Here is a 72,089-nt window from a genome sequence, read left to right on the forward strand (position 1 = left end):
TTTGACAAATAACATTAATAGTTGGTGTCTTTTGGTCACACAAATAGTAGCAGTGACTCCGATGGGGAGGATGCTATTAGATGTGTCTAAGTGTATACCATTACTTGACACTAAGTTCATTAATAAGATTATGCCCCTTCCGTTGGAGAAGATCACACGCTCTTAATTAACTTCCTATAGTCATCTAAAAATGGAAGTCTGTTCTAGTGATCCACAAACAAGCTCATCCGTTATGGAGGAAGGCACTCAGAGCCAACGCGCAAGCTTGTTTGCATCACTTACAAACCAGTAATGGAGACCATGAGATTTATTTAAAAATCCCTCTCCCACTTAGTTATTTATAAATGAGGAATTTTAACTATGCTAGCCTACTAGTCGTGTATACTAACATGCACACACAGCACAATATAAAAGCAATAAATAGAAAATCTAATTTTCAACTATTATGGATTTTATCTATAGTTGTCCTCCGTGTGTTGTCATCCCAAGCTGCTGCCATATTTGGCCACCACCACCGGGTCTAGCTGTCGCATCCATCTTGCTCCTAGTTCCGCTGCGCCTCTAGTCCTTAGAAGGTTCCACGCTTTGCAAGATTTGATCCGCGACATAAATAGAATTTTACATTTTTGATCTTATATTCCATAAAAGGAATGTACATGTATCTAGATCAAAAATAAAATCCTAATTAAAACTAAATACAGCTCCTGCTGTATTTTTAATACAATCATGCACACACATATAAATGCCCTTGACATGTCCAAGGGTCCAATCACACACATAAAACTATAAGCCATAATAGTTGGATCCTGCATCCACAAAGTTAGCACATCCTACTATTATCTTGCCTAAATTATGTATGACATGTGCATAATTAAACTAATACCAAATACACAGAGGCAAAACCCTAGCTCTGATACCAATTGTTGGTTGCTACTCGGAAAAGCCTAGAGGTTCCACTGTACAAAAATTTTGTACAAAGGTCTGAACCTTTTTCTAGCTACAATGTGTTCTTTTAAATTAAATTTTGGATCGCCTGCGGAACTTAACACGTTTGATCCAAAACTTAATCTATTTGTTCTTTTAGGTTTTGACTTGGATCTCTTGCGGAACTTAACACGTTCGACCCAAATCACCTTAAGTTATTAATTTCATTAAATATTAATTTCCATAATTGGTTCCCAGTACTAACGTGGCAAGGCACATGACCTTCTTGGATATGGGAGCAACCACCACCGACTAGACAAAACCTTTTATAGAAATCTAATATTTAATTTCCTAAAATAACTTTAGGTTAACCGAAAAGAACAATCAAATCACAAGGAAAAATAAAATAAAAAAAACACAACTTCGAAAAATATATTCGAAATATTAGAACGTAAGCATCTTGTATTTGGTATTATTTCAAAAAATAACTAGTATGATGCGGAAAGTAAAATTACTAGTTATACCTTTTAGAAAACCTCTTGATCTTCTACCGTATTCCTCTTCTAACCTCGGACGTTGTGTGGGCAACGATGTTCCGAGATGAGAAACCACCAATGAACCTTCTTCTCCTCCTAGCTAGGTTCGGCCAACACAAAGAAAGCTTCACCAAGGATGAAAGAAAAACACCAACTAAGCTCCAAGGGATGCAAGCTTTCTCTCCTTCTTCTTCTTCTTCTCCAAGTAGTATCCGACCATCACAAAAGCTCCAAAGGAAGAGAGAGAGGTTCGGCCACCACAAAGAGGAAGAGGAAAAGAGAGGATGGCCTGCCACACTAAGGAATAAGAGAGGGAGAGAAATAATAGAAGTTGTACCTCATGAAGGCACCCCTACCCCTTCTTTTATATTCCTTGGCTTTGTCAAATAAGGAAATTTATTTATAATAAAATTTCCTTAACTTTATTTTACAATAATTAATTAAGAAAAAATAAATTAAATTTCCTAATTAATTGAATTGTGGTCGGCCACCTCATGGAGAACAAATAAGCCAATTTTTAATCAACAATTAAAACTTCCTTATTTGTCTTTGGAAATTTTAAAAAATAAAATTTCCCTTTAAAATCCATTCATGGTTGATAAAAAGAAATTTCTATAATTTTAATTTTCAATCATGTGAATAATTTTTAAAGAGAAAAAATAAAATATCTTTCCAATCTACAAATAAGGAAAGAGATCTAATCTCTTTCTTTAATCTTTTGTAGATCTTTTTAAGAGAGATATTTTAATTTTAATTCTCTTTAATAAATTATATCTTCCACATAATAAAAATTAAAATTAAAAATCCTTTTTAATTTAATTATGGCTGGCCCTCTCTAGCTTGGGTTCAAGCTAGGGCCGGCCACCCTAAACCATGCTTAGGCCGGCCCTAGCTTGATTCCAAGCTAGCTTGGCCGACCCCCTTTAGGTGGGTATAGAAGGTGGGTATAGGTGAGTATAGTACTCTATAAATAAGAGGCTACGATAGGGACCGAGAGGAGAAATTAGTTTTGGTCTCCCGATAAAATTAAGCATCCCGTGTTCGCCCCGAACACACAACTTAATTTTATCAATAATAATTCATTCCACTAGAGAACTATTATTGAACTACCGCACCAATCCCAAATTACATTTTTGGGCTCCTTCTTATTATCAGTGTGTTAGTCTCCCTGTGTTTAAGATATCGAATGTCCACTAATTAAGTGAGTTACTGACAACTCATTTAATTAATATCTTAGTCAAAGAGTAGTATCACTCAACCTTATCGTCATGTCGGACTAAGTCCACCTGTAGGGTTTAAGATGACAATCCTTATGAGCTCCTCTTGGGGACATTATCAATCTAGTATCTCTAGGACACAGTTTCCTTCTATAATCAACAACACACACTATAAGTGATATCATTTCCCAACTTATCGGGTTTATTGATTCATCGAACTAAATCTCACCCATTGATAAATTAAAGAAATAAATATCAAATATATGTGCTTGTTATTATATTAGGATTAAGAGCACACACTTCCATAATAACTGAGGTATTTGTTCCTTTATAAAGTCAGTATAAAAGAAACAATCTCAAATGGTCCTACTCAATACACTCTAAGTGTACTAGTGTAATTATATAGTCAAGATAAACTAATTCCTAATTACACTACGACCTTCCAATGGTTTGTTCCTTTTCATTTTGGTCGTGAGCTTCTGTTTATAATTTATAAGGTACTGATAACATCATCTTCTATATGTGACACCACATACTATGTTATCTACAATATAAATTAATTGAACAACTACAAACAAATGTAGATAAATTGACCAAATGTGATTCTTTATTTAACATAAATGTTTACAAAAGCTTAGGCTTTCAGTATACACTCCAACACAACCAACAAGAGTGAGACCACAAAGTGCATGACCATGCCCAAATGAGTCAATATGAGATATTGAACTCATTTGATTTAGTGAGTCTACTTGAAGATCAAGATTTAGATTGATTAGAGGATGACATGGTCAATGCCTCATTTTGATCAATCTAGATGTCTAGGATAGAAGGACACTTGTCATATATTGTGAGAAGTCACAATTAGTAGTCACAAGGTGATGTTGGATCTTAACATTCTTGTAACTTGGGTAGTAATGATGTGTTGCTAGATACCGCTCATTACTTATGCTCCTAAATGGGTTTAGGGGCATTGCCAACGTTACAAGAACCTATAGGGTCACCCACTAAGGACAATTAGATGGAGATTAGGTTCATATGATGGTAAGTTCCTACAGCAATAGCAGCAACCCGTGCTCCATTGCCTACTCGTAGGTCTATCTCACCCTTCGTCAATGCCCTGCTATTTGTCAGCGCTTGTACATTAGTACAAATGTGCAAAGCACATCCGGTATCTAATACCCACGATGAAGAAATAGAGAGGTTGACTTCTATAACATGTATACCTGAAGTAGAAATCTTATTTCTCCTCTTCTTAAGATCTTCCAGGTATTCTTTGGAGTTCCTCTTCCAGTGCCTTGCTTGTCCTTGATATAGGTGACAAAGATGTTCAACCATATCGTAAGCGCTCATCAACTCATGTTGCTTCTGAAGCTCTGAGTTCATGGTTGCGAGCATAAGACAGGACACATCTAATGCGTCATCTTGATGCTTCTTGTAAGCATCTCGGTCTGCTCGCGTGGCAGTGGCAGGAGGAGCCTCCGTAAAGGGCTGCTCCAGAATGTACAGTTTACGTTCCTGAGTGAGAACTATTCTCAGATTCCTGTACCAGTCCAGGAAATTTGCACCGTTGAGCTTGTCCTTCTTAAGGACAGAACGTAGAGAGAAGATGTTCGTGTTCGACGTCATGGCAATTCTACAACAGAAATAAATGCAGAAATAAGTATCATATTCTTAATCATTTAATTAGGCCTTTAACTAAATGATGCTCCCACTGAATTCTATAATTCATGTGGGACAAGATCCACATCATACTAACCCTTGAGTTAGCTTTGGCTAATACGCCCAAGATTTAGTATGATCGGTAGGTAATGATTACCAATTACATCTCTATGCAACTCTTGTTTATAGGATGAAATCCGCATTTATATTAAAACTCGAGTTAGCTTTGGCTAATACGCCCGAGAATTAATATAAACGTGATTTTGTCCTACCTTTCCAACCATTGGAAAAATGTCTATAGTTGTACTCGATCCAACCGAGTAAACTAGGAATACTCAATCTAATTGAGTTTGTACTCGCCCATGCGTTGATAGGCGTGACCAAGATTGTCCCTCCGTACCCTACAAAGATAGTATGTGTTGCTCTGTTTTGGCAGATTTAACAACATCATGCGATCGAGGTAGTGGTAGGTATCACGACAAGGTAGGCATTTTGAGTTTATCGTGATTTAGATCTAATCTAAATGATGTTGTATCATATACATGAAATAGATCTAATATAATCGATAGAGTGTATCTTGTACACGATGTAGATCTAATCTAATCGTAAGGGTGCATCTTGTGCACGATTTAGATCTAATCTTAATCGCTAGGCACTAATTAATTACTTAATTAAACATGCATCATATACACAAGTAATTAACTAAGTTTTGTGATTAGTCATGGCCCTACTACGATCTTCTCAAGCCAATGAGAAGACCGGATGGTCAACCTAAGGTCAACTTCTCAAGCGCCTTCCTTTTGACCACCTTGTGTTGCTCGCGCCTTCCTCGTAACTCCGTCTCGAGTGGACCTTCCACAGCTCCAATTTTGTACATTACAATTTTGAAACTCGAGTTACATTCGAGTCTAAATCTAATTTACAACCAGAATAAAAGAAAGGCACGACGCGCAGGTCGCGAAAAATAAAATAAAAATAAAATACAAGCACGCACATCACATAACGGCATGCAGGCCGTATTATGAATTACAACACAATTGTCCAATCGAATTGGGTCTTTGGGCCATGACTATCACAAAATTAATATATAATTCAAAATTATATATTTCTGTAATTTTTCATAATTTTACAGATTTTATGAGTAAATTTTTCCGGGCGGTCCCGATTAGTGATTTCGGGCGCAATCGCGGAGCAAATCCCCTTGCGGGGTTAGGGGCAGTACCCCTACCCGCGATCTAACCATCGCAAGTTGCTCCTAAGCGATCCAAGAGCGCCTAAGTCCTCTGTCCCAAAACGATTTGGGTCGAAACTTTGCCGTTTTGAAAAATTCTTCTCGGTAGTCAAAGCCTACAAGTGCCGAAACACTTGTGCTTCGCTTCTACGAGAAAAATACCCATAAAATCATAAAAATTAGGAAATTCACAGAATGTTACAGTATTCATATTTTTCATAAAAATACGAATCTAAACTCGTATTCGCTTCGCACGTGGCTCTGATACCACTGTTGGGTTTTTTGGGCCGCGAAAACCGCGTTTTCGCGTCGCGGAAACCCCGAATCACCCTAGCCATTGGATCTCGTGCGAAGAAAAATTTCAAAAATATGAATACGGGTTTTAAACTACAATCTACAGTAGATCTATAAAGGAAAAACATTTTACCTTCGAAGCGTGCCCTTTCGTAATCCCGCAAGTCCAAGGTACGTTGTATCTCGAAGTTGTCAACGTAGACAACTCTCTAGTGATATCAACACGAACAAGGTATGTTCTCTAACACACAAGGATGGAGAAGAGAGTACCCCAAGTGTGCTAGCACTTTCTAGGGCTCTCGGATAGGATTTGGAAGAGAGAAAAGAGAGAAAGCGAAAAGGAATCTTATACACTCACTAGTAGTATCCTCCTTTGTGACCTTCACTTTCTCTATTCTCTTGGAACACAACTCACATATCTTCACCCTCCATGAAACACCACGGTAACAGTAGTAAGGAGGAGGAAGAAGCTAAGGAAGAAGATAAAGCATTAACACACATCAATTGCCACAAAACAAAACCTCCTTTTGCATTAGTGTGGCCGGCCACACCATTGTAACCTCCCCATTTAATGTGGCCGGCCACATTAAATGGAATGGGAGGTGTAACCTCCATGAGGTGGCACACCTCATGAGGTGGAGATGATGTGGCTGCCATGTAGGATGAGTCATCCTCCATGAAGTGGCAATACATCAAGTCAAACTTGATGTTTCAACTTCCCATTTTGGTCAAGTCAAAATTGACCAAATCTCTTCCATGTTGAGTTGAATTCATTCTTTGATCCAAGCCAATTTCAATCTAATGAATCTCAATTCATTAATATAAATTGACTTAATGAATCAAATTTAAATTAGACTCATTCAATAATTGAATCTAATTGAGTCTAACTCAATAAGTCTAATTTAAATCAATCCGAATCCAATTGGTTCATCATATGAACCTAATCCAATTGATTCATCATATGAACCTAATCTCCATCCACTTGTTCTTTGTGTGTGACCCAATAGGTTCTTGTAACGTTGGCAATGTTTCTAAACTCCTTTACAAACATAAGCAATGAGCGGCATCTAGCAATACATCATTGCTACCCAAGTTACAAGAAATGTTGAGATCCAACATCACCTTGTGACTATTAATTGTGACTCCTCACAATATATGACAAGTGTCCTTCTATCCTAGACATCTAGATTGATCAATGTGAGGCATAGACCGTGTCATCCTCTGACCAATCTAAATCTTGAACTCCAAGTAGACACACAAAATCAAATGAGCTCAATATCCTATATTGACTCATTTGGGCATGGCCATGCACTTCGTGGTCTCACTCTATCAAGAATACCGATGTCTCTCCCGTCATATAGGAGGAATAGATCTCATCTACATCACTCACATCCCTCTGCATAATTCATTACATACCCAATAATCGCCTTTATAGTCCACCCAGTTACGGGTGACGTTTGACGAAACTAAAGTACATAACTCCTTATGTAGGGATCTATGGTGACTTCAAGTCTAAGGACTAGTAGTCATACTAATAGCCACATGAGAAAGTATATGACACTCATATAACGATCCATGATACTTTCTCATGGCGGGTCATTCAGTATACATTCTCTAATGTATACCCATGTGTCAACTTGATATCATTATATCCATGACTTGTGAGATCAAGTCATCGAGTTGACCTACATGCTAGTCTTATTGCATTAACATTGTCCCCGAATGTTAATACTCGACTAGGAATGATTAAGAGTAGTGTTCCCTATATCATCTCACTTTCGGTTCAACTAACCGATTGATATAGGTGAGAACCGTCTACTCAAGGACATTATTATACTTAGTTTATTTGGCACCAATACAAGTAAGTATAATAACCTAAATCAAAATGCCTTTATTTATATAGAATATGATACAATAAGTTCAAAATATAATCATCAAATGATTGGCTCTAGGGCTCTAGCTAACAATCTCCCACTAGTACTAGTGCCAATCAGTGTAGGCTCTAAGCCCAAATGACCTAGTCTGACCATCATGCTTCTTTTGTGCCAAAGCCTTGGTCAAGGGATCTGCGATGTTAGCCTCTGTAGGTACTCTGCAAATCTTCACATCTCCTCTCTCGATGATCTCTCGAATGAGATAGAAGCGCCGTAGTATGTGTTTGGTCCGCTGGTGTGAGCGAGGTTCCTTCGCCTGTGCTATAGCTCCATTGTTGTCACAATAGAGCTCAATGGGGTCAGCAATGCTAGGGACCACCCCAAGTTCAGTGATGAACTTGCGGATCCAAATTGCCTCCTTTGCTGCCTCTGATTCAGCAATGTACTCGGCTTCTGTTGTAAAATCAGCTACTGTGTCCTGCTTCGAACTCTTCCAGCTCACAGCACCACCATTAATGCAAAACATGAACCCCGACTGCGATCTATAGTCATCCTGGTTGGTCTGGAAGCTAGCATCACTGTAACCCTTTACAGCTAGCTCATCATTGCCTCCATATATCAAGAAATATTCTTTAGTCCTTCTTAAGTACTTAAGAATATTCTTGATCGCTATCCAGTGACTTTCACCTGGATCTGACTGGTATCTGCTCGTCATGCTCAAAGTATACGAGACATCAGGTCGAGTACATAACATGGCGTACATGATCGATCCTATGGCTGAGGCATAAGGGATCTGATCCATGCGGTCTCTCTCCTCTCTAGAAGAGGGACCTTGAGTCTTCGAAAGACTCACGCCATGTGACATCGGCAGAAATCCCTTGTTGGAGTTCTGCATGGCAAACCGAAGGAGTACCTTGTCAATGTATGTACTCTGACTTAGGCCAAGCAATCTCTTAGATCTATCTCTATAGATCTGTATCCCTAGAATACGAGATGCCTCACCTAAGTCCTTCATTGAGAAGCAACTCCCTAGCCAGTTCTTGACAGACTGAAGCATAGGGATGTCCTTCCCAATGAGTAGTATGTCATCCACATACAATATGAGGAAGACAACTATATCCCCTACAACCTTCTTATAGACACAAGGTTCATTTTCATTCTTGATGAAACCAAACTGTTTGATTGCATCATCGAATCGAAGATTCCAGCTCCGAGAAGCTTGCTTTAGTCCATAAATGGATCTATGCAGCTTGCATACTCTGCCAGTATGCCGTGGATCTACAAAACCCTCAGGTTGTGTCATGTACACATCCTCGAGCAGGTTTCCATTCAGAAACGCGGTTTTGACATCCATCTGCCATATCTCATAGTCATGGTAGGCTGCAATAGCAAGCATGATCCGAATGGACTTAAACATCGCTACTGGAGAAAAAGTCTCATCATAGTCAATACCATGAATCTGCTTGAAACCTTTAGCTACCAAGCGACCCTTATAAATAAGTCCATCCATGTCAGTCTTTCTCTTAAAGACCCACTTGCACCCTATGGGTTTTACCCCTTCAGGTGGATCAACCAAAGTCCAAACTTGGTTGGTGTACATGAATTCCATCTCGGATCTCATGACCTCTAGCCATTTCTCGGAATCTGGTCTCATCACAGCTTCCTGATAGGTGGTAGGCTCATCCTCTATGAGCACAACGTCATCATGGTCAGACAAGAGAAATGAGTATCTCTCAGGCTGACGACGTACTCTATCAGACCTGCGAAGAGGAATGTCTACTTGAAATGGTTGTTGTTCCTCAACTCCTTGTGGAACATCATCCACAACACCTTTTGGTTCTAGTTCAATTTCCATCAAGGCATCAGTGCTATTGTTTGCATCTTGAACTTCTTCAAGATCGAACGCGCTCCCACTAGTTTTTCTAGAAACAAAGTCCCTTTCTAGAAAGACCCCAGTCTTTGCCACAACTACCTTGTGCTGACTGGGAATGTAGAAGTAATATCCCTTAGTTTCCTTGGGATATCCAATGAAATAGCACTTGTCAGATTTGGGTCCTAATTTTTCTGAGACTTGACGTCGTACGTAAGCCTCACAACCCCAAATCCTCATGAAAGACACATGGGCATCTCTCCCAGTCCATATCCTATATGATGTCTTTATCACGGCCTTTGATGGAACTCGGTTGAGTATAAAAGCTGCCGTGTCTAGAGCATAGCCCCAAAGGTATGTCGGAAGATCTGTGTGACTCATCACGGATCGTACCATATCTAATAGGGTACGATTCCTCCTTTCGGATACATCATTCCACTGTGGTGTTCCAGGAGGAGTGAGTTGGGATAGAATCCCACACTCAGCTAGGTAGTCACGAAACTCATGGTTAAGGTATTCTCCAACTCGATCTGATCGAAGTATCTTAATACTCTTGCCAAGCTGGTTCTGTACTTCATTCTTGAATTCTTTGAACTTTTCAAAGGATTCTGACTTATGTGTCATCAAGTACACATAACCATATCTACTGAAGTCATCAGTAAATGTGATGAAGTACCTATAACCGCCTCTAGCAGCGACATTGAAAGGGCCACATACATCACTATGAATGAGTCCTAACAAATCAGTCGCTCTCTTGCTGTGCCCACTAAAGGGAGTCTTGGTCATCTTGCCTTGTAGGCATGACTCGCATATCTCATATGATTCTAAATCAAATAAGTCCAGCAAACCATCCTTATGGAGCTGGGATAAGCGCTTGTCATTTATATGACCTAAGCGACAGTGCCAGAGGTAGGTTTGGTTCATGTCGTTTGACTTGAACCTCTTGGTATTTATGTTATAGATAGGGCTCTCAAGATCTAGAATATAGAGTCCGTTTATCAGAGGTGCACTACAATAGAACATATCGTTTAAATAGACGGAACAACATTTGTTCTTTATTATAAACGAAAATCCTTTCTTGTCCAAACAAGAAACTGAAATTATGTTCTTAGTCAAGGCAGACACATAACAACAATCATCTAATTCTAGTACAAGTCCAGAGGGAAGAGATAGATGGTAAGTTCCTACAGCAATAGCAGCAACCCGTGCTCCATTGCCTACTCGTAGGTCTATCTCACCCTTCGTCAATGCCCTGCTATTTCTCAGCGCTTGTACATTAGTACAAATGTGCGAAGCACATCCGGTATCTAATACCCACGATGAAGAAATAGAGAGGTTGACTTCTATAACATGTATACCTGAAGTAGAAATCTTATTTCTCTTCTTCTTAAGATCTTCCAGGTATTCTTTGGAGTTTCTCTTCCAGTGCCTTGCTTGTCCTTGATATAGGTGACAAAGATGTTCAAAAATATCGTAAGCGCTCATCAACTCATGTTGCTTCTAAAGCTCTGAGTTCATGGTTGCGAGCATAAGACATGACACATCTAATGCGTCATCTTGATGCTTCTTGTAAGCATCTCGGTCTGCTCGCGTGGCAATGGCAGGAGGAGCCTCTGGAATGGGTTGCTCCAGAATGTACAGTTTACGTTCCTGAGTGAGAACTATTCTCAGATTCCTGTACCAGTCCAGGAAATTTGCTCCGTTGAGCTTGTCCTTCTTAAGGACAGAACGCAGAGAAAAGATGTTCGTGTTCGACGTCATGACAATTCTACAACAGAAATAAATGCAGAAATAAGTATCATATTCTTAATCATTTAATTAGGCCTTTAACTAAATGATGCTTCCACTGAATTCTATAATTCATGTGGGACAAGATCCACAACATACTAACCCTTGAGTTAGCTTTGGCTAATACGCCCAAGATTTAGTATGATCGGTAGGTAACGATTACCAATTACATCTCTATGCAACTCTTGTTTATAGGATGAAATCCGCATTTATATTAAAACTCGAGTTAGCTTTGGCTAATACGCCCGAGAATTAATATAAACGTGATTTTGTCCTACCTTTCCAACCATTGGAAGAATGCCTATAGTTGTACTCGATCCAACCGAGTAAACTAGAAATACTCAATCTAATTGAGTTTGTACTCACCCATGCGTTGATAGGCGGGACCAAGATTGTCCCTCCGTACCCTACCAAGATAGTATGTGTTGCTATGCTTTGGCAGATTCAACAACATCATGGGATCGAGGTAGAGGTAGGTATCACGACATGGTAGACATTTTGAGTTTATCGTGATTTAGATCTAATCTAAATGATGTTGAATCATATACACGAAATAGATCTAATCTAATCGATAGAGTGCATCTTGTACACGATGTAGATCTAATCTAATCGTCAGGGTGCATCTTGTGCACGATTTAGATCTAATCTTAATCGCTAGGCACTAATTAATTACTTAATTAAACATGCATCATATACACAAGTAATTAACTAAGTTTTGTGATTAGTCATGACCCTACTACGATCTTCTCAAGCCAATGAGAAGACCGGATGGTCAACCTAAGGTCAACTTCTCAAGCGCCTTCCTTTTGACCACCTTGTGTTGCTCGCGCCTTCCTCGTAACTCCGTCTCGAGTGGACCTTCCACAGCTCCAATTTTGTACATTACAATTTTGAAACTCGAGTTACATTCGAGTCTAAATCTAATTTACAACCAGAATAAAAGAAAGGCACGACGCGCAGGTCGTGAAAAATAAAATAAAAATAAAATACAAGCACGCACATCACATAACGGCACGCAGGCCGTATTATGAATTACAACACAATTGTCCAATCGAATTGGGTCTTTGGGCCATAACTATCACAAAATTAATATATAATTCAAAATTATATATTTCTGTAATTTTTCTGTAATTTTTCATAATTTTACAGATTTTATGAGTAAATTTTTCCCGGCGGTTCCGATTAGCGATTTCGGGCGCAATCGCGGAGCAAATCCCCTTGCGGGGTTAGGGGCAGTGCCCCTACCCACGATTTAACTATCGCGAGTTGCTCCTAAGCGATCCAAGAGTGCCTAAGTCCGCTGTCCCAAAATGATTTGGGTCGAAACTTTGCCGTTTTGAAAAATTCTTCTCGGTAGTCGAAGCCTACAAGTGCCGAAACACTTGTGCTTCGCTTCTACGAGAAAAATACCCATAAAATCATAAAAATTAGGAAATTCACAGAATGTTACAGTATGCATATTTTTCATAAAAATACGAATCTAAACTCGTATTCGCTTCGCACGTGGCTCTGATACCACTGTTGGGTTTTTCGGGCCGCGAAAATCACGTTTTCGCGTCGCGAAAACCTCGAATCACCCTAGCCATTGGATCTCGTGCGAAGAAAAATTTAGAAAACACGAATACGAGTTTTAATCTACAATCTACAGTAGATCTACAAAGGAAAAACATTTTACCTTCGAAGCGTGCCCTTTTCGTAATCCCGCAAGTCCAAGGTACGTTGGATCTCGAAGTTGTCAACGTAGACAACTCTCTAGTGATATCTACACGAACAAGGTATGTTCTCTAACACACAAGGATGGAGAAGAGAGTACCCCAAGTGTGCTAGCACTTTCTAGGGCTCTCGGATAGGATTTGGAAGAGAGAAAAGAGAGAAAGCGAAAAGGAATCTTATACACTCACTAGTAGTATCCTCCTTTGTGACCTTCACTTTCTCTATTCTCTTGGAACACAACTCACATATCTTCACCCTCCATGAAACACCACGGCAACAGTAGTAAGGAGGAGGAAGAAGCTAAGGAAGAAGATAAAGCATTAACACACATCAATTGCCACAAAACAAAACCTCCTTTTGCATTAGTGTGACCGGCCACACCATTGTAACCTCCCCATTTAATGTGGCCGGCCACATTAAATGGAATGGGAGGTGTAACCTCCATGAGGTGGCACACCTCATGAGGTGGAGATGATGTGGCTGCCATGTAGGATGAGTCATCCTCCATAAGTGGCAATACATCAAGTCAAACTTGATGTTTCAACTTCCCATTTTGGTCAAGTCAAAATTGACCAAATCTCTTCCATGTTGAGTTGAATTCATTCTTTGATCCAAGCCAATTTCAATCTAATGAATCTCAATTCATTAATATAAATTGACATAATGAATCAAATTTAAATTAGACTCATTCAACAATTGAATCTAATTGAGTCTAACTCAATAAGTCTAATTTAAATTAATCCGAATCCAATTGGTTCATCATATGAACCTAATCCAATTGGTTCATCATATGAACCTAATCTCCATCCACTTGTTCTTTGTGTGTGACCCAATAGGTTCTTGTAACGTTGGCAATGTTTCTAAACTCCTTTAAAAACATAAGCAATGAGCGGCATCTAGCAATACATCATTGCTACCCAAGTTACAAGAAATGTTGAGATCCAACATCACCTTGTGACTATTAATTGTGACTCCTCACAATATATGACAAATGTCCTTCTATCCTAGACATCTAGATTGATCAATGTGAGGCATAGACCGTGTCATCCTCTGACCAATCTAAATCTTGAACTTCAAGTAGACACACAAAATCAAATGAGCTCAATATCCTATATTGACTCATTTGGGCATGACCATGCACTTCGTAGTCTCACTCTATCAAGAATATCGATGTCTCTCCCGTCATATAGGAGGGATAGATCTCATATACATCACTCACATCCCTCTGCATAATTCGTTACATACCCAGTAATCGCCTTTATAGTCCACCTAGTTACGGGTGACGTTTGATGAAACCAAAGTACATAACTCCTTATGTAGGGATCTATGGTGACTTCAGGTCTAAGGACTAGTAGTCATACTAATAGCCACATGAGAAAGTATATGACACTCATATAATGATCCATGATACTTTCTCATGTTGGGTCATTCAGTATGCATTCTCTAATGTATACCCATGTGTCAACTTGATATCTCTATATCCATGACTTGTGAGATCAAGTCATCGAGTTGACCTACATGCTTGTCTTATTGCATTAACATTGTCCCTGAATGTTAATACTCGACTAGGAATGATTAAGAGTAGTGTTCCCTATATCATCTCACTATCGGTTCAACTAACCGATTGATATAGGTGAGAACCGTCTACTCAAGGACATTATTATACTTAGTTTATTTGGCACCAATACAAGTAAGTATAATAACCAAAATCAAAATGCCTTTATTTATATAGAATATGATACAATAAGTCCAAAATACAATCATCAAATGATTGGCTCTAGGGCTCTAGCTAACACCAAGAGTTGTGACTCTTGGCATTCCATGGAGGTTACAACTCCTCTTAATGTGGTCGGCCACATCAATTGCATGGAGAGTTTGATTTTTTGAGTAATTCTCATTCATTCCATCATCTTCTTCCTCAAGCTCTCCCTCTCCTTTCTTGGCCGAACACCATAGGTGCTAGCATACCTTTGTTTGGTCTCCTCCACCTAATTTTGTTCGCGTGGATACGCATAGAGAGTTGTCTACCTTGACAACTTGAGATCCGGCACCTTGGACGAGCGGGATTCGCGAAAGGCATGCATCAAGGGTAAACTCGTACTCTAATGTAGATCTAGAGTTTTGTAAACTCGTACTCGTATGCTTTCGAAAATTTTATTCTTCGCACGGATCTGGTGGCAGGGCTTTCGGGGTTTCCACGACGCGAAAAAGTGGTTTTCGCGGCCCGTAAAACCCAACATGGAAATCCTTTCAATCACCATGGGTACAATGGAAGACTAAGGAAGATGGAGACAAAAGAGATAGCAAGAGCTAGAGCACAGGAAAGGTGAAGGAACTTATAGTAAAACGGAAATTTTTGGGGCCACAAAAAATCATTGTTGTTGAAACTCTGAGAAAACGACAACAAAAGTTGTGTAATTCTCTCCTCACTAACTATGTGAATTTTGATGATAGACTTCGCCACAAGTTACTTCGGCAATTGTTAATTACGAAGTAATATATGCTAATAAACTGCGGTAATAAAACTGGCATAGTAAATTCTATTTTAGACTTCATAAATTAAAAAAAATGGGCTTGACTTCTAATTTTAAGTTAGGATTTACTTTGTAATATGTATTCGATGAAGTAATAAGTGTCAAAATAAAATTTATAATTTAAAGTGATGAAGTAGTAAATTTGAACCAATTGAAACATGAGTTAAACCGGTTAATTTTTCCAACACAACTAATTCCCACTATACTAAACTCACCCTCTCTATTTTCTCCACACTGAAGTCGCCCTCTATGTTTTCTCGCGACTTATTTCTTCGCGATGCGACGTACCTAGGGTTCAATGCGGCGATTTCCTTCTTCATCAAGGTTCGACGATTTCCTTCGCGGCTTGCCATGTTTCCTTCTTCTTCATCAACCTGATAGGCTAGGTTTGTGTTCTTCAGCGACGCGACAGTGCTAGGGTTGTCGCGACAGTGCTAGGGTTGTGTTCGCCACTCGATTCCACTGTAAGATCCTCTTTTTTACTAGTGTTGTATTTGTTTTCTTCTTCTGGATTGATTCTCTTCTTTTGTTTAATCTTCAAGATCTTAGCAATTTGTTGGTGAGATCCTCTTGTTAATCTTCCCGATCTTATGCTTTTCCCTATATTCGTGCAAAAAAAAAAATTGAAAACTTTTCTTGATCTAGTTCTTTTCCCTGTATTTGTTGGTGAGATTGATGTTGTTGATGTAGGTCTTGCAAAATTGAAACACCGAGTTCTTCTATTTCCAACATTATTCTTCTGCTTTCATTTATTCTTTCTATAGATTGATTAAATCTCTCTATTGACAAAGCCAATCTTCCTCTTTGATCAGCAGAGACTTATAAAATAACCTTCCCCATGAGATGCACATAGAAACTATCAGAAAAGACAAATTAATAATCATGCGATGGAATCGCAAAATGGATGAACAAAAATCTCCAATAACTCAACAAGAAAAACAATAGTTTAGGTTAAAAAGACAAGTTCACTTTGCTGATATTATTGAAAAAAAGGTAACACCAATATTCTTAAGTGTTGCGAACAAAATTATATTTACTGTCGCAACTGAACTATGTGAATTTTGCTTGGATTATTATAGTATGGAGTTATTCTATAAAATATGACACTCAAATAATAATTAAATAATAAGATTATTTGTCAGATAATCTAATGGGATTTTTCAGAAATTTTTAGGAATTTTCTGGAAATTTTTCGAAGTCCGCTTGACGTATTTTAAGGGGATCAATTATAGATTAGGGAAGAGCTTGTTTGGAATACCCAAAAGTGGGAATTGATTGAGGAGTGTACTTAGGATTTGATTAAGCAAACCTAAGTATATAAAACCTATTTATTACCGTGCCCTAACCTCATTCTTCTCCTTCATTCCCGACCCCTCTCATCTCCCACACGCGCCGCCTTCTCCCGATCATCCTCCTCGTGCTGTCGTCGGCCACCACAGCCTGACGCCGGACGTCACCGCCTGCCGTCAGATCGTCGATCTCCTCTTCTCTGCCTCTCGAATTCCAGTCACTGTTGCTTCTCTTCTGCTCATCCTCATCCGCCACAGCTCACCTCCCGATCTTGCCGCAGCACCCGAACGTCGTCGCCGTCACCCGACGCCACCTTCTCCCTCTCCCTCTCTCGTTGTCGTGGAACCCTATCCGTGAGAGGCCGGCGCCCGTTGCTAGCTGCTATCGACATCGCAGTCTCTGTCTGTTGCCGTCACCCTCTTCACACCACCGGTGCCCTAAATCGAGCACATCTCCTTCTTCTCGGCACGAGAGCCGCTGGACTTCCGCACATCGCAGTTCCGACCATCGGACCATGCTACTTTGGCCAATCTGTGCCCTAACTGTGGTGCCACCTTATCATCTGCCTTTGCTTGCCATCACAGCGGTATTCCGATGCCATCAAATCCTTTCCTCCAGCTAGTTCGTGAGATTTCAGATACTGGATCATCGATGTTCCAGCTAAACAACTAGCTCTGGCTATTGAGAGTAGTCCCACTTCTATCTGGACACCCTTGCCTCCTCTTCTGATGTATGTTGTTGCTGGCATAGAGATCATCCTCAGTCATCTGCCACCAATACCGGTGAGAATGGGGTAACTATTTATTTAGTTGTCTATTACATTGAATTATAGTTTAATGGACAGTGATTGATAGTTGTATTGGATTTATGATGCTTAGCTTGATAGTTGAGTTAAAGGATTAAATGATTAGAGGTTGGTTAAATATTGATTTGGTTATTATTCGTATGTTTGATTAGGAGGGACAGTGATTTCATCTTCTTTGGCAGAGAGTTATACCAGCTATGAGTCATTGGCAGAGCCATTAATTCTGGTGAGTGATTAGCATTGATATATATGTAGTTTAATCTATTGGATTATGGGGATTTATGTTGAATTGACTTGTTAGTAAATGATTTTCCATATAAATCGATTAGAGGATCGGTGAGGTTGAGTTAAATCTAATTTAACCAATGGATTTGGGTGAAACAAGGTTCATAGTTGGATTAGAGTTTTTCCTAATTAAGTTGGGATGGATTTAGCTAGCTATTGTTAATTAAATTAGCTAAATTGTACATCACGTGATTTGCAGGAAGTTAATTCGAGACGAGCGTCATGACATGGGTTTTAGTCTTATACGATCGACGGATACAGGCGGGTACTTTTTGCTTTATCTCTTTAGTATTTTGACCCTAGTACCTGAGCTTTATATTCAGATAGATACTGTGTTTATCTTGACTCCACTCTTATTTTTCCTGCGCTTGATACTTCCACTCAATCTTTGAGCTACTCATGTCTGTTTCTATATAGTCTCTTGTTGCTATCGATGATATTTAGCAGATACTATATTACTAGGTATCATATACCAGATATCATATGCCAGACATTAGATATTAGGTATTGGATATATAGACACCTAATACCATGTTTACATGCTTTGGTTGCTGTTTATTTACACACCTTACTGAGCATGCTGGCTTCATGTAGCATACCTGTGTCTGTTTATATATATATGATGACTGTTGAATTGTTCGCATCATGTCATTGCATGCATTGCCGACGACCCTGGCTCCCTTGTGGTTGAGACGATCGTTGGCCAGGGCCGCACGCTCGACCACTCATGGGTAGTGGTAGCTTGGAGCGTGCCGCTTGTCCTGTCGTGCCCCCCCACTCGCACACTCATGGGTAGCGATTGCTGGAGTCGCGGGCAGCAGGGACCCCCGTCGCAGACGTAGCTATTCAGCTACTATGCACCTGTCCATCCGGTCACTCGAGAGTAGTGGCGGCCTTTGGGTGGTACAGTTGTCATCGATCCGGCCTCTCGACCATACAGGGGTCGTGGCGTAGAGAGGTGGGCGGGGTGACCATCCATACATATGCTGTTGTTATTATATCTGCTGGTTGCTTATGCTGTTGTTGCTTATCTATGCTGCTGTTACTAGCTTATACTATTGTTGTTTACTTATGCTAATATGCTTACATAGGTTGAGATATATACCTGTGGTATGTGTTTAGACACTAGCTTACTTACTATTGACATGTATATACCTCACATGATACCATGTAGTTATGAGCAGTACTGTAGCAGGATTTTGCTACACCTACCTTCCATTACTAGCCTAGGATCTGGTTTCAAGTATGGACATTTATTATGATATCACTGTAGTATCTGCTATTTCCATACGAGACTGTATACCTTTGCATCTCTAGTTCTTTACTATACTCATGCACTATCTGTCTATTATCCGCTGAGTCTTTATACTCACCACCTTGTATATTGGTAATTTCGCCAGGTAGCAGGTAAAGGATTTATGGAGTCGCCTGGAGAACCTGTCCGCCAGTCCCACGTCACATTCGAGGACGATATTATGGTTTTGGTATACTGTACGTTAGTTGTGTTTTGATTTTGCTTCTTGTTCTTGTGTTTGTGTATCTTGTAATTGGTTTGATGTTATTGTGTCAAGCTAAGCCGGCTCGCAGTTAGTTGCTTTGTGTTTCGTGATCGTTGTTTGGATTTCTGCTGTGTTGATTTTAGTACAGCCGTGTGGGCTGATTAATATATTTATATAACTGCGTGGTTGTGTTTATTTCTGTTGCAGCCGAGTGGGCTGATTATATAACTGCGTGGTTGTGTAAATATATATTTCAGTCGTATGTGGCTGATGTATTTTGTATGTATGTATGCCTCAGATTGTTACCCATACAGGGGAGATGCTGCCAAAATTTTTCGGTAAGGACTCCTCTGGGGTGTGATATATTCTAAAAACCTATTAGAGGTTGTATAACATTGTTTGATGCATGCAATACTAACAAAATTTTCCACGATCCTATATTCCACTCATTATGATTTCAATAAGAACACAAATTTTTTGCCTTGTTATAGGTGTTTATGAATGCATCTTCTATATAGGTTATTCATGAAAAGCAAAAAGAATGAATGATGCATTATAAATATCTTCACAGATTGTCTCGCAATGGTTATATCGATTTAGAGGCTGAATTGGTAAGTTACGGAACATTGTATTTGTCATTTTCAAGCAAGTATTTAATATTATGTAACTAACCATTTTTGGAATTAAAGAGGGAGAAAAAATTAATTTCTGAAAATGAAGAAGTTGATAGATCGATACTTTGACGTAAAGCCCGCGAGGATAAATTTGGCAACATAACAAATATGGAGATAGTAAAAGTCGCTGAAAAAATTGTAAATATTTATTTTTATCTAATTTTCATATTGCCTTGCTAAATAATATAAGAAATTTTGGATTGATTTGTTACATCCCATGTTGTAGGATGACTTGTTGGAAAAGAAAGTCAAAGGAGAGTTCAAATCTTATGGGATGAATGATATGTTAACCACTTCCTTAGGAAATCAAGAACACTATGGATGGGTTAGAGGTGTGGGAATATGTGTAAAACCCCAACTCTACTTTAAAATTGCAAGAAAGAATAGAGAATCAGTCTCAAAGGATTCAATCGATAACTTCAAAGAACAATCGGAGGAAAATAAGAGCTTGAAGGTTGAAGTAGATAAATTGAAGGCTTAACTTGCTCAAGTCATTGATAATCAAACTTATGAGGTTGTGATATCAAATAAGTCCTCAAACATGAATGACCCAAAATGGAGAAATGATGTGGAGGTTTATGAATGTGGCACTTCAAACTTGGAGGTTTTATAATTCTCAATTTTATGTCAAATTAATTTTTCATTCAAATTCAGATATTTATATACAATTTCTTATTGTTATTAAAGGGAAAAAATGTAACTTAGGTCGTGAATCAACATGAAATATGGTGGTGTACGGTATAATACTATCAGAAGGAGGCCCAAATATACTGATTCATCATGTTCCACTTAGGGAAGGGAATTTCAAGGTATCTATTGATGCTGTGTTAGATGAAGGAGCAGAGCTTCCAATTCCAATTCGGTCTGGACCAACACTCATCAATGATGTTGTTGGAACAATTGTTGCTTGGCCTAAAGAGTTGGTAATTTTACTAGCAAAGAAGGTACTTTCAATTTTCTTGAAAAGTTGGTATTTGAAAAAATCTCAATCATTTGAATACTCATAAGAATATTTTAAAATATTGTAGAAAAATATCCAACATCAATTATTTTCTCCTTCGGATGTTCATGGTTATCAGGACAAGTACAAGGAAATTGAAAAAACTTTGCCGATGACATGCAAATATAACTACTTGTATGTTATCAGATTGATGCATGAAGATGAGAGCATACATATAGAATTTGATGAAGCTATGTTTGGGCGTCCTAAAAGTGTATGGTTGCTAAGAGAAGATATCTTACGCTTTATGGAGATGAAAGAGATAGGTGCCAGACAAATTTTGATTTACATGGGGTATATTATGTGTTAAATACAATATTTGTTCATATGGTTTGCTTTGTTCATAATATTTGTTCACATGCTTTTGCTTTGGCTTACATGGGGTATATTTATATTTTTCATTACTTTGGCATTACCTTGCAATTACCTTGCAGTTAACTTTAAAAATACTTGAAGAAAGAAAAAAGAGCTGAGTATGTGTCATTTGTGGATCCTGGTCACATACCTACATGCGGTGTGGGTGAAGAAGACAGTAAATTGTCACAACATATTGCTGCTCAGTTGAGAGCATCGAACAGAGATAGCATCTGCTTCATCCCATATAACACTGGGTAAGATTTTAATTATTTATCAATTCCTACTACATGCTAGTCAATGTTATATTTTCATTTGTATAGGTACCATTAGATCTTGACTATAATTAATGAAGATAAGAATATGATATATTTATTGGACTCTTTGAGTAACAAGAACCGAGATTATGCTTGGCAAACTATTGTGACCAAGTAAGTAGTAGATTATACTGATTTTGAATGCATTCAATTCATTATAGGTTGTAAAAATAATTTTCTATTGTTTACAATGTAGTGGGGTCAAGATATATAATGCATCAAAGGGTATTTCAAAAGGACCAGGTTTTAAATAATTGACAGTATATATTGTGACTATGTATTTAGACACCAATTAATAATTTTTATTATTTGGATTGAGACTTCTTGCATGACATTTTCAATTTCATTAGGGTAATCTTAAACAAAATGGTGGTGTTGGATGTAAATATTGTGTGATGCGGTACATGAAAGAGACAGTCTTGGACGAAGATCCACAATTGGAGAGAAAGGTGAATTTCTTTTTTATGAAATATTTTCTTTATAAAATATTGAGTCATTTGTTATTGATCCTCAAACTTCTATTAATATTTCAGTTTGCAGAATCAAAAAATAAACAGTATTACAATCAATCTCAGTATGATGAAGTCAGAAGTGAATGGAGCGAATTTGTTTACTTCTATGTGGGTGTCTAAGTGTAGGCTATGATACAAATTTTAAACATGTACATGTATTTAGAGATATTTGGATATAAAAGTTTTTGGGTTATAGTTAAACATGTCTTTTATGAATACACTTTTGGATTGTATTTGATACATATTTGTGATATATTTGTTTAATTTTGGTGGTAAAAATTATTGTGTTATAGTAAAATATTATAATCTAAATTTTTGTTAATTAAAATTGTATTACAGTAAAATATGGTCAATTACTTTAATACTATAAATAAATGATGAAGTAATATGACAAACAAGACTTCGCTAAATTTAAATAGTGGTGTAGTTAAAGAAACTATTTACTTCACTACTGATCAAATTTATGAAGTAGTTCGTATAAATTACTTCGCTACATTGAATTTTTTTGTTGTAGTAAAATATACTCTATTACTACTATACTATGATGAAGTAATACAATAATAATTACTTCAACCAAGACAAATTATGCAGAAGTAAAATTAAACTTTTACTGCACCAGAATTCAAAAATTGTGAAGTTGTATACTTATTTTAATTCGTCAAACAATGAAACCTATGAAGTAATATATCATTAACTATTTTAGTCATTTTAGTGGTCTCGATGAAGTAATAGAGTTTTTTTACTTTGAAAATGGTTCGATTTTGAACCGGTTTTGGACCGATGATAGACTTCGGTAAAAGTGTGGTGAAGTAAAAAGTGTGGTGAAGTAAAAAAAATTGACCCTTTTACTTCATGTGCATCTACTTCGATAATTATCTACCTATTACTTCGGATAATACCCGAAGTCTATTGTCAATTTTCACTTAGTGCTAAAACCTAATAAATCCTAAGAATGAAAACTTTGGTCATTAGATTTTGAAGGGAAAATGGTGGGCTACTACATTGGACTGTAAGAGCAGGCACTTGAATTCATAGGTTCTCAACAATTACCTCGGGTTGATTCCTCAACATGGCATCACCATGTGTCAACCTCAGACTTGCTCGCATTAATGACGGATAGGACTAGCCAACCATGACTCTGATATATCATCACACATATGTCCCCTATTAATGACGCACGACTACGATATTACTAAGGGTTACAAGGGTAAGGCAGTAAAGCATGGGGACACGGTAGTCCTAAATGTTAAGTGAGGGGCGAGCCACACACTCGGCAGTTCAATTAGTTGGACTCGGGTCTCCTTTGACTCGAGTCGTTTGATGCGGAGAATATAGGAGCATGACATGGAAGATACAGGAGCATACACATTGTAAGATTGAGTCAAGAGTCAAGTCAGTGAGTCATAAGTCAATCGTGGTGTAAAGTGGGTACATCGGATCGGGCCAAAAATATAGCTAGCACCCAACTCCAATAGCTCGATCATCAAACTTTTCTAGTTGAGCTTCCTAGACTCCAATGGCAGGATTCCCTGACTTTGATAGTCAGTTATCTGACTCCAACAGCTTTATCATCTGATTCCAACAACCCAGTTACCTAACTCCGCCTGCTCAGGAGCCCAACTCCAACTCGACTGCTCGACTCCCCCTCAGCTTAGTCCCTTAACTCTATAAGGTGAGACTTGCATCTTACATGACTTATCAAACCACTACCCTGGATGGATGAAGGGCAACGTAGCCGTTACCTCCTGAAGGGCATGGACAACATAACCATTTAATCCCTGAAAATATGGGTAATGCATTCTCTTATCCCAAGAGACGTGTGTAACACAAGCATTCATCTTGGAATACTTGGAGAATCGAAGGGTATGACTATAGCCCTATAAAAGGACGCCCACTCCTGTGGATGTAGGTTTACGCACGCAACTATCTGCACTTTTCAATTAGTTCTTTTCCTTGCTCTTCGCTAGCACTTGTGTTAATTTGAACATCAGAGTGGTCACGCAGAGTCTACCTTTGGTGCTCAATCTAACCTTTTACTGAGTCTTTGTAGGTAGCTTGTGAGTTCTCCTCGTCACCATGTCCCCTGCTATCATCTCCGTGATTGTTTCTTTTTGTTGACTTATGAGACCGTGATCTCAGAAATGGACATTATCCATTATTGTTAGTCAACTCTTTTAACTTACGATGAACTTCTAAAACTAATAAATCTATTATAAACTTTATTAAATTGCAACAGATGTATCATTTATAACCCCATTATTGATCTGAAGATAATTCTTGGCAGCGAAAGGAATGGGCAAAAATGTGTCAAAAAGGTCCTGAATAGTTTGTTTCTCTGATGAAACTGCTGAACAGGCATAACCCCATAACGCCTAGAAACAATGATCCGAATTAAGAGACTAGCTCGCTGCTAACAAAATCTGACAATCTCCAATAAAAAATGCTTCCGTAAAATAAATATAATCTTAGGTTTTATGATAAGCCAATGCTTATCATTCTCTGATAAAGCAGCACTGTGCCCAACCACAAATCACATGAATCAAACATCAACACAGGACCTTGATTGTCATTTTTAGAATTAGGAAACATGAAACCATCAGAAGAACAATGGCACACTAAGGGTAGATATCTCATGCAATGTGAACAAGGAGCGATTATGTAACGATCGAATATTTTGTTTCTTTCTTCTAATTGAGAGACCAAGTCGCTGCATATCGATCATCAAATTGCATCCAGAACCGAGTTACTTCAAGTAGAAGGCAAAGAAGGAGAGAAGTGAGGCCCCGAGGATGGCTTCCACCGCAGGACTTACTGCCAATGAAGCGCTGGCTGGGCCCGGTGCAGGAGCCTCGGCTGCCATGGCAGAGGTGGCAGATGCTACGGCGACGATGACTACGCATACAATCCTTCTCATCTCCATATTGCTTGCTTTTGGAAATTCAAAGCAAACGAGAAAGATTGGCGATCTCTCCTTAATTTATTCGCTGCTGGGCAGTTCAATGAGAAATAGTGAGAGTTTTATAGAAGTCTCTAGTGGTCAGGATCAATTAACGCTTCAAATGTCAATAACTAGGGATTTGTGGCCGTCACTTGTTTGAAGATTGAGTGGTTGCCATGTATACTTGCAGTTTTCCGTGTCTGGATGAGCATGTTTCTAGTGGAAACATTTTTTTTATTGTATATCCTGTTCTTTCTCTTTCAATTAAAACGGAGCCCTCACATTTTCTATCGTCTCTAATTTAGACGTGACAAATATTTCGGTATATTAATTAGCTGGTAAAATTAGACTGTTATTTTTTTAAAAGAAATTATTAAATCACGTACTTTTTACGTATCATCAAATTATGCACTCATTTTGTAAAATGTTCCCCATATTTACTTTAAACTGTCCTTATTAAACCAACGTGATTGTCGACCCAATTCACTTTTGAATTCATGTGGCAAAAGGTGATTCGCTCACCTTTAATATTCCCGTCAATCCGTCACTAGATCAACACGGAGGAGGTAAATCACGAGTGACTACTAGCCATTAGTGCAAATGGCCAAGACATAGGGGAAGTTATGCTCGGTCACGCCGAGTTTCGACCCCAAGACCTCATGTGGCAACACCCCATGTCTTAACCATCGCACCACCCTTCCCTTTTGAATTCATGAAGCATGGGTCATGTTCGGGTCATGTGAGTTGCTAGGAAAAAGATATTAAAATCTTTATTTATTTTAAAATATATGAATTTATTAAATAATTTTTTATATAAAATTTAGTTTATCAAAAATTATAAAGATGAAAAGATATTATTTAAAATTTTATATTAAAATTTGGATAACAATTTTTTTTATAGATACTATAATAACAATCAAGCCTTATCCCACTAAATGCAGTCACCTATATATAGATTATTTTATGCCATTAAGGGTCCCCTCGGATGGGTCTAGTGGTTAGCGCATGAGATGTTGCTACAATGAGATCTGGGGTTCAAATCCTGACAAAACCGAGGTAAATATCTCCCTTATGTGCTAGTCACTATTCCAAAGGCTAGTAGCCGCCCATGATTTACCTCCTCCGTGTTGACCTTGGACGGGTTGACGGAGGCGCTGGGGGCAAGCGTATTCGCCTTTTGCCACAATTTGATGCCATTGAGCTCTATTACTTATTATATCATCATCTATACTTAAATAAATTTTATCTTATTTTATTGTTGTTAACCAAGTCTTTTTAGTCTTCTCTTTCTACTTTGATACGCGTATTTGTCATAGTTTCATGTCGCCTAACTGGAGTATTTATTAGACATCTAAGTATATACCCGTATTATTTTAAATATGTCTTTTGGAATTTTTTTTCATTTGACTTTCTCTATCATGCTCAAATTTTTTATTCTGTCCATTCTCGTATGTCCACACATCTACTTTAATATCTTCATCTCTGCAACTCTCGTCTTCTATTCATGTGCTTGAGTCATAGTCCAACATTATGCTCTATATAACATATCAGGTCTAACTACACTTTTATAGAATTTTCTTTTATATTTTAGAGATATTTTACAATCACATAAAACATTTGACACTTTTCTCCATTGCAACTATCCTACTTGTATTTCATGTAAGACACCTCTCTCAATCCCTTTATTTCACAAAATTAATTCTAAATATTTAAAGATCTCGATCAGTTCCGGACAACTCATCATCTCCTATCTTAATAATTATTTCATTATGTCTAATATTGCTAAACTTAAATTCCATATATACTATCTTTATTCTATTAAGCCTAAAACCTTTCCTTCACGTGTTTTATCTACCAAAATAATATCATCTGCAAAAAACATGCACTACGGTACTATGTCTTGAATATGTGCATTGAGTTCATCCATAATTAGTATATAAAGATAGGGACTTAGAGCTAATTCTTGATGTAGTCCTATCTTTATTGAAAATGCTTCAGTTTCTCTACCTAAAGTCTTTACTCTAATCGTTACATACTTATGCATACTCTTAATTAGTTTAATATATGTTACACCAATACCTCACTTTTTTATAATTCTTTATATAATTTCTCTTAGGAGTCTATCATAAAATTTTTCTAAGTGAATAAATATCATACGTAGATCTCATTTTTACTCGTGATATTTTTAATTAATTGTCAAAGAAGATGTATAACTTCTATTGTCAACCTTCCAACCTTGAAGCCAAATTAATTTTCAGTCATCGTGGTCTCATTCCTTAATTTTTTTTTCAATTAATTATTCCTAAAGTTTTATAGTATAACTCATTAGTTTAACACCCTTATAATTTGCACAATTTTGTATGTTTCCATTGTTCTTATATAAGAATACTAGAGTACTTATCTTGCATTGATCAGACATTTTTTTTATTTTCAATATCATATTAAATAATTTTGTAAGTCATTTAATACCTTGGTTCCTTAAGTACTTTCATACCTCAATCGGAATATAATACCAACGACTTTTCCCACTACTAGAAAACTAGGCTTTTGAGACAAAAATTTTAAGACAGTGACAAAATTCGTCTCAAATGCCAAGTAATTAAGACAGTAATAATAGATGTCTCAAAATTTTACATGGAGACATTAATTTTAAGACAGTATTTAAGATTGTGTCTCAAATTCAACTAAATAAGACACCTAATAAAGACGGTTAAAAATATAATTATATAAGATATTCAAATAAGACGGTAAAAAAGTATTTGTCTCCAATTATCTTGAATATGGTTCATCGGAACGGTTACAATAATCATTACAGACTCTACCGTTCTAGTTCCAATATCTTTTCACGGAACGGTCACGACACGGATCGAATATATATATATATATATTATAATAACATAGAAAAATACATCTACAAATTTAACTTAATAAATTTTTTTAATTTATAATTTATGTTTAGATTATTGATAATTTAAAATTTATGAAAAAATATTTAAATATTTAATAATATACTATCTTTTGATGGGCCTACGATATATACTAAAATAAATAATAAGCTTATTATATATCTAATTAATATAATTAAAGGTGTTAAATTTTTTATTTCAACATTAAATTTACATTTGTTATTATTAGGTTAATAAGTTTATTATCTACGTTACCTTAATATAATTAAAGGATTTATGTTTTTTATTTAAACATTAAATTTACATTTGTTATTATCTGGGTTTAAAGGGGTTAGGTTAATAAGTTTATTATCTACGTTACCTTAATATAATTGTCACGCCCGGAGAGTAAGGTTGTCCGACGAAAATCGGACAGCACCTCCTCTGTAGCAGTGACAAATGGAACCGGTATACATCACCAACAGATAATACATATGCAAATTAAATCACAACCACACAGATAATATGCAACCCACACGGCTGTAAAATCAAACACAGCGGAAAATAAGAATAACAAGTATAAGGTAACGAAAACTCACCGCTGGCCGACCCGGCTTGACTCCTCGACAAACAACCAAATACAAAATAACAAGTCCATAGTCCAATTATTACAATGCTAAAATCAAAGGTTTAACTCACAATAAAATGAAAACCAAAATCATAGTAACGTCCTCGAATGTGACGTGGAACTGGCGGACAGGATCTCCAGGCGACTCCATAAACCCTTTACCTGCTACCTAGTGAAATTACCAATATACGGGGTGGTGAGTATAAAGACTCAGCGGGTAATAGATAGATAGTGCATGAGTATAGTAAAGAACTAGAGATGCAAAGGTATACAGTCTCGTATGGAAATAGCAGATACTACAGTGATATCATAATAAGTGTCCATACCTGAAACCATATCCTAGGCTAGTAAGGGAAGGTTGATGTAGCAAAGTCCTGCTACAGTACTGCTCATAACTACATGGTATCATGTGAGGTATATACAGGTCAATAGTAAGTAAGCCAGTGTCTAAACACATATCACAGGTATAAATCTCAACCTATGTAAGCATAACAGCATAAATGAACAACAACAGCATAATCTAGCAACAACAGCATAGGTAAGCAACAATAGCATAAGTAAACAACCAGCAAATATAATAACAACAACATATGTACGGATGGTCACCCTGCCCACCTCTCTGCACCACGACCCCTGTATGGTCGAGAGGTCGGATCGATGACAACTGTACGACACTCCAGCCGCCACTACTCTGGAGTGACCGAGTGGACAGTTGCATAGTAGCTAAATAGCTACGTCTGCGACGGGGGTCCCTGCTGCCCGCGACTCTAGCCGCCACTGCCCATGAGTGGCCGAGTGTGGCACGACAGGACAAGCGGCACGCTCCAGCCGCCACTACCCATGAGTGGCCAAGCGTGCGGCCCTGGCCAATGACCCTCTCAACCACAAGGGAGACATGGTCGCCGGCATGCATGCAATGACATGATGCGAATAATGCAGCAGTCATCATATATATATAAAACGAAAATAGGTATGCTACATGAAGCCAGCATGCTCAGCAAGGTGTGTAAATAAACAACAATCAAAGCAGGTAAACATGGTATCAGGTGTCCATATATCCAATACCTACTATCTAATGTCTGGTATCTGGTATCCAATACCTAGTACTATAGTATCTGCTAAATATCATGAATAGCAACGAGAGACTGTATAGATACAGAAACGAGTAGCTCAAAGATCGAGTGGAAGTATCAAACGCAGGAAGAATAAGAGTGGAGTCAAGATAGATACAGCAACTATCTGAACATAAAGCTCATGCACTAGGATCAAAATACTAAAGAGGTAAAGCAATAAGTACCCGCCTGTAAATGTAGGCTGAATCCGACATCAATCTCATCACGACAACCGCCTTGATCAAAGTCCTACGTCAACGTATCCATATAAACCATCTACCGATTAACTAAACCAATATACAAGATAGGTAATTAATCCGAATTCATCCATTACCTGAATAAACTCAACCTAATCTACTAATCTCCATTACTGATCCAGACCAACCAACCAAAACTCCCCTACATTGTACTATCAAAATTGTGCTAGCAAATCATGCTTCCATACCTTAAACCCAACTATCACTGTTGCAGCTTATCTTATATCAAAACTTACCTCTGATGATTCCCTGCCCGAAGGTAAAATTGCCGGCACAAATCCTCTAGTGATACCTGCTGTCAAGAACGACCAATTGAGCTCCTACAGAGCCTACATCCATTGCCATCACACAATTCAACATAATACGAACCATGTCCAAAACCTAAAGCCATAGATCTACCATTAGAGCTGTAGAGTCCTTACCTTCTTATCTCCGGATGAAGCACAGTAGCTGGAAATTTGTGACCGAGGCTGCTACCAGGGATCACTGCCAGAACAATACTTAAATCAACATATGCTTGCAACCGGGCTTCACATCACAACCTCCCTAGCTAAAGGAAACCCTAATCTGAGACATTCTCACCTCACATACCTTGATGCCGGAACCCTCAGCGTCTCCGGTGCCCGCCTCTCCCATCCCGGCCGAGAATCCTTTGCGAGGAGCTGCGTTTCAACGAAGGATGCCACCGAGGAGATCTCCAATCAGGCGTGGGGGAGACCGTAGGCTGCTTCGGTATCCAGAGGTGTCGGCGGCTGCTCCTTTTCTCGGCGACGAAGACAAGATGAAGAGGCGATTACAATAAGAGGGACGGAGGAGAAGAGGAAGGGGATCGGGTGGAAAAGGGTTCAGCGGCGATGAGGAGGTTTAGGGGAAGTCGGGAGAGGGAGAGGGAGACTCTGCCGGTGCGGGGTGAGCGAGGCCGGCGATCTGCCGACGCCGTTGCAGCCTTCGGAGGGTGGCGCAGAGGAAGCGAAGGGGAGAAGTCGACGGTGAGGGAATGCTTTAGGGCATGGGTTAGGAATAGGGGAGGTTTATAAATTTAAACTTAGGTTTAGATAAATCAAAACCTAAGTTTATTCCTCAATCAACTCCCATCTTTGGGTATTCCAAAAAGGCTTTCACTAAACCCAATAATTGATCCCCTTAAAATACGTCATACAACCTCCGATTAAATCCCAGAAAATTCCCAAAAATTCCTTTAAAATCCAATAAGATTATTTGTCCAATAACATTATCATTTAAATATTATTTGGGTGCTGTATTTTACATTATCCCCCACTAATAAAAATTTGGTCCCTAAATTTACTGCTCAACTCAAAGATCATCATTCAAGGGTAACAACCAAATAACATACTCATATATCACTCCATCCGAGTATCAAGAATAAATCTCCATTCATAACAGATAACACTGTGGGTTATGAGCTCACTCTGCTTCCGCTACGTCCACACTTCTATCTAGTCAACGGTGGGTAAATCAACTACCTCTGAAACCCATTATATACACTATCAACAAATCCTCAAACATCTATCTAGGGCGCTCAAACTATCCATCTGTCCGAGGGTGGAAAGCTATATCACAATAAAGCTCAATACTCGTAGCCTACTGTAAACACTACTAGAACAACGATATGATTCACAAATCTCCATCTGGTACAATACTCCGAGATATACCCTAAAGTCTGGTGATCTCTCTACGGTATAACCCAACTAATCGATCTAACGAATCCATCCTACAAATCGATAGTTAGGGAGCAAATTCGCCAACCCAATAATGATTACCCCAAAGCATCATATCCTCACCCTGCCCTGAGTAATCACACAACAAAATCCATCATAACATGCTCCCAACTACACTCTAGTATCTGAATCAATGGTGACCATCCTTATCCTTCTAGTCTCTGGTGCTCAGCCTTCACTTGCTAACATACTAGACATCGAGCTACAAAATCCACGATGTTTTTTTCATGTCATTCAACCAATAGAAACGCTCTAGGTCCCTATACATCAGGTGTCACCCGGATGTATCACAAATCCATATCGAGGTGTTTTCCTACAAAAACTCCTCCCGGATAAGAAGTGACTCAGGATCACAGCTAACCTCCCACGGAAACAATGAATCCCGTAATAATGATGTCACCACATTTCCAACGTGAAAATAATGGCTACTAATTCTAAATCATGAGTCAGATAATTTTTCTCATGATCTTTCAACTATCGAGAAAAATGTAGTACTACTCGACCGTGCTGCTTCAGAACTGCACCTAACCCCTCGTATAGTACTTCTGTGTAGAGTATCAATCCGTCTACACAAGAAGGTGAAACTAAAACGGTGCAATTATCAGCTTTTCGTTTCAATTCATGAAACTGGTCTCAAAAGCATATATCTAGGAAAATTCCACACTCTTTCTAGATAGTCAAGTCAACGACATAACAACGCTAGAGAAACCCTAATCCAATCTCTGGTAACATCTAGCCAGACCCAAGGTAGCTGCGAGTCTCATGTACAGACTTCAACTACTACCCACCGGTAACAGCTTATATCTTCTGTGAATCCACAGTGTACCCCTACCGATAACCATGTACTCCAGAAATCTCACAGAAGACAATTAAAATACGCACTACTGAACTTCGCATATAGATGTTCCCGTCGAAACATATCTAAAACTATGCGAAGATAGTGTACGTGATCACCTCAGATCTTAAATAGATCATAATATCATTAATGAAGTCCATGAAAACTGCTCTAAACACCCTAGAAATGTTGAATACACCAGACACACTCAACCGTAAGATCACTGGAAACAGGTTTAAGATCTAATCACCAACCATAAATCACCAAATAATAAACTACCAAATCCAATATCCTCTAACAGATCATCAGAAAACAACCTATCAAAACATCAATCAAACCCGATAATTTTTTCCAAGGACCAATTATCATCATGATATACTATCATAATGTAGAAATATATCCCCATCCTACCAAAAGTGTGTCACACTGAAATCCAAGGGTGTCCCTTGATTTCCTAATCGATGACCAACAACTCTCCAAATGGTAGAGATACAGTCAAACCCTGAGTATATAAAACTCTACTAATCTTATCCAAAGAGTACGTCTAATCTCATCCATTCAAACATACAAAATCCACCGTAAGGGAAGGATGATCCCAAAATCCAAATGGTCACTCAACCTCCTACCTACAAATTCTACCCATCAAGAGAGTATCTCCATAACTCTCATAATCATACCTGTAAAATGTCCTCCGATAACTGTTGACAAAAGGTCGAACACCCTCTGATCTTACATATAAACTTCAAGACCTTCAGTAAATGATTAGGTGATCAAGGTCTTGAGTTGTTTATCATTGAGGATATCTAACCCTATAACGGTTGTATCTCATAAGCGTTAAGCAATTAGCTCCACACTTTTACCACGTCAGTGGGGGTCATCTATCCAAATGTACCCTCAAGGTCATCCTACTAGGTACATACAGTCCATGGTCAAAGTCTCCATAGAATAGGATACATCGATCCTCTACAGACTAGGCAAGCCAGCAATGGTATGCAGCTAACTTGGTCAATTCTCCGTCTGTACAAATTCTGAACTCAAACGTAACTTTTAGGTTATCTAACCGAATACAACCAACCCAAAGGTCAGAATCTTCATGGAATAGAGTAAGTCGGTCTCCTACTGACTGAACTACTGACCGAACTAAGAACATAAGAATGGATCAGTCCTCTACTGACCAAGTCAACAACGGTAAATCAAACCTCTACTAACCAAACCAACAGAGTAAATCAACCCTACACTACCCAAGTCAAATAAGAGTAAATCGGTTCTCTACGAACCAAGGCAATACGAGTGAATTGGTTCTCCACGAACCGAAGCAATATGATATTTAGCAGATACTAACCACTACTAAACTAGTGATAACAGAAATTAATAACACTAGTGGTATGGTAAAAGAAGTCCTATGAGACTGTATTCCTTGATCTCTAGTAGGGTCAACCGTGATCAGTGATTGACCCAACACATTTGATGTATGCTACAAACAACTGGACATGTACTAACAAAAGCATACTAATACATAACATAACTAACATAACAACTATGCATGCACTAACAGTAATGTAAGATAACAATATGCAAACATACCTCCTATAGCTTGGAGAATCCTGTCGCTGCCTGGTCCCAAAACTCGAAAGGTCACATCGAGAAACCAAATCACAAAAAACCAAACAAAAATAGGCCTCGTAAAACCTGTAGCTCTGATACCAATAAATTGTCACGCCCCGAGAGCAAGGTTGTCCGATGAAAATCGGACAGCACCTCCTCTGTAGCAGTGACAAATGGAACCGGTATACATCACCAACAGATAATACATATGCAAATTAAATCACAACCACGCAGATAATATGCAGCCCACACGGCTGTAAAATCAAACACAGCAGAAAACAAGAATAACAAGTATAAAGTAACGAAAACTCACCGCGGGCCGGCCCGGCTTGACTCCTCGACAAATAACCAAATACAAAATAACAAGTCCACAGCCCAATTATTACAATGCTAAATTCAAAGGTTTAACTCACAATAAAATGAAAACCAAAATCATAGTAACGTCCTCGAATGTGATGTGGAACTGGCGAACAGGATCTCCAGGCGACTCCATAAACCCTTTACCTGCTACCTGGTGAAATTACCAATATACGGGGTGGTGAGTATAAAGACTCAGCGGGTAATAGATAGATAGTGCATGAGTATAGTAAAGAACTAGAGATGCAAAGGTATACAGTCTCGTATGGAAATAGCAGATACTACAGTAATATCATAATAAGTGTCCATACCTGAAACCACATCCTAGGCTAGTAAGGGAAGGTAGATGTAGCAAAGTCCTGCTACAGTACTGCTCATAACTACATGGTATCATGTGAGGTATATACAGGTCAATAGTAAGTAAGCCAGTGTCTAAACACATATCACAGGTATAAATCTCAACCTATGTAAGCATAACAGCAAAAATGAACAACAGCAGCATAATCTAGCAACAACAGCATAGGTAAGCAACAACAGCATAAGTAAACAACCAGCAAATATAATAACAACAGCGTATGTACGGATGGTCACCCCATCCACCTCTCTGCACCACGACCCCTGTATGGTCGAGAGGCCGGATCGATGACAACTGTACGACACTCCAACCACCACTACTCTCGAGTGACCGAGTGGACAGTTGCATAGTAGCTGAATAGCTACGTTTGCGACGGGGGTCCCTGCTGCCCGCGACTCCAGCCGCCACTAACCATGAGTGGCCGAGGGTGGCACGACAGGACAAGCGACACGCTCCAGCCGCCACTACCCATGAGTGGCCGAGCGTGCGACCCTGGCCAATGACCCTCTCAACCACAAGGGAGACATGGTCGTCGGCATGCATGCAATGACATGATGCGAATAATGCAGTAGTCATCATATATATATAAATAGAAAACAGGTATGCTACATGAAGCCAGCATGCTCAGGAAGGTGTGTAAATAAACAACAATCAAAGCAGGTAAACATGGTATCAGGTGTCCATATATCCAATACCTACTATCTAATGTCTGGTATCTGGTATCCAATACCTAGTACTATAGTATCTGCTAAATATCATGAATAGCAACGAGAGACTGTATAGATACAGAAACGAGTAGCTCAAAGATCGAGTGGAAGTATCAAACGCAGGAAGAATAAGAGTGGAGTCAAGATAGATACAGCAACTATCTGAACATAAAGCTCATGCACTAGGATCAAAATACTAAAGAGGTAAAGCAAGAAGTACCTGCCTGTAAATGTAGGCTGAATCCGACGTCAATCTCATCACGACAACCGCCTTGATCAAAGTCCTACGTCAACGTATCCATATAAACCATCTACCGATTAACTAAACCAATATACAAGATAGGTAATTAATCCGAATTCATCCATTACCCGAATAAACTCACCCTAATCTACTAATCTCCATTACTGATCCACACCAACCAACCAAAACTCCCCTACATTGTACTATCAAAATTGAGCTAGCAAATCATGCATTCATACCTTAAACCCATCTATCACTGTTGCAGCTTATCTTATATCAAAACTTACCTCTGATGATTCCATGCCCGAAGGTAAAATTGCTGGCACAGATCCTCTAGTGATACCTGCTGCCAAGAACAACCAATAGAGCTCCTACAGAGCCTACATCCATTGCCATCACACAATTCAACATAATACGAATCATGTCTAAAACCTAAATCCTCAAATCTACCATTAGAGCTGTAGAGTCCTTACCTTCTTATCTCCGGATGAAGCACAGTAGCTGGAAATTTGTGACCGAGGCTGCTACCAGGGATCACTGCCAGAACAATACTTAAATCAACATATGCTTGCAGCCGGGCTTCACATCACAACCTCCCTAGCTAAAGGAAACCCTAATCTGAGACATTCTCACCTCACATACCTTGATGCCGGAACCCTCAGCGTCTCCGGTGCCCGCCTCTCCCCTCCCGGCCGAGAATCCTTTGCGAGGAGCTGCGTTTCAACGAAGGATGCCACCGAGGAGATCTCCAATCAGGCGTGGGGGAGACCGGAGATTGCTTCGGTATCCAGAGGTGTCGGCGGCTGCTCCTTTTGTCGGCGACGAAGACAAGATGAAGTGGCGATCACAGCAAGAGGGACGGAGGAGAAGAGGAAGGGGATCGGGTGGAAAAGGGTTCAGCGGCGATGAGGAGGTTTAGGGGAAGTCGGGAGAGGGAGAGGGAGACTCTGCCAGTGCGGGGTGAGCGAGGCCGGCGATCTGCCGACGCCGTTGCAGCCTTCAAAGGGTGGCGCAGAGGAAGCGAAGGGGAGAAGTCGACGGTGAGGGAAGGATTTAGGGCACGAGTTAGGAATAGGGGAGGTTTATAAATTTAAACTTAGGTTTAGATAAATCAAAACCTAAGTTTATTCCTCAATCAACACCCATCTTTGGGTATTCCAAATAGGCTTTCACTAAACCCAATAATTGATCCCCTTAAAATACGTTATACGACCTCCGATTAAATCCCAGAAAATTCCCAAAAATTCCTTTAAAATCCAATAAGATTATTTGTCTAATAACCTTATCATTTAAATATTATTTGGGTGCTGTATTTTACAATAATTAAAGGTTTTAAGTTTTTTATTTTAACATTAATTTTACATTTGTTATTATTTGGGTTTAGATGGGTTAGGTTTGTTTTATTTCTTTCGTGCGAAAAAACAGAAGACGGCGAGCGGAGAGGGCGATGGAGGCAACGATGATCTCGATAGTAAATCTCAGGTACTTCTTTAGTTTTTCTCTTCTCTCCGTACAACCTATTGAGATTTCCTATCTTACTGCATCCGCCGGCGTCGCGCGATTGCTGCCGCTCGTGCGACCAAACTCGCACCCCCTGCTCCTGCCCTGCCGCTATGTCGCACGATGCTTTGGCCGCGACTCCTGCTGTGCACATGGCCATGGGAGCTGCTTTTCCAAGATCACAGCGCGACATGAGTTGGCAGTAGACTCATGGGCGGAGCTTAGCCAAGCCCAGTGTGGGCAACTGGCCATACCGGTCCCATAAAAAATAACAGCCTAGCAAGATATTGACCTTTATTAACAGTGCATCCCACATAGAATAGGAGATAGGGAATAGAAGAATGAGTTGGAGACTGATCTTGCGGTTGTAGTATTTTGCTAGCTATTATTTTTATGATGAAGACAAGCTTTGAAATAAAAATTCTTTGTAATAACTTTCTTTTGCCAACTGCTATTATTTTTATTTAATCAAGTCATTCAAATTATTTCAATACAACTTACAATTTTATTTTTTTTCAAACTGTTGCTAATTCGAGATAGATTGTTTGATGTCAATTTAGTTAACTGGTTTGATGATAAGTAATAACATCGGATGTTTTCTTGTATGTGCTTTTTTAATCTATTTCTATTCTCTTTTCTACTTCTAACTATTTTACAATTGTATCTATTTAGCTTTTATATCAGTTGTATCAGAAAAATGTAGGAAAGTTGGCACAATTTATAAGCGTTGATATCATGAAGTGTTGATTAGAAGAAATACTATGAAGCTATTAGCTATACCTCATGTTTTCACGTCGTCGACAAGAAGAACTACAATGTGCATTTTTTTTAACATACTTCTCATGATTTCTAGAATTTACAAGAAGTATATTCATCTTTAACTATTCTGCAAATGAATTTTTGTTTACAAGAAAAATAAAAGCTAAATTGATATTATTATTATGTCTTATTATCCACTTGAATTTTTATTTGTTGCACTCATTTTTGTCTCTTGCACTCTAGATTTAAAATTGTGAACACAAGTCAAGCCTTTCCTAACTCTGATTCCTGGATCTGTCCCTGAGTAAATCAATTTACATGGTATATCTCTTATTGCTTTTGATTTGATTAATTAGTTTGACTGGATGTGAGGAAGAGAAAAGAAATTTAGTTCCCCATCCTATTGCAATTAAGATGTTCGATAAAAGGTCAATATGATTAATTTTGAGAACTCGACAATTTTAAGATTACTTCTAACTATATACCAAACAAAGCAAGCATACTTTTAAGAGATAATGAGAACTATTAAGTGAATCTACCTGATACGGACCCCAAATGTTAGCATGCAATAGTTGAAGGTAAATAGTAGTTTTAGTATTTCTCTTAGGATTGGAAAGCTTGTGTTGTTTTACTATAGGAAAAACTTCACAGACACAAGAAGTTGGAAAAGAAATAGATCTAGTGATGATTTTTTGCATTGCAATTGAAGGTGGGTGGTCAATCCTTTGATGTCATGATGCACTTTTAATTTTTTACAATTTCATTTGTAGGCATTGAATACTGACAGTTCTGAAGTTAGAGCTTTATCACATTGGAGAGAACTTCTAAAAAAGGTATTGTTCTTTCATTAGTCAAATTTAATTGTACTTGTAAGTGCTATTTGTATAGTAAATATTTAGTTGTGATCTAAGAAGTAACTTTTATTCGGTCATATAATGATTCAATTGTCATAAATGTATAAATTTGACAAACTTTTTTTTTATAAATGATTTTTTTTATCAGTAAATTGTTCCTCGATGAACATCGGCGATATGGAAAAAACGTTGGATTGATTCAAAGAATAGGAATTCAGAAGAATATAGAAGAAAAGTTGATGAATTTTAAGAGTTAGCTTACAAAGACAAGACTGAAGATAGCAGAATTTATTGTCCATATTGTGATTGCAAGAATCGTTATTTTGTCTCTAAGTTAGATGCTAGGATGCATATTATTGTTAGAGGCTTTTATAACAAATATAGAGTTTGAGTTTACCATAGGGAAACTTACAGTTCTCAACAAACAACCTTGTCTTCTGGAGGTACAAGTGATATGAATACAAATGATAATATGTTTAGAATGGTTCAAGATGTTTTTGGTGCCAACAATAGCCATGATTTTGGATTAGAAGATGATTTAGTTGGGATGGATAAAAAACCAGGCGATATATGAAATTATTGCAAGAAGCTGAGTGTGAATTGTATGAAGGTTGTAAAAATTTCACAAAACTGGTATTCATTGTTCATCTCCTACAACTAAAAGTTCTAGGTAGTTGGCCTGATAATTCCTTCACTCTTTTACTTCAATTGTTGGTAAAAGTCTTTCCTCATGCAAAGTTACCTTCATCCTTTTATGAAGCCAAAAAAATAACTGAAGATCTTGGCTTCACATACCACACTTGGGATGTTTGCCCAAATGACTATATGATATTTCGTGGTGAAGATAGTAAACTTAAAGAATGTGAATTGTTAGTTAGAGCCCTAGAGCCAATCATTTGATGATTGTACGGACTCATGTATATCATATTCTTGTATATTAATAAAGGCATTTGTTTGGTTATTATACTTATTTATATTAGTGCCAAATAGACTAAGTATAATAGCGTCCTTGAGTAGAAGGTTCATACCTATATCAATCGATTAGTTGAATCGATAGTGAGATGATATAGGGAACACTACTCTAAATCATTCCTAGTCGAGTATTAGCATTCAGGGACAATGTTAATACAATAAGACTAGCATGTAGGTCAGCTCGATGACTTGATCTCACAAGTCATGGATATAGAGATATCAAGCTGACACATGGGTATGCATTAGAGAATGTATACTGAATGACCCGCCATGAGAAAGTATCATGGATCGTTATATGAGTGTCATATACTTTCTCATGTGATTATTAGTATGACTATTAGTCCTTAGACCTGAAGTCACCATGGATCCCTACATAAGGAGTTATGTACTTTGGTTTCGTCAAACGTCACCCGTAACTGGGTGGACTATAAAGGCGATTACTGGGTATATAACGAATTATGTAGAGGGATGTGAGTGATGTAGATGGGATCTATCCCTCCCATATGACGGGAGCGACATCGGTATTCTTGATAGAGTGAGACCACTAAGTGCATGGCCATGCCCAAATAAGTCAACATTAGATGTTGAGCTCATTTGATCGAGTGAGTCTACTTGGAGTTCAAGATTTAGATTGATTAGAGGATGACACGGTCTATGCCTCATATTGATCAATCTAGACGTCTAGGATAGAAGGACACTTGTCATTATTTTGTGAGTAGTCACAATTGGTAGTCACAAGGTGATGTCGGATCTCGACATTCTTGTAACTTGGGTAGTAATGATGTGTTGCTAGATACCGCTCATTACTTATGCTCCTAAATGGGTTTAGGGCATTGCCAACGTTACAAGAACCTATAGGGTCACACACTTAGGACAATTAGGTGGAGATTAGGTTCATATGATGAACCAAGAGGATTAGATTCATTTGATGAATCAAATTGGATTAAGAGTAATCCTAATTGGGCTAACTTGAGTTCGACTCAAGTTGATTCATGTGTTAAATGAGTCTAATTTAGATTTTGACTCATTGAATCAATTTAATTTAATGAATTAGATTCATTATATTAAGTTGGCTCGAATCAAATGGTTGGATTAGATCCACCATGGTAGAGATTGAGTCAAGTTTGACTTGACTTGAGAAGGAAGACCAAAGGTCAATTTTGACTTGACCTTTTGCCACCTCATTGGTGAGTTGGCATTAGGTGGACCAATAATGATGTTCCACATCATCATGGGTGCCACCTCATGGAAGTAACAAAGCCACTCTCTTAATGGTTTCATATTAATTGCAATTAATGCAATTAATGTGATTTTATGGTTTCATATTAATTGCAATTAATGCAATTAATGTGAATTTTGAAATGTGGCCGGCCACTTGGTTTTTGGGTGAAGAAATTCATTTTTCATTCACTTGTGTGCATCTTCCTCCCTCTCCCTCTCAAGCTCTCCCTCTCCCTCTCCTCCCTTGGCCGAACCACATAGGTGCTAGCACACCTTGGTTTTTGGTCATCTCCATCTAGTGTGTCCGTGTGGATACTTCTAGAGGACCGGCGCTTGACGGTCTTGAGATCCGGCATCATTTGGACGAGCGGGAATGCGAAGGGCATCGCATCAAGGGTAAACACTTTTTCCTCATAGATCTAAGTAGTAGATCAGTTTTTGAACTCGTACAAGAAATAGTTTTTCGAATTTTTATACGAATCTTTGCACGGATCTACGGCTTTGGGTCCTTCGGGGTTTCCGCGACGCGAAAAAGCGGTTTTCGCGGCTCGAAGAACCCAACATGTGAAGTATGTGAATCACCTCGATACAAGCCTGGGGGTAAGCAAATTGCTGCAAAGCAAATACGGTATTTTCCATTAAAGCCAAGATTGCAAAAACTTTTCCTGTCATCTGAGATTGCTTCATTAATGAAATGGCATGAAAAAGAAAGAACTGATGATGGTGTCCTAAGACACCCTGCTGATTCTCAAGCTTGGAAGTCTTTTGATAACAAATATTCATCTTTTGCTAGTGATTGTCATAATATTAGACTTGGATTATCTGCGGATGGATTCAATCCTTTTAGAACAATAAACATATCTCATAGTACGTGGCCTGTTATGCTTATTCCATACAATTTACCCCCATGGCTATGCACGAAACAATCAAATCTCATATTATCTGTACTTGTTGATGGGCCTAAAGCACCTGGAAATAGAATAGATGTGTACTTACAGCCACTCATTGAAGAATTAGTAGAACTATGGAATGATGGTATATGTACTTATGATGCTTCAAGTAAGCAAATGTTTAATCTTCGTGTAGCTTTATTATGGACAATCAGTGATTTTTCAGCTTATGGAAATTTATTTGGGTGGAGTACAAAAGGGAGGTATGCTTGTCCATGTTGTGGTAGCAGAACTCGATCATTATGGTTGAAACATAGTAAGAAATTTTGCTATTTTGGTCATAGAATTTTTTTACCTCCTAATCATAGATTTCGAAAGCTGAGAGCATCCTTTGATGGAACACGAGAATATGGAAACAAGCCAAGAAGGCTTTCAGGGTATGAAATGTATGAAGAAGTGAGAGAAGTTTTAACGGATTATAAGAAAGATGACATTAAAAAAAGACACAATGGGGAGTTTCATTTACCAAGTGAGACCAATTGGAAGAAAAAAAGTATATTTTTTGAGTTGCCTTATTGGATGGATAATTTAGTACCACATAATATTGATGTGATGCATACAGAGAGAAATTTCATGGAAAATGTACTTTCTACAATACTTGGCATAGCAGGAAAATCAAAGGATCATCTGAATGCTCGTCGTGATTTGAAAGAAATGGGAATAAGGAAAGCATTGCATCCTACTCTAATGGCCTCCGGTAAAGAGCGTATTCTTCCTGCAAAATTTACAATGTCCAAGGATGAAAAATTGGTTTGTTGTAAAGTTTTGAAAAATATCAAACTTCCAGACGGCATTGCATCAAATATATCAAAATGTGTACACTTGGAGGAGCGAAATATATGGGGTTTGAAGTCTCATGATCATCATATTCTTATGCAACTGTTGCTTCCGTTAGCTATTTGCAAAGCATTGCCTAAAGATATAGTTAAAGTTCTTATAGAGTTAACTAATTTTTTTAGGCAACTTTGCTCAAAAGTTAATCACATAAATGATTTGGAACACATCCAAGATAGAATTACTGTTATCCTATGTCATCTTGAGAGAATATTTCCTCCATCTTTTTTTGATATAATGGAGCACTTACCTATACACTTGGCTGAAGAAGCATTACTTGCTGGAGCCGTACAATTTCGATGGATGTACCCCCATAGAAAGGTTAGTTTTTGTTTGCTTTATGAATGGATTATATTTTTGTGAATATTTAACATTTTGATTAATTGAAACCAACTGATATCTCTTTAATGTTTCTAGATATCTATGTACTCTGAAAAAATATGTGCGAAATCATGCTCATCCCGAAGCTTCTATTGCTAAAGGCTATTTAATGGAAGAGTGCATGAATTTTTGCACAAGGTATCTAGATGATGTGGAAACCAAATCTAATCGACCCAAAAGAAATTTTGATGGCAGTAATGATGAAGGACGTGCTACAAGAAAAGGAGTGAACATAACTCTTGATAGAGTTACATGAACACAATGCCATCGTTATGTCTTAATGAACACTGATGTTGTGCAACCATTTATTGAGTAAGTAAATAAATATTTACAATACATGGTTAGTTAAATATTGTGCCCCTTTTATAGGAGAACATATTATACTAAAACAAAATCTACCAAATGAACAGTATGCATATGACAGAACTTGGTGTGAAGTTTCCACGTTACGGGTACCATCAACTTCAAAGTGTGCATAATGATACATTTCATACATGGTTCAAAACTCATGTAAGTTTTTATTTTGGTTTTATATTTAGAAATAAATTCATGATTTCATTCAACAAACTTCTATGAAACTTATATGTGCATACTCATGTATTGTAGGTTGAAGAGCAGCTAAATGCAGGAAATTCTAACTTTTCAGAAGTAATCAAAGCATTAGCAATGGGCCCTAATCCTCGAGGGAGAAGTTTCAAGACTTATATGATTAATGGATTTCATTTTCGTACAAAGGCTTTCAAAACTAGTAGAACAACTCAAAATAGTGGAGTAATGCTTAGGGCAAAAACTACTAGCTATGCTAGTAGGAAAGATAGGAATCCAATTGCTGGAGAAATTATTTACTATGGAGTATTGAAAAATATTATTCAAGTACACTATAGTAATAGGATGAAGTTTGTTATGTTCAATTGTGATTGGGTTGATAATCAAAGAGGGAAAATGGAAGATGATTTCAAATTTACCTTGGTGAATTTTGATCATCTAATGTATAGAGATAATCAGATGCCAAATGAACCATTCATATTTGCTAGTCAAGCAGAGCAAGTATTCTATAGCAATGATCCAGTGGAACCCAAATGGCATGTTGTTATGAAAATGAGTCACGGAGATAATTATGATGTTTACTCTTCTTTAGATCAAGCAGATTCATATTCTTCTCAAACTTTGGATGATAATATTCCTATTAGGGATGAGGATAGCGCTTGGGTGAGGGAAGATGTAGTTGTTGATGGAGCCATTGATCTTGGACAAGACGAAGAAGTTGCAGAGAATGATGAAACATATTAGGATTGTTTATTGTATTGTTAATCTTTAATATACATTTTTATTTATTATTGAGTAGAGACTTGTTTTTTAATTATATATTTCTATTGCATTTTTATTCTTCATTTATGCTTGATGCATAATCAATTTTTGAGTATTAATCTGATTTATTTATAATTTAATAATTGGTCATCAATGTTTTCTTTTCCAAGTTCAGCTTCAAATGTGTAATTGATCTTTTTTGGCCTCTGGATTGATATGTTGATTTTTTTTCATTATAGGTCATCATGGCTAGACAAAAAAAGAAAGGGACAACCATGTTGAAAAAATTGAATGGTGATCAAACAAATGTGGTAAAAGGTAATATATCTCAAGTGCATCCTTCTACACGTGTAATAGAGAAACCGCAACAACAAAGGCCAAATAACATATTACGTCCAATAGTTCATCATCCACAAATAAGATCCAAGCATCAATCACAAGTTTAACAAGCATCAACATTGCAAGCTCAAACTTTGGAGCTCATTGATGAACTACAAAACTCACAATCAATTGATCCACCTAATTCACAACCTGGATTAACCTTATCAAATTCAGGTTAGTTTATATTGATTTCCGAAGTGTTCAATTATTTTTTAAATTTCTTGTATTATTTGTCACCTCTATTTGTTGGTTCTTTTTTTACTTATTGTAATTTATAAGTCTTTTACATTTGTTGAATTTCTAGGAGAAACTAATAATGGAGTGACTCAAAAACGAGGAAGAGGCCCTGCTCAGGGTAATTTATCTCAAGTGCATCCTCCTACACGTGTACTAGAGAAACCACAACAACAAAGACCAAATAATATGTTACGTCCAATAGTTCATCGTCCACAAACAAGATCCAAGCATCAATCACAAGTTCAACAAGTATCAACATTGCAAGCTCAAACTTTGGAGCTCATTGATGAACAACAAAATTCACAATCAATTGATCCACCTAATTTACAACCTAGTTTAAACATGCCAAATTCAGGTTAGTTTATATAGATTTCTAAAGTGTTCAATTATTTTTTAAATTTCTCGTATTCTTTATCACCTCTCTTTGTTGGTTCTTTTTTACTTATTGTAATTTACAAGTCTTTTACGTTTGTTGAATTTATAGGAGAAACTATCAATGAAGTTACTAAAAAGAGAGGAAGAGGCCCTGCTCAAGGGGATTTACATGCAGGTGAAAAGTTAATAGTTGATTTCAACGAATCATTCCAGGCTATTGGACCGAATGCAGGGAAGTATTCATCATTGCTTGGTCGAATTGCTCGTAATGGTGTCCAAGTTCCCTTAACATATGTGGAATGGTCTGACATGCCCACACATGTTACATATTATATCTGGAATGAAGTTCAAGTAAGTTCTCCATTTTTGCTCTATTATTAATCAGATCATATGACCAATATGACAAAGCAATGTTTCTAACCTAGTTATAATAATTGTTTCTAAATATTTTTTAACTGTTCATATATCTCCTATAAATTATATAGGAGAGCAGTAATGCCCCTCTGGCACATAAGTCTGTATGTCTTAAATCTGTTGGCGACAAATGGAGAAAGTGGAAGAATCGAATTAAAACTGATTATTTTAATGGAAAGACGTATGACCAATTGTTAACCAATGTTCCTAATCGTGTTGAACCTGAGCAATGGAGGATTCTCATCGAGTACTGGAGTACAGACAAATTTCAAGTAATTTCTTGTCTCAAATAACAATGTTTATGTTTTTTAATTATTGTCATTATAACCTGTTCAAAAAAATCTCTATTTTTTTTTTTTGTTTTTAAGGAAATTTCAAAGAAAAATACACTCAATAGAGAACTTGTGGGGCCAATACATAGGGCCGGAAGGACTTCGATGCCTAACTTAAAAATAAAAGTATGTATAATTATAATATACTATATTTTTCTGGTAACAAATTTATAAAGATTTGTCATTTTTATATAGTTGGCAGCTGATGGAAAGTCAACTGATCCCTTAACAACATACATTGAGGCTCGTTCTAAAAATGGAGTTCCAGCTGATGCCGAGGCTGCAAATTCAATAGTAAACACATTCATTTACAATTCTTATATTATTTAGACATTATCATTTTGTTTACTTGTGAAGGATCTATATTTATTGATGTTAATAAACATCTAGGGTCAAATGCAAGAAAAGTTATCAGCGGTACCTATTGAGGATCAAACACCTGAGTTGAGACAGAAGATTTTCAATAGTTTCATGGGAAATCAAAGTCATGGTTATGTTCGCACTATGGGTTTAGGTCATAGTCCTTCTGATATGCGTACTCACCCTTTGTTATCCAATGAACATTTAAATGAGTTAATAAAAATGGCTATGGAGAAAGCTGTAGTAGAGTGTATGAAAGTAGTGACTCCTATTCTAAACCAAATGAAATCTCAAATAGATGCACTTCAATCAAAGTTAGAGAATCATGAATCCCCATTAACTCATCTTGGTATGGAATCCAGTGAATTTAGAAATCAAAAGGTATCTTTACTTTATTTAAATAACTGACTTTTATAATGAATTTTGATAGTTTTGTGATACGTACATTATTTTTTATTTAGGTTGCAGATAATATTATTTCACATGAACAAGGATTGTATAACCAACAGGTACATTGGTATTTGTTTTCATAAGAATTTTTTTTAGTTTTATTAACAATTTTGGTGATGTAGTAGTGTACATATTTTTAAGCTATAGATAAATTTATTTTACAGGTGCAACAACTTGAAAGGCACAAAGATATTGACAAACACATAAACCATCATTTCTTATTACGAGATGAAGAGGTTTGTTTAACTTGGGGTTATTTATGTTGTATATATATATAGTTGCAAAAAAGAGGATTATGTGTTAGATGATGAGATTTCTTAGTGAAATGTTCTGTTTATTGATTTTTTTTAATAGTATATATTATAAATCATCTTTACCTCTAATAAGAGTTTTTTTTTATGTTCAGGATTCTGGTGAAGAAGGATTATAGAAGTTATTGTTGGAGGATCGGTGGCCGGCTTGAAGGGGGGTTGGATAGACGGCGCCCCCAAATTGATTGCTTCCTACGTATTCGTTAGCACAGCGGAATACAAAGAATACAAATACGAATACGAAAGCTAAATACCAAATACAAAGAACAAGAAAGCAAACCGCTAACACGATTGTTTACGTGGTTCGGAGATAACTTGCTCCTACTCCACGGCTGTCCGTAAGGTGGACGATCCCTCAATCCGTCGGTGGATTAGTCCCCGGAAACTCCGGCTAGCACAATCCTCCTTGTCGGTGGAGAAACCTTACCACAACTCGATCAAGAACACTTGGATTGCTAGAGCACTAGATGACTACTAATTAGGCTTTAACCAAGTCTAATTTCGTCGCCTTGGCCGGCCATACCAAGCTCCTTCTTATAGAGCTTGGAACAAATCAGAACCTGATTTGCCCGTTACCAGTCGACTGGTATCGGCACCAGTCGACTGGTGCCAGCCCAACGGCTATCTCAACGGCTCTCTGCTACAGTGCATCAGTCGACTGGTCCATACACCAGTCGACTGCTACAGTACGCTACAGTAACTGCTACAGTACACTACAGTAACTGCTACAGTGCCGCTACAGTAAAACCCTAAAACTAGGATTTTACTCCGAGTACAATCTCTCATGCACTCGTACCCTCACGACTCATTTGACTCTTCTTTGCAGCCTTGACCTCTTGCCTTCAAGCCTACTTCCTTTGGCTCTCGTCCCTCGGATGCATCCAAGCCCGCGGCTCGTCCCCAATGCCATCCTTCGCGTATGCCTCGAAGTCGCTTCCCTCGGCCCTTGTCCTCGCTGCCTTGTCCACGGTCCCTCGGATGCTCCATCCTTCACCGGACCCGAAGCCGTCAACCTGAGTCATATGTGTCACCTGCAGTCCTGCACAACTCAAGTACACATATCAAATAACAAGGGTAAACCTAACTTAAACCCTTTGCCCAAACACCAAAACACATGGTCCCGCGGACCATTGGGATTGCTCCAACAATCTCCCCCTTTTTGGTGTTTGGCAATACGTTTAAGTTAGGGAAAAACAAATAGCAAATAAACATGCTGATACAATGGACTTACGATGCCAAGGCTACACACTTGGACTTATAATGACGAATGGACTTACGTTGCCAAGGCTACACACTTGGCAACCGCCGAATGGACTTACGTTGCTAAGGCTACACACTTGGCAACCGCCGAATGAATGTATCATGTATTGGAACCTATCCCAAGGCTCCCCCTACACCTATGCTCCCCAATGAGCTAGGATTTTTACAACCGGCTTTTTAAGAACCTATCCCAAGGCTCCCCCTACGCAAAGGCACTAAAGGTTTTCCCAACTAAACCTTAATTCTCCCCCTTTGCCTAACATCCAAAAAGTTCTCCAACAATATCCCAATTGTTGAAAATTTCTCATCTAAACTGACCCTAAACTCATGTATTAATCCCCCTTGGATCCCATACATCTAAGCGAGTTGACATAGTCACAAACCAATGCTGAAAACAGTTTCAGACTGGTATCAGTCGACTGCCCTAAGTGCCAGTCGACTGCTCCCTTCGACACAATCTTACAGAACCATTCTGTGGTCGAAATATACTGTTACCAGTCGACTGGTCTTGGCACCAGTCGACTGCCCCCATAAAAATGAGCTTACAGAGACATTCTGTGCTCAAAAATGCTGTTACCAGTCGACTGGTATCTGTACTAGTCGACTGGTACCCTATTTCTGAAAAAATCAGCCTTTTCAGGCCAACTTCAGAAATGCACCAGAAATTTCATAGACCCCCAAAAATTCTCAAATTTTGTGGAGAGGTCTATTGAACCCTTATCTACCTGGGAAAAATATATTAAAAAATATATCTATCACCAATCCCAACATTGACACAAAATCCAAAACTAGCTAAATAGTTCAATTGAACCTTGACCTAAAGTCCTAGTTTTGACTTCCTCTTGATGTATTTGCCCATACCAACCCACAATGCATCCCTAGCATTGGTTTATATGGCATCTATACATCCAAAACCAGATATCATGCAATATAACCCCAAATGTCATATTTCTTGCATGAAACATAACCCAATTTTGCCAAAACCCTAGGTTTGAGACTCAAGTCCATCTCAAAACCATTTGGCACACTCCATGGCTCCTCTAGACTCTCAAGTAGTACCCATCTGAGATCCATTTACCATGGGTCCCAATTTGACTCTTTGAGCTCCCCCTAGAGCTTTTAACCTTAGCCACCTACCTAGGTGACTCATCTATTGTGGCTATACCACAATGATGTCCCTTAGAAGATCTCCTTATCTTCTTGACCTTGGACACATCATCCTTGTCATAATCATATGCAACCCTAGCATATTTCTTCTCATTGGCTTTAGATGACTCTACCTTGCCCTTATCATGTGCCACCCTAGCACATGGTCTTCTTTTGGCCTTGGAGGGATTAGATCGGTATCCCAAACCCGATCTATCATTGTTGGGTTTTTGGCTACCCAACACCATACTTAATCCTTTAGATCCAATAGTGAATCTCTTAAGGAATTTCTCTAAATTATCAAGCTTTGACTTCAAAGCTTGATTCTCCCTCTCTAGGTTCCTAACCCTAGAGTCAACATGTCCACCTTGGACATTCCTAGACCTACCCTTTCTAGGCATGTGTCTCCCCTTCTTGGGATTAATGCCTTGGGTCTCCTTAGGTCTACCATTTCTAGGTTTTTCATGCATAGATTTCCTAGGGTTATGATCTACATTTACCCTATTCCTATCATGATATCTAAATCCAAAAATTTTCATTGCTACATAATGATAATCATTATTTCTTCTAGCATGCATGGGAACATAAGAATTTGAATTTGAATTACACTTCAAATTAGGGTATACCTCCCTTACCCTTGAAGCTCCCCCTTGACTTGAGCTCCTCTTCTTCTTCTCCCACTTCTTTAGATGCTCCAACTTCTTGAACTCTCCCTTCCTCGAGCATCTTGTATGGTAGTGTCCAAGTTCTCCACATGTGAAGCATCTAATGTGCTTCTTCTCCTTCTTTTTCCTATCACTCAAGTTAGATTCTAAATGAATTGAATTGAGTTTAGGAGATACCTCTTTCTTACCCATAGGACATCTACTCTTGTAGTGTCCCTTCTCCTTGCAACCGAAGCAAATTATGTTGTTCTTTGACTTCACTTTGGTGGAGGTGCTCACTAGGTTGACCTCCAAGACCTCTTCTTCACTTGTCTTGGACTCTTCTTCAACCCTTGAGGATGTTGATGCTACTTCATCCTCCTTCTCCTCCTCGGATGTTGAGCATGGCTCAACTTCCATTTGCTCCTCTTCGACTTGAGCAACTAGACCCATCTCAATGGGTTCTTCTTCCTCTTATGTAGGTTTAGGTTCTTCTTGTAGAACCATATTCACCTTGCTCCACAACTCGTGGGCGTTCTTATACTCACCTACACCATTTATCACATGATTAGGCAAAATATCAATCAATATAGATATTACCTTTGAATTTGCCTCCGATCGTGTGGTTTGCTCTTCCGTCCAATGTCGTGGCCGGAGTCTTTTTCCCTTCTTGTCTCTTGGGACTTCGAACGGGTACTTGATCACCATCATTGTATCCCAATCCGTGTCGAAGAAGACTTCCATCTTCATCATCCAAAATGAGATGTCCCCAAGGCTTCCTCCTTCAAACTTTGGAGGGACAATCAAGTCGGCCATCTTCTTATGCGTTGCTCTTCTCGGCGGTTAGTCCGGTGAAGAGCGGCCTTGCTCTGATACCACTTGTTGGAGGATCGGTGGCCGGCTTAAAGGGGGGTTGGATAGACGGCGCCCCCAAATCGATTGCTTCCTACGTATTCGTTAGCACAGCGGAATACAAAGAATACAAATACGAATACGAAAGCTAAATACCAAATACAGAGAACAAGAAAGCAAACCGCTAACACGATTGTTTACGTGGTTCGGAGATAACTTGCTCCTACTCCACGGCTGTCCGTAAGGTGGACGATCCCTCAATCCGTCGGTGGATTAGTCCCCGGAAACTCCGACTAGCACAATCCTCCTTGTCGGTGGAGAAACCTTACCACAACTCGATCAAGAACACTTGGATTGCTAGAGCACTAGATGACTACTAATTAGGCTTTAACCAAGTCTAATTTCGTCGCCTTGGCCGGCCATACCAAGCTCCTTCTTATAGAGCTTGGAACAAATCAGAACCTGATTTGCCCGTTACCAGTCGACTGGTCCTTGCACCAGTCGACTGGTGCCAGCCCAACGGCTATCTCAACGGCTCTGCTACAGTGCATCAGTCGACTGGTCCATACACCAGTCGACTGCTACAGTACGCTACAGTAACTGCTACAGTGCGCTACAGTAACTGCTACAGTGCCGCTACAGTAAAACCCTAAAACTAGGATTTTACTCCGAGTACAATCTCTCATGCACTCGTACCCTCACGACTCATTTGACTCTTCTTTGCAGCCTTGACCTCTTGCCTTCAAGCCTACTTCCTTTGGCTCTCGTCCCTCGGATGCATCCAAGCCCGCGGCTCGTCCCCAATGCCATCCTTCGCGTATGCCTCGAAGTCGCTTCCCTCGGCCCTTGTCCTCGCTGCCTTGTCCACGGTCCCTCGGATGCTCCATCCTTCACCGGACCCGAAGCCGTCAACCTGAGTCATATGTGTCACCTGCAGTCCTGCACAACTCAAGTACACATATCAAATAACAAGGGTAAACCTAACTTAAACCCTTTGCCCAAACACCAAAACACATGGTCCCGCGGACCATTGGGATTGCTCCAACAGTTATCTCTAGGAGTTGTTATTTAGACTTTCTTTTATGTAACTTTCATGGGAACAGTTATTTTTTTTAGATGAATGTTGGATGTACTTCAAATAATGATTATAGAATTTTATATTGTGGATATCATTTTTAATTTATAAAAAGAGAATTTTTCCTTTTGTTTTGAAATGACAATTTATTAGATTTAATCTAGATTAATTAATTTGTATAATAAATGTTCTTTAAAGATTATTAATTTTTATCATAATTGTTGCATTTAACAAGTTAAAATATTAGGGACAGTAATTTACTGTCTTCACTTCTATTTGAGACAACACATTACCATCTCAATTTAGTGTCTTTAGTTTTTTTCACAGGATAAGACACAACATTTGAGACAAAATAATAACTGTCTTAAATACTTTTGAGACAATTAAATAACTGTCTCATCACCGTCTTAAATAGCATTTGAGACAGTACAACTGTCTCAATATTTTTTTGAGACGCTTGTATTAGGGACGACTACATTACTATCTCATCACCGTCTCAAAAACATTTTGAGACAGTAAATTTATAATTTAAGACATATTTTGTTGTGTCTCAAAAGCCTAGTTTTCTAGTAGTGTCCATTGTATATTCCATTTAAACCTTGTTCTACTTTTAAAGTTTGATTCTATAATAAAAAGTTTAATTTTTATGATCATTTGGCTTACTTAAATTATCTAAGTTAAGTTGGTCACTTAAACTTTCATTAAAATGTTGATGAAAATACCTCTTTCATTGCTCTTTTATTTCTCTATCGTTTACTAGTACCATATTGTATTCATCTTTAATATATTTTATTTGGATAAGATCTCTTGTATTCCTCTCTTTCACTTTAACTATTCTATAAATATTTCTTTCCCTCTCTTTTTATATGATTTGTGAAATAATCGTTCAAAAGTTTCATTCTTTGCTTCATTCACTACTCTCTTAACTTCTTTCTATAAGTACTCTGGGATAGTTTTGATGTGGTCAACCATGTCAAGTTAGGTTCTGTTATGTTTAATGCCTTGTATCTTTGTGTGCAGGGATTTATGAACACAAAAAGTCGAGCGAAAGATGTAGCGGATGAGAAGGATGACATGGGAAGTGAGTCGATAGGCTCGATGCATTCAAGAGTTAGAAGCTGTGGAAGAGTACACTAATGGACTAGAAAGGCATGTGCAACACTTTCGAGGCATGACAAGCTAGAGCAGAAGATTACTCGAGGAGAGAAGTCCAGAGTTGGGTTCGGGTGAGCTCAACTCTAGATGGTCAGAGAATCACCCAAGCAATCGAAGCAGAAGCCAAACAAGTAAACTCGAAGTTGACTTGTCTAGGCGCTAGGACCAAGTCTAGGCACCCAGACTATAGGTGCCCAGATCCGTCCATGCGCCTGGACCCTCTAGGTCAACGCAGGGCGCCTCTTCGAGTCATTTTCGCGTGGATAGGTGTTGGGTCTATGTCAGCAACATTACCGGTACCTGACCATTCCAGGAGTGCGAGCAAGGATAAAGTTATTGGGATATGCCAGATGCGGTGTGTGCTAAAAACACGTTTCATAAACATGCACAGCGGAAGACAATGATAATAAACTAATTTATTACATCACACACATACCACACATGCAAGATACAATTGCATAGATCTAAAAAATAAAATGAAATCGAATAACAATTATTTTAAGTATACCTTATGGATGTCCTATAACGCGAAAGGCATCAACCTTTTGCGACGTTATCAAACCTCACCTCTATTCGTATCCAAGTCGAGCACTTCAAGATGACTTCAATAGGATAAGCTTTCCCTTCGAAAGGTACTAGCCACGACCAAAGGAGAAGGATCAAGAAGAGAAAGAAGAAGTAAAAGGAAGATCTAACTCCTTTGGGTGACTCACGACAACAAGAGGTGAATCTCTTGTTGTCATTGGTGGAAAGAGAGAGGAAGAGGGTGTAACGACCCGCCTTCTACTGACTAGGCTGTAAGGCCAGGGGTTACATTATGCTAAACTATTCTTGGGCTATCACTGAATATTAAGGTGCGGAAAAGCTGAACTAATTAAAACTCTCTGCTATTTGCTATAAAATCTGGATTTTATATTCAGAATACACTTCTGAAGTTGTACATATGCTAAATAAGGGAACCTAAACTTTCTATTTGATTAAAAAGCTGAAATTAGATACTTCTAGCTGAAATCAGACTTTCCAATCGATCGACTGATCGATTGGAGTTGTTTGATCGATCCAATGATGGATTCAACGTGCTACTGTGCACGTAGGTAAATTCAGAATCAATCATCTGATTGATCCAGTATGATCAATCGATCTGATAATCGATTCGGCAGCTCTCTGTACGCGGAAGTCGCGTTTCAATCGATCGGCTAATCGATCGAGGACTTCTCAATCGATCAGCTGATCGACTCAGCTGCTCTTTGTTCGCGGGGAATTACCTCCCAATCGATCGGCTGATCGATTGAGAACTCCTCAATCGATAGGTTGATCGATTAGGTTTCTAATTTCACTGAAATCCCTCACAAACTCATTCAGAACCTCCAGAATTCAACTAAAGCATGAATAATTTTACTAGTCATGTTATTACTCATACCTTACTAACTAATATCAAGACAATTAGCAGTTTAAGCATGGCATAATACATAGTTTCACAAATCATGATACTTTGTATCCTAAAAGTGCCGAAAAGCAACAACATAAGGAAGTACTAAGTTTTTAAATTTGCTAGTTTCCCAAAAATTTTTATTCTAGGTTCCTTCTCACATATCTTGTCGCATTGCCCTCCAGCCTCCGCTAATCCATCTTCCCTTTACCTTTATCTGCAGTATAAGGAAAATGAATCTATAAGCTTGGGAGCTTAGTAAGAACTATCTACCTCACAAAAACATGCATTTGAAGAAATCATGCTTTCAAGGATGCTATTTGAAATACACGCTGATGATCATGCTGAAAATGCTAAAACATGGCATATTGGCATACAAGTCATGACAATCAAGGACTAAACATAAAGTTATTTGTTATATCATTAAGAAAACTAAACTGAAGCTGAGTTGTATTCACATATCTGGTTTGTGAAGTTTGAAAACTATTTTCATAAATAGATAAAAATAATAATCATGCTGCTGATGGGCCCGACAACTGTACTTGCTATGCGCGTATCCCTAACTAGACCCGAGGTAGCTAGTCCCGAATCTAGTAGGCTTTACTAGGTTATCTAAACCTAGGGACGACTATGGGAGCCCAACCCAAGGACAACTGAGAGTCTAGTACAGTGCCACTGATAAAAGTAAAATACTGTTCATAACTGATTTATCTCATCTTGCTCTTACTAGGTTATCTGAACCTAGAGCTAGGTTATCTGAACCTAGAGGCGACTATGGGAGCCCACCCATTGGACCGTAGTCCCATATAAACTGAAGCAAGACTATGTATGCTATTTAAAATGCATCTATGGCATTTAACTGAGTTATTAAAATGCCTACTGTAGCGTATAACTGTACTAGTCATTTTATCGAGCACCTGGAGTGATCTATCTCTGCATGTGGCTGCACTAAGAACATAAATGCGAACTAAGAACATAAATGCATACAATTAGCTACTTATACTGCAGGTGAGGAGTTACTTAAATCCTGCCCTAAGTTTTCTTACAATCCGATCGCTAGGTTTCCAGAGAAGAAGATCTCTTCGGCGATCCTCTTACGTCTACGCGTTCTTCTCGCGGAGAGGAGGGTCCTCGTATCGGAGACATCGCCTGAAGGTGCTCCTACGACCCTAGGGGTGGAACCCTAGTTCTCTTGGGCTTTAGCGCCGAGAGGGTGAGGAGGAGAGAGGGTGGCGTCGGGTGAGGGTGAGGGATAGGAGAAGTTGTCGATCAAAATAATAATTCTCCACTTAAATTCCCTATTTATATTAAGTGATTAATACGACCCAACTAATTCATAAATAAAATTTCTTTCCTCTTCTTTCAGCACACCCTTACTAGGGCCGCTTGGTTACTAGAGTCACCCTATAAGTCATAGAGTCTATAGGTTGCGGGTTCAATTCCCGCTTAGGCTGTTTTACGTTTTTATTTAATTTTGCTACTTCTGCTACTCCAAAAATTCTATAAAAATATTCTAAAATTCCAGAAAAATAATAGAATATTTCTACAATTTATTTTGAGAATTTTCGAGTGTTACAGAGGGAGAGAGAGAGGTATTGGATTTAGGTTTCTAAAACCTAATCAAGCCAATAATGAATTGTGTATTAATTTTCTCTTAACCATATCAATATATAGTCCTTATTAATGAGTTGGATTAGAAAATTCAAATAGAACCCATTATGTCTTAACCCAAAATTAGCTCATTAACCCCTTGGTTTTGTTCAAAACTAAATCAAGTTAGTTCATGGCTAAACTAAATTAGTTCATGACTAAATCAAATAGGGTCCACCTCTTTCATAAGAGATGTGACCCATCCAAGTTTTCGTTCTGATAAATATTTCCATATTTGTTTTATGTGTGGTCCAATCAAATATTTATCTCTTGATCTGAGAGTCCTAAAGAGACCCTCACTAGTGGAAGAGTAGCCCCGCACATATAAGAGTTCTTTTCTATAGTAGACCGGACCTGTTGTGAATTCCATGATCGTCTGGCCGGGCGTGATATGTCACTTGGACTATCGACATAGGCAAATGAATCTTCCACACTTGAATCTCAACTCACTAAGGATAGCTCCTAATAAGATGAGGATCTTGTTCATTTAGGTCATGGTAATCTAGGTTTTCCCCCAATGTCCTATAGACCTCAGCGTGTCCTCCATGCTCTCCTAAGAGGTTTCTATTGTTATTATCATGGTGGTGGTCATTGTAAACTCAATCTCTATACTGTACCACGTCCAACCTGAGTACGATGCATCCCACCAGCCAATAGAATGAGATCCAGGTGAGACACTCTGCTAACTCATCATGTAGACCTTCCATATTAGATGGTGTGACCTTACTATGTTCGATCGAATTGGACCTAGTTTGGGATAGAAATCTTTCCTAGAACAATGGCCATCTTTAACGACTCTGATCTCGTGCTTTCGCCATAGTTGATTTCAAGATGAGCGGCAAGTCCTTCGGTCGGAAAGAGAAAAGAAAGTGGCGTAAGGGCGATAGCGAATCAACGAGTTCTTCACGTCTCATATTTGATCAATTTATCCTGGCATACAAATCCAATTTAAGTTAACGTTATCTGCCCTATCAATTTTTCTGTCTGCGTTTACGCTTAACACATGCATCAACTTAACGTGACCATACGTGACCATCCTGAACAAGAGAAGCTGGCCTATAGAGAGGGGCAGAAGCATTGGAATGTCATCAGTGCCTACTTATACTAAGAGTCCCGTAAGAGTCCAGAGATAGTTGGTGTAGCGTAATGTACGAGGACAAGAGTGTCTAGACGAGTTGAATCAGTTCTTATAGCTAAGTGAGTCTAATTTGTTCCGGTTGCAATGTGAGTTGATTATGTCCTTTCGAATGTCAGCTGTCATACTCAAGTCCAGAAAAGAAGAGCTAAAAAGCACTCGTACGGGATGATATGATGAATTCGTCCCTCTTTGAACCAGTGGTTTTGTAAAGATTAGAATTTCCAGCATATGTTCAGAGCACAACACAGCTAAGATATATGACTTATTGGATTTAGTTGTTATTGGCCTAGAATGACTATTTAAAGTTATGAACGCGAATGAATACGGGTACCTCACCAGCTTCTGTATTATATTCAAAGTGCCTCTACGGTCGAGCTAGAAAGAAATAAGGATAGAAGTTGGAACTCGGTCCTCCCCCTGTTGCTGAGCGTAAAAGGGCTTTCAACCATGAACTCTGAATCTTAAGGACAGGATAACAACAGCTGCGGAGGACTTATACGCTTATACGGACTCTCCTTCAGCTGTTATTTCTCATATGCTATTCTTTATCTTTCTTAGTTGGATCCTATCTCGAACATGAACTCGTTTAACTTCTTTTTGTCCTAGGTAGCTCTTTCTTCACCTTTCCTTTGAGTCAAGCATATCAGCTACCAAAGCTCCTCAACATCACTCTATAGTAACCTCACGGGCAAAAGCGCATGTATCCTGTCCCGACACCTGCTTCTTAATGATATAAGTCCCAAAAAAGCTCTCTTATAAATTCTGCTTATTACTAGTCATGAATGAAAAGAGTAAATGGTACACCATTTATGACCTGTTGTTGTAGATCAGTAGCAATTTTGAATAGTCATTCACGATTCACCAACCATAAAGGCAATTTATGACAAAATACTGCTGATGGGCCATTCACTCTAACCCTCTGCCTTTCCCTTAAGTGAAGTTTGAGCATTGACTTAGTTATTTATATGAGGTCGATGCCCTTAAGTTAGAGAACTTAGGTATATATACGAGGTTGATTCCCTCAAACTCAAAGCTAACAAGAAAGGAGTGGAGCCTGCTTATACTGGAATGGACTCATACCCTACCCTAGCACCTATTCATGAGTTCGGTTATAAAAGTAGCTATACTGTTAAGAGGAGGGAATCATATAGAGTACTTCTTTCCTTTCACGAGAATGCAATTGTCAATCTCCCTCTCTCCTCGCTTGCCCCTCCATTGTGGGACAATAGTTGCTACTTGAGTTTCAAAATTGATTCTTTTTTCTATTCAAAACTACGAAAGATCTACTAAGAACAAAAACACACACTCTCTCTCTAATGAAGACCATAACTGCTAACGTTATATGCCCCGAACAAATTCTTTCTTTCTTTCACGCATTCACTCTACTCTCTCTCTCTAGAGTGTTTTTCTCTGGCTTAAAAATAAGAATACTGTTAATGTTATTTACCCTGAACAAATTCTTTCTTTCATGCTTCTTTTAAGTGTTCTCAAGAGCTTTCAAGAAAGTATCTTAAGCAACTATTGTACTTACTTAAATACTTCGCGGGACCTTGGTCCACTCTAGGCCTTGCTCTTTGGGCGGTGTCTTTTCATCCTGAATCCATGAATGAAAGCAAGCAAGACGGAGAAGAAATACCTTTCGCGGGAGGTGTCACACTTCCTTTTAATTACATACAAGACTCTCTTCAAATGGGAACTACCACTATAAAGAATAAAAGGAGTTTGTACACTCCATGAAACCAAACTTAAGGAAATGAGCCCCTTGTTCTAGACATTCTATTTATCCTTTAAGAGGAACTAGCTATAAGATAGCGGACATGACGACTTCAACTTCAACTGCGTCTAACTCACTCATCCCTAACTTTCTTCCTCGTACTTTACAGTCCCTTACTTAGTACTCTTTCTTTCTCTATGAAAGAATACTGGATACATACTCTTTCTTGCTCTTGGTTTCTAAAGATTAGTATCTAATAGAGTCTTTGTTCCTGAGCGGGTAAGCGCAAATAGTTTAAGGGTAAAAGCTGCTTCTGTTGGTTGCTACTGGGAATATCGTACCAGTTCCCCTGTACAATAATTTTGTACAAGTCCTGAACCATTCCTAACAACCTATTGTGTTCTTTAGAAATTAAATTTGGAATTGCAAACATAACTTAACATTATTGATTTCAAATTCAACTTATCTGTTCTTAGAGGTTTAGACTTGGATCGCAAACGATGCTTAATATTATTGATCCAAATCCACCCATGTTACAAATTTGATTAAAAATTTATTTCGGAGATTGACTTCCAGGTTAAATATGGCGAGGCACTAGGCCTTCTTGGGTATGGGATCATCCACCACTTCCTAGACAAAGCCTTTCAACGAAATTCAATATTTAATCTCCTTATAGTAACTCTAGGTTTAAGCAAAAAGAACAATCGAATCACAAGTTCAAAAAACAAAAGAAACACAAAATCGAAAAGATTAATTTGATAGCCTAGATTCATGAGCCTCTTGAGTTTGGTATTTCAAGATCTAAACAAAAGGATGAACTAGTTATGATGCGGAAACTAATAACTAGTTATACCTTTTGTAGCTTATACACCTCACGATCTTCTGTCGTATTCCTCTTCTTATCTTGGGCGTCGTGTGGGCGACGATCTATCAAGACGAGAATCCACCCAAGCTTCCTTCTTCTCCAAGCAAGTTTCGGCCAATCAACAAACTCCTTGAGATGAAGAACTTCGGCCACCAACCAAGCTCCAAGGGATGATAAGAAACAAAACCTCCTATCTCTCCTTCTTCCTCTAACAAGATCCGGCCACCACCAAGCTCCTTGAGATGAAGATGCCGCCGGCCACACAAAGAAGAAGAATAGAAGAAGAGGAGGAAGAGAGGGTCGGCCACCACCAAGCTCCTTGTTATGAGGTGAGGCACCTCTACCCCCTCTTTTATATTCCTTGGTCTTGGCAAATAAGATAAGTTTTATAATTAAAACTTCCTAATATTCCTTGCAATGTTTAAGAAGGAAAATTTAATTAAAATTTTCCTTTTAATCCTTTAATGGTCGGTCACCACCATCTCCTCCAAAATAAGGAAAGTTTTAAACATAAAATTAAAACTTCCTAATTTGTTTCCAGAAATTTTTAAAATAAAAACTTCTCTTTTCAAAATTCCCTTCATGGTTGGTTATAAAAGGAAACTTTTATAAATTAAAATCTTTCTATTAAAACATGTGGATTATTACAAAAAGTAAAATTTTCTCTAAAATTAAAATCTTTCTTTTAACTACAAATAAGGAAAGATATCAAACCTTTCTCTTAATCTTTTGTAGAAACTATAAAAGGAAAGATTTAATTTTAAAACTCTCTTTTAAATTATGGCTTCCACATAAGAAAAGATTTTAAAAAATAAAATCCTTTTAATTTTATTTTGGCTAGCCACCAACATGGGCTACAATTTAGGGCTGGCAACCTACTTGATCCCTCCAAGGTTTATCTTCGCTGGCCCTTGCTTAGGCTCCAAGCTTGGATTGGTCGGCCACCTTAGGATGGGTAAAAAGGTGGGTATGGGTGGGTATAAGACTTTATAAATAAGAGGCTATGACAGGGACAGAGAGGAGGAATTGATTTTCGTCTCCCGATGAACTTGAGCTTCCCGTGTTCGCCCCGAACACCCAACTCGAGTTCATCAATAATAACTCATACCACTAAAGAGTTATTATTGAACTACCGCACCAATCTCATATTATTATATGGGCTCCTTATTATCATGAGTGTATTAGTCTCCCTGTGTTTAAGATATCGAATGTCCACTAATTAAATGAGTTACTGACAACTCACTTAATTAATATCTAGCTCCAAGAGTAGTACCACTCAACCTTATTGTCATGTCGGACTAAGTCCACCTGCAAGGTTTACATGACAATCCTTATGAGCTCCTCTTGGGGACATTATCAACCTAGATTCCTAGGACATAATTTCCTTCTATAATCAACAACACACACTATAAATAATATCATTTCTCAACTTATCGGGCCTCTTGATTTAACGAGCAAAATCTTACCCATTGATAAGTCAAAGAAATAAATACTAAGTACACGTGCTTGTTATTATATTGGGATTAAGAGCACACACATCCATAATAATAAAGGTCTTTGTTCTTTTATGCAGTCAGTATAAAAAGAAATTACCTTAAATGGTCCTGCTCAATACACTCTGAGTGTACTAGTGTAAATTCATAGTCAAGATAAACTAATATCAAATTACACTACGACTATTCCAATGGTTTGTTCCTATCCATATTAGTCGTGAGCAACTATTTATAATTTATAAAGAACTGATAACATAATCTTCTATGTGTGACACCACACATTATGTTATCTACAATATAAATTAATTGAACAACTACACTTAGCATAAATGTAGACATTTGACCAATGTGATTCCTTATTTCAAAATAAATATTTACAAAAAGCTAGACTTTTAGTATACATTCTAACAATCTCCCACTTATATTTAAAGACTATGTTGTCATAAATGTTGCCATACATCTGATTCTCATTCCTTAAACATGTCGATCAAAAGCTTTCGCCGGAAGGGCCTTGGTGAAAGGATCTGCTAGGTTATCTGCTGATGCAATCTTGGTGACAACAACTTCTCCTCGCTTTACGATGTCTTGTATCAGGTGGTACTTGCGCTCTATGTGTTTACTCGCCTTATGGGCTCGTAGTTCCTTCGAGTTTGCTACTGCACCGCTATTATCACAATAAATTGTGATGATTTTGGGCAAACCAGAGATCACATGTAAGTCCATTAGGAAGTTCCTAAGCCACACAGCTTCTTTGGCTGCCTCATAGGCTGCCACATACTCAGCATCCATGGTTGAGTCTGAAACACATTTTTTCTTAACACTCGTCCATGCAATGGCTCCACCTCCTAAAGTAAATACATAGCCTGATGTAGACTTACTATTGTCCATATCTGATTGGAAGTCAGAATCCGTGTAACCCACAGGGAGCAAATCATGTACTTGGTAAACCAGCATATAATCTCTAGTCCTTCTCAGGTACTTCAATATATGCTTTACAGTAGTCTAATGTCCTTGTCCAGGGTTACTTTGATATTTGCTAACCATGCCCACGGTAAAATAGATATTCGGTCTCATGCATAACATAGCATACATTAGGCTTCCGACTGCCGAAGCATAAGGCACTGCCTTCATGTCCTCTATCTCCTTTAATGTCTTCAGAGACATCTCTTTAGATAAATCTACTCCATGTCTAAAAGGTAGAAAATCTTTCTTGGAGTCTTGCATGCTAAAATGAGCTAGGATTGTATCAATATATGAAGTTTAGTATAAGCATAATATTCTTTTCTTCCGATCCCTTATTACTTTGATCCCGAGAATATGTGTGCATTCTCCCAAGTCCTTCATATCGAATTGCTTAGACAACCATACCCTTACTTCCGACAACACTTTGATATTGTTTCCAACTAACAAAATGTCATCTACGTATAATACAAGAAATACCACCACGTTTCCATCACACTTGTATACACAAGACTCATCCGGACACTAAATAAATCCATACGACTAGATTACTTCATTAAACCAGATGTTCCAAGACCTTGAAGCTTGCTTAAATCCATAAATAGACTGATTTAGCTTGCACACTAGATGCTCTTTGCCTTTTTCAATGAGCCCCTCTGGTTGCTTCATATGGATGTTTTCTTCAAGACTTCCATTAAGGAAAGCTGTCTTGACCTCCATTTGACGAACCTCATAATCCATATGAGCAGCAATAGATAAGAGTATCCGGATAGACTTAAGCATAGCTACTGGCAAAAAGGTTTCCTCATAATCGATTCCCTCTTTCTGAGTATATCCCTTCACAACAAGCCTTGCTTTGAAGGTTTCCACCTTCCTATCTGTCCCTTTTTTCCTTTTGTAGATCCATTTACATCCAATAGCTTTTACATTATTTGATGGTTCTACCAGCTCCCAGACTTTGTTAGAATACATAATTCTATTTCTGAATTCATTGCTCTTTTCCAAGATACTACATCTTTATCTTGGAGTGCTTCGTCATATGTCCGGGGATCAGGTTCATATTTACCAAGGATCAAGTCTGAAGACTCTCCAAAAAATATGAATCTTTCAGGTTGCCTCACAACCCTCCCACTACGACGAGGCACTGTCTGTGATTGTGTATCATTTGTGATACATGTTACAGTTTCTTGTGATATTTCATCTTGTACTGTTGGTACTAGACTAGACGTGTCCTATATAATTTCTTCTAGAACAATTTCACTCATGGGCTTATGGTTTATTAAATAATCTTCCTGTAAAAATCAAGCATTGATGCTAACAATGATCTTCTGATTTTTAGGATTATAAAAAAAACCACCTTTCGTTCCTTTAGGATATCCCACAAACAGACAAACTTCTGTACATGATTCCAACTTGTCAGTATCTCCTTTCAGCACATGTGCTGGACTACCCCATATCTGAATATGACTCAGACTAGGCTTACGCCCCATTCCATAATTCCATGGGAGTAGAGGGTACTGATTTAGAAGGTACCATATTTAGAATGTACACTACTGTTTCCAGAGTATATCCCCAAAACGAATTTGGTAATTCTGAATAATTCATCATCAATCTTACCATTTCCATAAGAGTCATATTCCTTCATTCTGCCACACCATTCTGTTGGGGTGTACCAGGTGCAGAATGTTGGGATTGAATCTCAGCCTCCGATAAGTAATTCCTAAACTCTCCAAAGAGGTATTTGCCACCACGATCATACCGTAGTGTCTTGATACTTTTACCATGACGTTTCTCCATATCAGCCTTATACTCTTTGAACTTATCAAAGCATTCAGACTTGCGGCGCATCAAGTAAATGTACCTATATCTCGAATAGTCGTCTATGAAAGAGATAAAATATTTGAAACCACCTCTTGCCTGGATAGACATAGGACTACACAATTCAGAATGAACCAATTCTAACACATCTTTGGCTCTATACCCCTTGGCCTTAAAAGGTCTCTTGGTCATTTTACCTTCCAAGCAAGATTCACAAGTTGGAAAGTTTTCCAACACTAATGAACCCAAGAGTCCATCAGCTATTAGCCTTTGAATCCTATTTAAGTTAATATGAACAAGCCTTAGATGCCAAAGATATGTTTGATTCATTTCCGAAGGTTCTTTTCTCTTATTATAATTAGAAGATGTGTTATTAATTTCCATTTGTTGCTTTGTGGGATAAATTAGATTTAAAATATACAAATTGCCTACTAATGTACCATAATAGATAATAACCCTATTCTTCTTGATAACTACTTTGTCATTAAAAGAAAAAAAGAATATCCATCCACAAATAATTTAGAAACTGAAATTAAATTTTTTCTAAAAGTTGCTATATAAAGACAATTTCTTAAAACTAAAATTCTATTCCTATCGAATGATAAGTAGACGTCTTCCACTGCAACAACCGCCACTTTTGAAGCATTGCCCATGTAGATGGTTATCTCTCCCTCATATAGTCGTTGGGTTTCCTGGAACCTCTACTGTTGGGTTTTTCGGGCCGCGAAAACCGCTTTTTCGCGTCGCGGAAACCCCGAATCACCCATGCCACTGGATCTCTTGCGAAGAAAAGATTTCAAAATAAAATTACAAGTACGAGTTTCTACTTAGATCTACTCCTAGATCTACATGAAAAAGTTATACCTTTGAAGCGAAGCCCTTCGCGTTCCCGCTCGTCCAAACGGTGCCGGATCTCATGAGTATCAAGATAGATACTCCTCTAGAAGTATCCACACGAACACGTAGGTGGAGAAAACCACACAAAAAGGTGTGCTAGCACCTATGTGTGGTTCGGCCAAGTTGAGGAGGAGAGGGAGAGGGAGAGAGCTCCAAGAGGAAGAAGAAGGAATAATGCACTCGAATGAGGAAAATCAATTCCTTTCCCATTCAAAAGTTGTAACGACCCAATTTTCCCTATTTCAAGTTCTAAAAGTCCATAAAAATATTTGAAAATACTTTTAAAATATTCTATAGATTTTTAGGAATATTTAGAGTATTTTTATGCAATTTTTGGAGTTCGTTTGATATTTCTACCCAGAGGAAGACGTTTTAAAAAATAAAATAAAATAAAATAAAAATAAGTTGGTAGAAGCTGGGGTTCGAACCCAGCACTTCAGCCCAAGCAGAACTCGGCCCGACCAACCGAGCTGTGCTCGATTTGTTAACTAGATATGAGAACAAATTGATTTAAGGTATAGTTCGGTTTAAACCCTGGTATAAGAAAAGGAATTTAGGTTTCTTTTCGGAAAATCAACATTTTCTCAACCCTTCTCTTCTCGGCTGCGTGACGGCGACGCCGCGCGCCTCTTCTGCTCGGGCGAAACAGAGCCGTGTTAGGGCTTCGACTCCGGCGCCGGAAAAAGGGCTCTTTCCGGCCGGTCTTCACCCAACCGTGATCCTCTTGTCGTGGAGAGCACGCGGATCCGAAGGAGACGCCGAGACCTTCACCTATCCGAAACCCTAGCAGCCATCTTCTCGGTTGTAAGTTAAAGAACAAGGGTGAGTTGCTTCTCACCTGCAGTAGGAGTAGTTCCGCGACATTGATCTTCTTTTCCTTTTGATTTCGGAATTTGTTTTCACTCCTTATCATCCATAGCATACTCCTTTGTTTCGAGTTTTCTGTGAAGCTTGTTGCCATGTTACTGCCGTGAGATTCAATTAGGGTTAAGCTGTGAAAGTGTTGCAATTAGATTGATGGTTAAGGTTTTTCTGCCGTGTACTTTTAAAAAAAAAACTTAAAAAAATCCTTATGTGTAGCTTAATCTGTGAAGAATACAATATCTACACGCATCTGTAAAGAATACAATCTCTAGAATCCGAATAGATGTTATGAATATGCAGTGTAGTTATGGTTATTGTTTCTTGCAGTTTATAAGCATGAGAAATTAATAGCTTTATAAAGTATAGATTTTGAACAAACAGAACAAGTTTTACATAAGTTCTAAATGCCAGCAGGTTTTAATTTGTTTTGCGCTGAGAAAGGGGCGCGAATAGTCCCATTTCTTTTGTATTGCAGTGAGCTTGGACAGCTCTAATAGAGCCTAGAACAGTCTTAGCCTCTTTGCATTTCTGCAGGGCACGGACAGCTCCTGTGGAGCTTATACCAGCTAATTTCTTTGCATTTCTACAGGCCGAACAGCTCCATTTGAGGCTTAGAATGATGTACTCTTTTAGTTTATGCAGAAGATGTGGAAGTTATGTCTAGCAGAATAGTTTTATTTCATTAAGAATGCACTTTTCTTTTAAATTGCAATAGGCGTGAATCACGTATATAGCATTGCAGTTTAAGTATTTAAACAGTAGCTTTTATTTGTTATCACATTTATGTGTACAGCCCTTCTATGCTATTACTAAATAACAGTAGCTTAGTTTGTTATCAAATGAACATGGACAATCTTAACAGTAGCTTTGTGTGAACACCAGTAGCCTTAACAGTCTTCAGTGCTATTAGTTGAACATCAGTAGAATTCATTTGCTATTAATTAAGCATGATCAGTTCCCTTTGCCATTAGATGTGCACGGTGATACTTTTTAGTCTCTTTTTCTATTAGAATATTTTGAGCATGCAATTATTAGTTTCTTTGCTTTTACCTAAGCATGAGTTTCTGTCTTTAAGAACTATAAGCAAGAAAGACTAAGGTCTAGATTTGATTTCAATTCCAGAAGATTGAATATCAAAAGCGCACACAAGGTGTTTGCTTAAATGCCAAGTAAGGGCAAGTATAAAGAAGTTATAGTTAAAAAAAAAAAATAAAGTATTTTACTTTTAAAGGGCATGTACCGGACACAAGGTCCAAGGGATGGGCTCCAAGATGCCCCTAGGCACAAGGCCTAGAAGTTCCTTAGTAGTTTCGGGATTAGCTACCTCGACTCTTATTAAGGATGCGCGTAAAATATGCTGGGCCCAAAAGAAGTTTATTATTATTTTGAAGTATTAAAGTATAAGTTTTGAAACAAATGAAACAAGCTTCAAATATGTTTAAAATTAGAAAGTTTAGTTTCTTGTTATTTGAAGCATGCAGTAATAGTTTTATTTGTTTCTTGCTACTAGATTATTCAGCATGTTTAGTTTTATTTGCCTTCAGCATGCTGTTATAGTTTTATTCTTATGAGCCTGTTTAGCTTTACATGTTTAGTAGTTTTACATGTTTAGTAGCTTTACATGTTTAGTATGCTTCTTTTATTGGTTTATGAGCATGGTGAGCTACACATGTTTAGTATTTCAGTTAGCATGATTCCTTTGCTATATATGAGCATGAGTAGTTTTATATGTTAGCATTCAGTTTTAGCATGTTTTTATTTATATACATGCATATCGAGTTTTTGTGAGTAGATAGCGCTTACTAAGCTTTATGCTTATAGACTGCACTTCCTCCTACTGCAGATAAAGGAAAGGAAAAGATTTAGCAAGGAAGGCGACAAGGTGGTGGTGATGAAGGTGTGTGATGGCTGGACTATGGGGAGATCAAGAGTTTGCTAAGGAATTATTAAGACATTTATGTTTAGAGTTCTTTAGTTTTTTGTATTTAAGTTTATTCCGCGTTTGTAGTTGGGTTCTATTGATGTAGTGATATTGATGTTTGCTATTGATAGGGTAGTTTCTTTCTTTTATTTGTGATATTATACTGCGTGGTTGTGAAGATATATGTTCCAGCCGCCTGTGGCTGAGTATACTATGCTTGTATTATGGGAAATGGTCACCAGTACAGGGGAGACTCTGCCGAAATTTTTCGATAGGGCTTTCCTAGAGATTTTTAATAAACGGGTTAAGTAGAGTAGTAGATAAGTAACGGTCACTCTTAGAGAGTAGTAGTAGTAGTAAGAAGGGTGGTCATTACAGTTGGTATCAGAGCAGGTCCCATTCTCCAGCATCACACACATCAGCATCATCCTTGCCGTCTCCAAGTAAGAAAGTATTTAAATTCTTTCTTTATTCTGCTTTACTTATTAGTAATTGCAGTATAGAATATTTGTTTTTGAATGCTTAAGTAAGATAGAAGATTTTGTTTTCCCTTTTCTTTATTCATATATATGTATGATTAGAAGGGTTAGAGAGAGGATACCAAGTCTTTTTCCCTGCATAATTAGATGTCAAGAAGAGGACGTCCCCGTATCGTTCATACTGAGGACCAAGTTCAGGAGAACGAAGAGCCCAGAACCCTTGGGCCTATTCTCTCTGAAGTTGTTGCTCAACTTCAGAGACAAGTAGCGAGCAGTAGCAAGTGATCGTCAATCTGATGGCGAATCAGCAACCAGTTCCTCCCCCAACCATTAATATGGAGACCCCAGTGGTGACTGAAGTCCCATCAGCTACCCTGGAAGTCGCCACAGCATCTAAAAGACAAGAAGCATATCTCATCCAGTGGCTGAAGCTGAAACCAGAAAGCTTCTCAGGAACGACTGAGCCCTGGGATGCCCAGGCTTGGTTCAAGACATTTGAGAGCACAATGGAGCTTCTTGACTGACCAGAAGTCGAGAAGGTTGATACCATTAAGTGTGCCTCTTTCTGCCTATCTGGAGATGCTTGTATGTAGTGGGAGCGAGTTAAGAGTAAGTGAGCAGTCAACTAGATGAGCTGGGTTGACTTCGAGACAAGGTGACCTACCAGTAGAAGAAGCGGTTAAAAGATTTAACAGGCTAGCTCACCTTTGCTTAGAGTTAGTAAGTACAGTGAAAGAACGAGTTAGACTGATGCTCCTAATGCTGAGACCAGAAATAACACCTAATGTGAGTAGTGAAACTCACCGACCATAGATTGGCGAAGAGCTGGTCAGCAGGGCATTAGTGAGCACTGTCTGAACAGCAACAAGGCTCAACAAACGCAACATAAGCCAGTCAAGATAGAAGACAAGACAGTGGGGAAACCGAGAACCCAGTCAAGTAATCAGAATTGGAAGGACAAAGATAACAAGAAAGACCCCAAGCAAGAAGATGTTCGGGTAGTCTGTGAGTATCCAAAGGTATTTCCAGAAGGACTACCTGGACTACCTCCCAACAGAGAAGTGGAGTCAATTTCAAAAGCTCCGTACCGGATGTCTCCAGCAGAGCTGAAAGAGCCACAAGAACAATTTCAGGAGTTACTTGACAAGGGTTTCATCCGCCCTGGTCATTTACCCCGGGAAACTCCAGAGTTGTTCGTTAAGAAGAAAGACGGATCCATGCTAATGTGCATAGATTTTAGAGCGCTGAGCAAAGTAGCAGTTAGGGACATGTACCCTCATTCCAGAATAGATGATCTATATGATCAGCTAAAAAGGGCAATAGTGTTCTCTAAAAATAGATCTGCGCTCTGGGTACCATCAGTTGAAAGTGAAGGAGAGTGATATACCCAGAACAGCTTTCAGGACCAGATACGGACACTACGAATTTGTAGTCATGCCTTTTGGTGTGACTAATGCACCTGCAGTCTTCATGGACTTGATGAATAGAGTGTTCAGAGAATACCTTGACAAGTTTGTCATTGTGTTCATCGACGACATTCTAGTCTATTCCAAAACTTCAGAGGAGCATGACACGCACTTGAGAATAGTCCTGCAGACCCTTCAGCAAAAGCAGCTCTATGCTAAATTCTCAAAGTGCGAGTTCTGGTTGGAGCAGGTGGCGTTTCTAAGTCACATCGTTTCTAAAGAAGGCATTCAAGTGGATCCAGCCAAAGTAGAAGCGGTCAGCAATTGGAAGAGACCCAAGAATGCCAGGGAGATCAGAAGCTTCCTTGGTTTAGCTGGGTATTACAGGAAATTCGTGGAAGACTTTTCCCGAATAGCCTCTCCACTTACAGCCCTCACCAGGAAGAACAAGAAGTTTGAATGGTCAGACAAATGTGAGCAGAGTTTTCAAGAACTCAAGAAGAGACTGACCAGTGCTCCCATTCTGACTGTTCCAGAGAGTGACAAGAGTTTTGACATCTACAGTGATGCTTCCAAGATGGGCCTAGGAGCTGTACTCATGCAAGAAGGAAAAGTTATAGCTTATGCTTCCAGGCAACTCAAAGACTACGAGAAGAACTATCCCACTCATGATCTTGAGCTGGCAGTTGTGGTCTTTGTACTGAAACTCTGGCGACATTACCTGTATGGAGTCCAGTGCAGAATCTTCACAGACCATCAAAGTCTTAAGTACTTCTTCACTCAGAAGGACTTAAACATGAGACAGCGTAGGTGGCTAGAGTTGGTCAAAGATTATGACTGTGAAATCCTCTACCACCCAGGTAAAGCTAATAAAGTGGCAGATGCACTAAGCAGAAAATCCAGTGCATCCCTGATGCCCCTGTCATCATTAGCCCTGCCACTACAGAAGGAGTTGTCAGATGTCGGACTTGAAATTATTTATGGGCAATTCTCTGCATTGACCTTAGAGTCAACCCTACTCGAGGATATACAGAGAAAGCAAAGTGAAGATCCTGATATCCAAAAGATCAAGCAAGGGATACAGAAAGAAGAAAATTTAGAGTTTCAAGTATCAGACAGTGGAATTCTTTATCAGGGGAGCCGCCTTTGTGTTCCCAATGACAAAGAGCTGAGAAAGAAAATTTTAGAAGAAGCTCATAGTACACCTTATTCCATGCATCCTGGTTCTACCAAGATGTATCAAGACGTGAAACAAAGATTCTGGTGGTCTGGACTCAAAAGAGATGTAGCTAAATATGTCAGTACCTGCCTAACATGTCAGAGGGTCAAAGCAGAACACCAGAGACCAGGAGGAGTTCTACAGCCTCTTCCTATACCAGAGTGGAAGTGGGAAGACATATCCATGGACTTCATAATAGGTCTCCCAAGAACCACAAATGGATATGATGCGATATGGGTGATAGTGGACAGATTGACCAAGTCTGCTCATTTTCTAGCCATCAAAGTGTCCCACTCTATAGAGCAGTTGGCACAACTGTATGTTAAAGAGGTGATCAGACTTCACGGAGTTCCTAAATCTATTGTTTCTGATAGAGATGGGCGCTTCACCTCTCACTTTTGGGAGTATGTTCAGAATGCACTAGGCACCA

At 38.4% G+C, this 72,089-nt stretch overlaps 1 protein-coding gene and 2 long non-coding RNA genes across 3 annotated transcripts; all 3 read right to left on the minus strand.

Annotated features, from left to right (window-relative positions):
• Window positions 1-24,913: 24,913 nt before the first annotated feature.
• On the minus strand, window positions 24,914-25,376 carry LOC121973362 (arabinogalactan protein 23-like). Its single transcript, XM_042524836.1, has one exon. The coding sequence runs from the start codon at window positions 25,294-25,296 to the stop codon at window positions 25,120-25,122; it is 177 nt and encodes a 58-aa protein (XP_042380770.1). The 5' UTR covers window positions 25,297-25,376; the 3' UTR covers window positions 24,914-25,119.
• A 5,107-nt stretch (window positions 25,377-30,483) lies between these two features.
• Window positions 30,484-30,935, minus strand: LOC121973363. Its single transcript, XR_006109543.1, has 3 exons — window positions 30,779-30,935; window positions 30,619-30,682; window positions 30,484-30,525 (listed from the first exon to the last, which is right to left on the minus strand). It is a non-coding gene; the product is annotated as an uncharacterized LOC121973363 (long non-coding RNA).
• A 5,410-nt stretch (window positions 30,936-36,345) lies between these two features.
• Window positions 36,346-36,818, minus strand: LOC121973364. The gene is made up of 3 exons (XR_006109544.1): window positions 36,669-36,818; window positions 36,509-36,572; window positions 36,346-36,415 (listed from the first exon to the last, which is right to left on the minus strand). It is a non-coding gene; the product is annotated as an uncharacterized LOC121973364 (long non-coding RNA).
• Window positions 36,819-72,089: the final 35,271 nt, after the last annotated feature.

Source organism: Zingiber officinale, chromosome 4A (assembly GCF_018446385.1).
Source record: "Zingiber officinale cultivar Zhangliang chromosome 4A, Zo_v1.1, whole genome shotgun sequence".
NCBI classification, from domain to species: Eukaryota; Viridiplantae; Streptophyta; class Magnoliopsida; order Zingiberales; family Zingiberaceae; genus Zingiber; species Zingiber officinale.

Bases quoted from the DNA above. Each gene is read 5' to 3' on its own strand.
- LOC121973362 (XM_042524836.1), bottom strand. From the start codon at position 25,296: ATGGAGATGAGAAGGATTGTATGCGTAGTCATCGTCGCCGTAGCATCT.